This window comes from Neomonachus schauinslandi, chromosome 5, assembly GCF_002201575.2.
Source record: "Neomonachus schauinslandi chromosome 5, ASM220157v2, whole genome shotgun sequence".
Lineage (NCBI taxonomy): Eukaryota > Metazoa > Chordata > Mammalia > Carnivora > Phocidae > Neomonachus > Neomonachus schauinslandi.
In genome coordinates this window covers 171954544-172015762 of record NC_058407.1, presented here as the reverse complement: position 1 = coordinate 172015762, position 61219 = coordinate 171954544, and the positions used below count along the sequence as shown (strand labels likewise).

Genomic DNA, 61219 nt, shown 5'->3' with positions numbered 1-61219 from the left:
ATTTCCCCAGACCACAGGATTGTTAACTTGAATTCCAGTGTTTTTTGTGTTTTTTTTAAAGATTTTATTTTAGAGACAGAAAGAGCAAGCAAGTGAGGGGAGAGGCAGAGGGAGAGAGAGAATCTCAAGCATACTTCAAGCTGATAGAACCCGACGCGGGGCCCCGAGATCATGACCTGAGCTGAAACCAAGAGAGGGACACTCAACCAACTGAGCCACCCAGGCACCCTTTGAATCCCAGTGTTTTAAGAGTATTTGAAAATCTGGATTTTTATAACGTAAATCTAATTTTTGTAATGTTGGCAACTAATCCAGGATTCTTAATTTAATTTTATTTTTTAAAGATTTTATTTATTTGACAGAGACACAGCGAGAGAGGGAACACAAGCAGGGGGAGTGGGAGAGGGAGAGGCAGGCTTCCCGCGGAGCAGGGAGCCCGATGCGGGGCTCAATCCCAGGACCCTGGGATCCTGACCTGAGCCGAAGGCAGACGCTTAACAACTGAGCCACCCCGGCGCCCCTAATCCAGGATTTTAAAACACTGTTCAGACTAAGCAGAACATACCTGCAGGACAGATTTAGCCCAAGGGCCCAGTTTGCATTGTTACTGTTCTATTGCTCAACATTTAAGTTCATTTCAGTTTTTGCTATTACAAACAATGCTGCAGTGGAAATACCTGAATGAGGTTCATTATACACAAGTAGGTGTATTTTTCTAGGGCAGCCACATGATGTAGAATTCCCGAGCCAAAGAACATATAGGCATTTTAATTTTAATAAATACTATTAAATTGCTCTTCAGCCACAAATATCTGAGCGAGTCTGTCTCTCCAAACCCTTGCCAACATTTAATAGATCAGTTCCTTTAGTATTTACCATTCTGATGGATGAAATGACATTTTATTTATTTATTTGCTTAACAGACATTTACATAGTGATACCTGTGTTCCAGGTACTGTTCTAAGCACTTAAAAATTTTTTTAAGTATTTATCATTTAATCTTTATAGGAACTCAGTGAGATAAGTATTATTATTATTATTATTATACCACTTTTATAGATGAGGAAATAGAGGCACAGAGAAGTTATATAATTTTCCTAGGGACATAGAGCTAGAAAGTATTAGAGCCATGATTCAAACTCAGACCACTGGACTAAGACTCAGTTGGTGTTCTCAATTACTGTGCTGGGCTATCTTAATTACCACTGGCCAGTTCCTAGTGATGAACATCTTATGTGTTTATTGGCCAATTATCTTTCCTCTATTGTGAGTTGCTTACAATTATCCTTTGCCGTTTTTATTGGAGTTGTTTACCATTTTCTTGCTGCTTTCCAGTACTTACTTACATATTTTATGTATTTGTTAAGGTACGGGCTAGCTGCTTCTCTTAGTTTAGGTACCCCCCTCCCCCCATAAAAGCAAACTCCAAGACAAGGATTTGGTATAAATAGCTTGTTTTTGGAGATATTCCCAGGAAACAGGGTGAGGGATTGGGAAAGTGAGAGAAGAGTAGAAAGCCAAGAAAGCAGATGTTGATGATTATAGGTGGCCGTTTGGGGCTCAGTCCCACCAGGGATCCTCTGAGAGGCTCCATAGACTATGCCTCAGAATTGTTCCACTGAGAGACAAAGCAGCAGGGGTCTTCGCCCAACCACTTCTGGGGCAGTAACTCCCTGGTCTTTCTGGCCTGCCCACACAGAGGCCAGCCCAGCCCCAAGCCGAGAACCGTCTCAGGCAGAGTCAGGAAACCATCAGCATGTACAGGTAACCTCTCTGGTGGGCTGTGGGGATATAGGCAGAACACCTACCATGTCTGTATGCTGTTGTAACAGAGAGATCCCCAAACATGATGGCTTTGATAGGAAAGAAGTTTATAGTCCAGAGGTAGTTGGCAGTCCAGCAGCAGTAGGCAGTTCTGTTCCAGGAGATCCACAAGATCACATGAGGACCCAGATTCTTCCTATCTTGTTCTCCACCACTAGGCACAAATTCCCAAACTTTCTCTGTACACAGCACCCTTAAGTGTCTTAGAAATTTTTTCACAGCTCCTCGGCCAAAAGAATAACAATCCCTTCTATTAAATAAGGAGCTCTAAACAGTTTCATAAATATTTATGCCCTAACAACTTAGCACCCCTGGCACAATTTATCAAACTTTAAAATCAGATTGGAAACAACATTCTCATTTCTTGCTCAACCTAGATATTCCAGTGGCAATTGCTTCCTAAATACATCCTCTCAAAGATGTGCTGTCAGGAATTTAGTGATCTCACGTTGAAAATGTGAACTAGTTCAAGCTATCATGCCATGTACGACACAGATGTAGCTTCATTTCCTCAAACTGTTAAGATATCCCGCTGCTCCCCTCTGAGTTCTCTGCAGCGCGCCCGGGCACTTTGTACACAGTTTGGAGTCACAACACTAGGATGGTATCCTTGCCCCAAGGTCAACACCTTCGAGCCGCTGAGAAAGCAGAAAGAAGGAAAGGAAAGAAAGGCTGTTTACCCTTGAAAATGGAACTTGTAGGTTGTACTTAGCTTTTCCTGCTCAGATCCCACCTGCAGGACCTTAGTCACATGGCCAAAGGGGAGCCGGGAAATGTAGCCTCTGGCTGTGTTGCCCTGTGTTCAGCTAACACTTGGTAGGTTGTTATTACTAAAAGGTAGAAATAGATATTCTCTATCACATTCTGAATATTAATCCTTTGTCTCTGACATGAATTCCAGATATTTTCTTCCATACATTACATATCTGTTAACTTGGCTCATGGTGTCTTTGTCATACAGAGATTTTAAATTCTGAAATACATTTATCAGCCTTTTCTTTTGTGGCTTTTAAAAAAATCTTACTTAAAAAGGTATTCTTTACTCCAAAATTACACACACAGATACACACAAATTCACAAATATATTCTCCAATATTTTCTTCTAGTTGATTTATACTTTTATCTTTAATTCATCTGGAATTTCTCCCTGTGATGGCTGAGATCATTTCAGAAGGTGGGGGGCACCTGGGTGGCTCAGTTGTTGGGAGTCTGCCTTCGGCTCAGGTCATGATCCCAGGATCCTGGGATCAAGCGCCGCATCGGGCTCCCTGCTCAGCGTGAAGCCTGCTTCTCCCTCCCCCACCCCCCCTGCTTGTGTTCCTGCTCTCGCTATGTCTCTCTCTGTCAAATAAATAAATAAAATATTTTTAAAAAATAAAAAATAAAGAAGGGAAGGGGGACACTTAAAGTATGTAGCCAAGGCATGTATTTATCAAATTCTCAACTGCCTTCTAACTCACATCCCAGCTTGTCATGACTCTCTTGTGCACATACATGGTTCAATGGACACTGAGGTTTCCTACTCAACATGTAAGCCACACACATCCTTACTGTGCTCTTAGGGTAGGATTGAACTACCCCCAGCTCTAGGGGTGGGACTTAATTGGTATCAGCCAATCAGGATAATCCTGTCCTTCCTTATCACAATAATTTTTCAAAACAAAAGCCAGCCTCTGAAATGCAAGGGACCCAGTTAGAATGAAGCTAGGATTCCCGTTCAATGGTGCCTCCTCTCCTCTAGATTGAATAAAGATATTAAAGAGGAAGCCTGTAACTTCACTTCTCTTATCTTGGGACTAGGAGGAAAGCCAGTCCAAGGATGAAGCCTACGCACTGGGGAGGGCAGACCTGAGAGAGGCACAGAGAAATGAAGTCAGAGCCCTGAGCAAACTGTACCTGAAGCTCACACCACCTCTGGACTTCACAGGTGAGCCAAAAGTCCCCTTTATTTTCTTTAAGATTTTATATTTATTTTAGAGAGAGCACAAGCAGGAGGTGGGGTAGTGGAGAGGGGGAGAGAGAATCCCAAGCAGACTCTGCCAAGGCACCTGAGCTGAAATCAAGAGTTGGATACTTAACTGACTGAGCCACCCAGGCACGCCAGTCCCCTTTATTTTTTAAAACCATGTGGAGTTACATCTTCTGTAACTTGCAACTTAAAATATCCTAATCCTAACAGAAATATGTAGTCACTCAGCTCTTCTTCCCCCACCTTATGTTTTTCTTTTTAAACTCCTTTTACACTTTATAGAAATATATAAATAACAGCAAAGGAAAAGGCTATATTTTGCTATCTTAAGTGCTACTTTATTACTGTGCATTTCTATAAACATATAAAAACATGAATTTTATGTATTCATTTAAATGGTTTACATAGATATAATCGTAGCATCTAGACAGTTTTTGAGTTTTGCTCCTTTTAGTTTGTCATAAGTGCTTTTCCTCTATCTAGTTTTAACCATTATCCAGGGATGCAATATAATGAACTCAATATTACTGTTGGACATTTGTATGATTTCCTACTTTTTAGTGCTATAGATAGTTTTGCAAGTAACATATTCAGAGCTTTTAGTTTTTTTTTCAGTTGAATTACTTTCTCAGGATAAATCTCTTGGTGGTTTGTCAGTTCCTGAAATTCATGTGTTTCCGGCATTTTACTCCTCCCCTCTGTCCTTCAAAACCTCCAAGCATGAACCTTGACACTTACATTTTATAAATAGCATAGAAGAAAACCCTACTTGAGCCTAAGATCAAACACTGAATTCAAAAGTGATAGGAAGGATGGTATCTCCTGTGAAACTCGTGGCAAAGAATCTCTCCTTGGAGCGTCCCTAAGCCCTCCCGTCAGCCCCTGAAACTGGACCTGTCCTATCAGCTTTTTACCTGCTGCAAGATCGGTTGACAGGATCAACCACCTTTTATACCATGATCTCCTGTCCCCAAGGGAATGACTGAGGCTCTATAAGGAAATGGGATACAGGACTTCATAGCTTCCCTTGCAACAAACAGCCCAGGAGGCTTGTTTACAATCCGTGATTTATTGGTCAGGAGGAGTTTTACAATGGAGGAAGAAAGAAGAACAGTTTTTTGTTTTTTTTTTTAAGATTTTACTTATTTATTTGACAGAGAGCAAGAGAGGGAACACAAGCAGGGGGAGTGGGAGAGGGAGAAGCAGGCCTCCCGCTGAGCAGGGAGCCCGATGCGGGGCTCGATCCCAGGACCCTGGGATCATGACACGAGCCGAAGGCAGATGCCTAACGACTGAGCCACCCAGGTGCCCAAGAAGAACACAAGTTTATTTATTTATTTATTTTTATTTTAAAGATTTTTATTTATTTATTTGAGAGAGAGAATGAGATAGAGCATGAGAGGGGGGAGGGTCAGAGGGAGAAGCAGACTCCCTGCCGAGCAGGGAGCCCGATGCGGGACTCGATCCCGGGACTCCAGGATCATGACCTGGGCCGAAGGCGGTCGCCTAACCGACTGAGCCACCCAGGCGCTCCGTAACACAAGTATTTTTGTTGGAAGGCAAGGATCAGGTCTGTATTTGCTTACTGTTGTATCAGTAGCAACTATTTTAGTGCCTAGCTCATAATAGATGCTCAATAAAAATATGTTGCATGAATGCAAGGAAAAGGATGAAATCTACCCAGAGGAAATCGATATCCTGGACATCACCAAGACACGGAGTCCTCCGGCCAGCCCCTGGGGCTGTGTGTTGCACCATTGGCCAGCTTGGAGCACAATGTAGCTTATACTTTGGAATTTCCACTTGGCCTTTACTGCCTTGATTACTGCCCCTTAAAGCAACTGTGTTCAGCTACCAGGTTAAAGGGGGTTGTCAGGGCGGAACCTCCATTTCCTGATCACTTCTGAGCTGGTCTTGACCTGGTACACTGCTCAGCTCTCCTCACCCAAATGCTCTGTTACTCCGGTCACCAATACTGCAATTCACCATCGGTTGTGGTATCTCTCGAATGAGGGGATAAACATACATATACTCAAAAATTATCTCTTGTTTATCTAAAATTCAAATTTAACTGGGTGTCTTGTATTTTTATTTGCTAAATCTGGAGATCCCATCTTCAGCCACCATCTTAATGCCTCTCAATTGAGATTCTAGTTTTCTGTCTTGGTTGAGACCAAGAATTAGTCTCACAATTGGAATCTGGCCATCCCTCGGCTAGCAGTGCTGAGCAAAAGGAGCATCCAGCCCTGGACATTGAGTTGGGGCTGAATTGTCTCAGGACAACCACTGAGACATTTTCAGAAAAGAGAAGCCACCTGACAACCTGGAGAAAAGGCAGACAAGCAAGAAATTACAGGTGGGCTGATGGAGGATGGCCCCTCCATATAAAGTATACAATTTGCGCTCCACTTGTTTATTTGTAAGCCACACAGAAAGAGGGTAGAGAAGGACAAGGGACAATATTGTGAATGCTTTCTCAGAGCTGTGGGGAAGAAATGAATGGCACTTCGTGGTAATGAGGCAGGGAAACTGGAAAAAAACTGCTTTTTTGCTCCTTTTCCTGCTCCTATTCTTGCTAGGAGCTGCACTCCTGTCCTACACATGGCTTATAGTACCGATGATATATGTCCTTCTTATAAAGGTCAAGGAGTTAATTTATTCCTTTGGAGTCTTCCAGCACAACAGATAACACCTATGAAGTGACCGGGTGAGGTCATTCTGTACATTTTCCAAGACTGCTGACTGCAGACCCCTTGACACCAAGACCCCTAGCTCCAGGGCACAAGTGACTTATAGAGGACACCGGAGCACTCCTCCTTGTTTTGACCTGTTTCTGGATGCCTGAGAGGACACATATGCCAGACCACCATGCTCAGTAAAAACCCCAGGCTGCAAGTAATGATGAGACTCATGTTCCTTTTCCATTCCAAGTGTCCAAGACGCTCTGTCTGTATCTGCTCTCTCTGTAACTTCAATAAACTCTGCTCTCACTTCCTCCTGGCTTGCATTTGATTTCTATCCTGCACAAAGCCAAGGACTCTCTTGGCTGGTCCTGCGGGACCCCCTCTGGGTCCTCGGATCCAGCCTGCCTACATCAGTTAGTGTCCCAGAGTCACTCTGGACACTAAGTGAATTGGGACTGACACTGGACTCTCTGAAGCACAGACATGAGTGTCATTCCAGGAGGAAATTCAGAATGAGAATATTAGATGGGAAGTCGTGTAGGGGTTAAGAGTATGAGCTCTCAGGAATCAGGCTTCCTGAATTTCAGTCCAGGATCCATCTCTTCTAGCTGTGTGGTTTTAGGCTAGTTACTTAACCTCTCTGAGCCTCAATTTCCTCATCACATAACAGAATCTACCTCAAAGCGTTGTCATGAAGATTAAATGAGATAAGGCAGGCATGTAAAACGCATTGGATCAATTTTGGCCACTAGTATTATAGTTAACAAATAGGATCCATACAGAAGAACAAAGGGGGAAGTATTTCTGGCACAAGAGGTTTGAGGTATCAAAGTTCTCTATGTTGCAACTAATAGTAAGCCCACCTCAAACTGGATCAAATGACAAAGGAGACTTCCTGGCCTCTGCCACTGTCATGTTCAGAGATGGGGCAGGCTTCAGAAATGGTTTGAATCAGCAGCTCAATGGCATCATCAAAGACAAAAGTTCTTTTTGTTCCTCACTCTGCCACCCAAGTATCAGCCTCATTCCCCAGACCAGCTTTCCTCCTGGTGGTGGGATGGCTGCCAGCCACCCCTGGGGCTTCATGCTTCCATGATCACTTCCAATGAGAGGGGAATGGGGAGGTTTGCCCTGGCATTCCCAGTAGGAGTGCTGAAATTCACTCTGTCCGACCTGAGTCATGGGCTCCCTCCTGAACCAATGACAGGGCCAGGGGAACAGAATGCACCATTTAGTGAGTTAAGTGAGGCCCTCCTGCCAAAGCTTCGAGGGGGATCAGTTTCTCCCGAACGAGGAGCTGCTGCTCAGGGGAGAGGAAGATTCCAGATGCAGACCTGGTAATCCTAGAAAGGGGCATGGATGCTGGGTAGGCACTCAGTACGTGGGCATCTAATAAGTTGTTGTATCTGGAATGATAGGAATATGTCAAAAGTGCCCCCCCAAACTAGATGAAGCCCAGAATGAATGAAAAGTGCCACTGTGAAAACACGAGCTGCTTAGTACATGGCAGGAGTGTGTGGTGGGTGTCCTTCGTTTCCAGAAGAAAGGCAAATCTATTAATAAAATTCCTTCCTGGCAGCTGCTCCTGGTGTAGAGTCAAGGAAATATATATTCAAAGGAAGGGGGAGGAAATTTTAGCCACAAAAGCTGCAGTCCCTAGTGCTGCAAGGTCACCCAGAACGGATGCAGTTCCTTAGGATGAGCAAAAACGTGTAAAGAGAGGAGAGGCAGAGGCTCTCCAATATCACGGGCCCGAAGCAAAGGAGGAGCTGGCAAAGAAGACCAAGTTAGGGTGGCCAACCCACCTTGAGAATGAGGAAAGAGGGCCACCAGGGAAGCCAAATAGAGGAAGTGTTTGCTAATCTCTTCAGGGAGGCTGGAACAGGAGGGGCCTGGAATGAGCATGCCATGGGCTCCACGAAATGTCCCTGGAGAACCCCTCATCCTATCATCAGTACTGACAGTGAACCGGCCCACCAGCTTCTGATGGTTCCTCTGGGTCAGCGACCCACCAGGGCAACTCATCTTCAGAGCCTGATACAGATGGCGCATCACTGACCAGGAGCTCCAGAATTAGCAGCGTCAATAGCCCACAAAGTCTGCAGCCTGGGGCAGGGGGACCCCTGAGCCTGCGGTGGCAGAAGCGGTTCTGAACACTAGTCCGAAGCAAGGGGACTGGGGGGGAGGCATCTGGGATACCCAGTTTGTCACACTAACAGTGAGGTGGTTTGTCACAGCAGCTGGCATTAATCCCCCTGACTCTGATGGCGCTCCCCAAGAGTGGGGTGGGGCCCCAAGAGGGGAGCTTGCGCAGCTGAGAGGAGTTCACACTGTGCTAAATGCAACCTTCTTTGTTTTCCCATAACTGGACTTAGCTTGGCTCCAGTGAGCCAGGTTCCAGTGGGGCAGTGAGTCTGCTCCTCCAAGCCTCCCTCGTGAGTCTCCCCTCCTTGCCCACCGCTCAGACCCTTCTTTAGGTATGCAAGAGGCTCTTAGTCCCAGTGCAAGCAGTCCCACTCTCTGGTTTATAGTGCAAACCATAAGCTTTTGCAATAATATTTTTTCCTTTCCAAAATCCCCAACTTGACACAAGAAAACTAGTTTGACTTTCGGACATTTGTCTTTTCAAAAGACAGACTGAAGTCTACATAGGAGGTTGAAAAATAGAAAGGTGGCTCTTTCAGGGCTCAATCTCTGCCCCCCCACCCCGCACCTGCCCTTTCACAACTCCCTTCCCCCACCAAGGACGTTGATGATGGGGGAAGAGCCGTGGATAAAAGGAATGAGAAGAGCAACTTCTCAATATCACAAACTATTTGCCACCCCATTTATTTACATCTCCCTGTTGTATGCCAGGCAGGACTGGAGCTGGTTTACACACAAAACAAGATAAAATAACTTTAATGGTACCAGAGGGAAAACAGTACAAAAGGGAAATGAGCATAAGAAAGATGAGGTGCTCCGAGGGCTGATCTCACTTCTGTCGCGGAAGCAGGGTGTTAGGAGGGGCTCCCGCTAGCACGTGGCTCACAGACCAGCTCTGCATTGCAACTTCAGTCCCAAGACCTGTGCCGAGGGCTGAGCAGAGAGTCAGGCCTGTCTGGATCTGGACATGGTGGCTGTTTCATCACCATTGTACTGCTAACACTCCCCATGCATGGCCGTGGGATTTACTGTCCCAAAAGCTGCTCTTCACGCCACCCTCCCCTTCGAAGAGTAATCCCAACAAGCCCCCTCCTTAATTCACACCAGACCCATGGTCAAGAAAACCCCCAACTCTTGCCCTGTTTGTTGCTAAGCCAACTGTCCTCCTGTCCTGTTAGATTGAAATGACTGTCACAACCAACATCCCTGACTGTGGGGGCTGAATCTCCACCCACCGTCTTCCCCAGCATCCCGACATTTGCTGGCCCGGTAGGAAAATTCATGTCCTTATCTGTGGTAGAGACAACATCAGGTGTTTGCCACAGTACCTCCTTTTCCTGGGCACAGGGGAAGACTATACATCTCAGGCTCCTTTGAAGTTCGTTCTGGGTATTGAAAAAGTGAGCAGACGAAATGTAGGTCACTTCTGGACCGGGCCTTTAAAATATTCTTGCACAATCCTCTGGCAATCTCCTCCCCTTCTGCAGGGACTTCTGGAGAAGCGACCGCGTGTTTAAGATGTCAGTGCAAGACATGGATCAAGAACCCCGTCTCTTTTCCTGGAGGAAGCCCTCACCCCAACCCAGGAGAGCCATCCAACCCGTGCTGGACTGTGATGTAGCTGATAAATGAAATTTTATAGTGTGAAGCCACTGAGATTGGAGAGTGTTTGTTACAGCAGCTAGCATTAATCACCTTAACTAATACACTATCCAAGTTGCTGATGAAAGCCATAACCTGGCCCCATGGCAGTCATCAAAATGCCCTCAAAATGCCATTATGTCATTGGTCAACTTCAGTTCTCCTGTCATGGGTATTGACAATCATCTGGACCAACCCCTCCATCCCTCCAGCAGGCTGTCACCTACCCCCCTGCCTTTGTCACCTGAGGGCACCATGCAGATATACTCAGAGGCTTTGGGTAGTAGGACATGACATGACTGCAAGATATTGATGCCCAGCTTGGACTCTTTCCACTCCGTCCAGAGTGGCTGGATGTGTCAGGAGGACTTGGCACGGAGAAAGGACACCAGCCAGTTTTAAACTTATGTCTGGGTTTTCTCAGTCAATCCCTTTCTGCCCTCCCTGGCTCTCTTTGGCCAAGGCCACTTACCCAGCTCTCAACACATCCTGAATGAAAGAATCTTTTAGCCATACTCATAAAATTTCACTGTGCCAGTGCATTAGTTTTCTAGGGCTACCATAATAAAATACCACAGACTGGGTAGCTCAAACAATAGAAATGTATTTTCTCTCTGTTCCGGAGGTGGGAAGTCTGGGATCAAGGTGTTGGCAGGGTTGGGTTGGGTTCTCCTGAGGCTTGTAGATGGCTACCTTCTCACTGTGTCCTCACATAGTCTTTCTCAAGTGAATGCACATCCCTTGGTGTCTCTTTGTGTCCAAATTTACTCTTCTCGTAGGGGAAGCAACCATGTTGGATTAGGCCCCGTCCTAACAGTCTCATTTTTACTCCATCACTCCTTGAAAGGAGATACAGTCCCATTTTGAGGTTCCGGGGGCTAGAAATTCAACCAATGGACTCGAGGGGACAAATTCAGCCCCTAACAATCAGGATCCATTCTAAGGTGTTCACGGTCATATTTCTGTGGATTATTTAAGGGAGGGGGAGCCTATTCTCATGGAGGAGTCAGATCAACACAGTCTTAACAGAGCACCAGGGTAGGGCTGGATGTTTTCCAGAATTTTCTAGAAGAAAAAAATTGGGAGGAAATCTATACCACCTTGGGTTTGGTGATGAGTTTCTAGATACAACACCAAAAGCATAATTCCCCCCCCCCAAATCTAATAAACTCGACTTTATTGAATTTAAAAACTCTGCTCTGTGAATAGCACTGTTGAGAGAATGAGAAGTTACCTACTGGGAGAAAATATTTATAAATCACACATCAGGTAAAGGACTTGTATCCAAAATATACATGTAAAAAAGCCTCTGAAAACTCAACAATTACAAACAAAAATTTTAATAGACAAAATATCTGAACAGGTACCTCACCAAAGAAGATGCACAAGGAGCAAATAAGCATATGAGAAGATGCTCAACATCATTTAACATTAGGAAAAAAAAAATGCAAACATCAATGAGATACCACTACATACACACTAAAATCCCAAATAACCTTTACAACACCAGCTGCCTACAAGGATAGTGGAGCAACAGGAACTCTCATTCGTTGCTGGCAGGATGCAAAATGGTGCAGCCACTTTGGAAGCAGTTTGACAGTTTGAGGAAGCTAAACTTTGTCTTACCATGATGCAACAATTTTACTATATATTTACCCAACTGATTGGAAAGTTAGATCTGCACTAAACCTGTCTGCAATTTATTCGTGATTGCCCAAGACTGGAAGCAACCAAGAGGTCCTTTAATAGGTGAATGGATAAAGAAATTGTGGTACATCCATACAATGGAATGATACTAAAAAAAAAAAAAAAAAAGGAATGAGCTATCAAGACACAGAAACAAGGATGGATATTGCTAAGTGAAAAAAAGCCAGCGTGAAAGGCTACGTATTGTATGATTCCGTTTATGTGACAATCTGGAAAAGGCAAAACTATAGAGATAGCAGAGAGATCAGTGGTTGCCAGAGGATGGGGAGCAGAGGGGTTGAGTGGATAAAGCACAGGAGCTAGTCTAGGGCAGTGACACGGTAATGGCGATACATGCAATCACACACGTGTCAGAATCCATGGGCAGTTATGGCACAAAGAGTCACCCTCAATGCCTGCAAATTTAAAAATCTCCAAGGAAATTGGGGCATCCCAAGATGAAAGACAGAATGTGACCAAAAGAATCTAACCGAATTACAAATGTCTAAGGTAAGCTCAGTGAGGGGGATGAGGCAAAAGGATGCTGACCTGAGTAAATTCAGGAGCGGATGGAGACCACATGGCTAGAGGGGCATGTGTCTGCTTGCCGTCAGCCAGCTGGCGAGAAGCAAGGACATCACGGCAGCAGTGAACAACACATCCCGTGCCCAGATCTTAGTTTCGAATATTATTCCCCCCTCAGGATAAATCAAAGCACATTGGAGAAATGGCTGATTCTGGGGCTGGGATGAGCCTGGACCAACTTGTAATGCCAGTTGTAAAACACACGTATGCACACACACACACACACAGAGCAATGGAGATTTGCCAAAGGGACATAGGAGTGAACTAAAGGAGACTCCACTTGCCAAAGATGGAACACTTTGAGCAACGAAATAAATAACGTCGTACTAGATGATAATCCAAAGTGTAAAATAAATATCTGTGAATCCATACTCGATCATAACTGATCAAATAAATAGGGGAGAAGAGACATATTTCCCATGCAGAAGGATTCCAAATAATTTATATAGAGCAAAACTCTACCTTCTTAAGTGGGGACTGCACACGGTGACTTCCAACAAGGACAGTATGAGGGGGTGGGGGACAGAGTCCTTTATAGTGGAGAAACTGACAAACCCCACCTCAGGCAGGTGGTCAAGGTTAACAGCACGTAAATCAGGGTGATACCCTGTGCCATTGATATGACGTGATTTATTCATTTTAGAGAGAGAGGGAGAGAGTGCATGGGGTGGGGGGAGAGGAGCAGAGAGAGAATCACAATCAGACTCCACACTGAGTGCAGAGCCTGATGCAGGGCTCGATCCCACGACCCTGAGATCGTGACCTGAGCCAAAATCAAGAGTCCGACGCTTAACTGAGTGAGCCAGCCAGGCGCCCCAAGAATAGCATTTTGCTTCTGTGGTCTTCCTCCCCAAAACTATAACCAGTCTAACTATGAGAAAAATATCAGGCATACACAACTGAGAACATGCTGTGAAATAGCTAACCAATACTCCTGAAAACTGTCCATTGAAAAAGAGAGAGAGAGGGCGCCTGGGTGGCTCAGTTGGTTAAGCGACTGCCTTCGGCTCAGGTCATGGTCCCAGGGTCCTGGGATCGAGTCCCACATCGGGCTCCTGGCTCGGCAGGGAGCCTGCTTCTCCCTCTGACCCTCTCCCCTCTCATGCTGTTTCTCTCTCTCTCTCTCTTTCTCAAATAAATAAATAAATAAAATCTTTTAAAAAAGAGAGAGAGAGAGAGAGGGAAGAGGAGAACAAGAAGAACAAGAAGGGTACTAAAGATCATATTTAATAAATTTGTTAAAAGCTATTAAAAAAAAACCTGTCAAGGTAATCAAAACCAAGGCAACTCCCACATATTAGAGGAGGCTAGGGTGACATGATAACTATGTGGCATCCTGGATTGGGTCTTGGGACAGAGAAAGGACATTAGGTAAAAACTAAGAAACTCTGAATTAGTTAATAATAATGGATCAATGTTAGTTCATTAATCGTGACAGAGTTACCATAGTAATGTAAGATGTCAGCAGCAAGGGACATTGGATGTGAAATGAACATTGGATATGTATATGAAAACTCTGTACTGTCTTTGAAATCTTTCTGTGAGTGGCGGTTCCATGGTGTAATGGTTAGCACTCTGGACTCTGAAATCGTTCTGTGAATCTAAAACTACTCTAAAATAAAAGCTTATGTTTTAAAAGATGGTCTGTAGCTTTTGGGAACACAATTGAATTGTCAGAAGGACATAATTATAGTGAATATAATAATAATCACATAATGCATACCATGTGCCACACTGGGGGCCTTCCTCGAGATTCCCATAAGATCACTTAGGGTGGGTCAGTTGGTTAAGGTTTTGTTTTCGGCTCAGGTCATGATCTCAGGGTCATGATCTCAGGGTTGTGTGTTCACACCCTGCGTTGGGCTCTCCATTGAGCAGGGGAGTCTGCTTCCCCTCTCCTTCTACCTCTGCCCCCACCTCAAATAAATAAATAAATCTTAAAAAAAAAAATCACTTAGGGCAGCCTTGGGAGGAGAATGCACTTCCTTCTGTTATAGGGCTGGGACCTCAGGGTAAGGTTTATTAATGTACTCACTCCTTTTACAAATACTGAGCACCCACTATGCGCCAATTACTATTCTAGGTTCTATAGGTATAGCAATGATCAAAACAGAAATCTCTGCCCTCCTGAGGCTTGTATTCTAATGGGCAGGGGCAGACATGAAACAAGACAAATCAGCAAACACACATGGCACGTGGATGGTGAGAAGTACTAGGAAGAAGCAGAAAGCAGGGAAGGGAAGAGAAATAGGGTGGAACAGGAGACATCTGAACAGATTTGGGAGGTGGGGACAGATTCTATGTGGAGGGAAGAGTTAGTGCAAAGGCCCTGAGGTCTGCGTAAGAAGTCAGAGAGGTGCAAGAGGCCTGACTGGGTAGGGTCCCACCTGCCATGGTGAGGACTTAAGCGATGGGTTGGGTTTTGAGCAGAGGAGTGACAGGATCTGACTTTGGATTGACCGGATCATTCTGGATTCTATGCTGACTGCAGGGACAAAGGGAAGACCAGGGAGGAGGCTGGGAGACCAGTCCAGAAGAGGGATCATGGTGGCTTGGACCGTGGCAGTGGAGAGAAGCAGGTGGGTTTTGGTTATAATTCAAAAGTAGAAGGTGGCATCCATAGGATTGGATAGTGTTTGAGTTTGACTTGTACAACAAAGTGAGGAGTCAAGGACACCAGCCCTTCTCAGCAGCACCCACCCAAGCGTCTCCAGGGGTCTCTTTTCCCAAATCCGTGGACACCCCTTCCTGCCCCCCAGGAAACCCACAGCTTGGCTCAACCTTCTGAGACTGGGGTGGGAAATACCAGGGCACATTTTGAGCCTTTTTGTTCATCCTGGGCAAAGCCTTAAAGAAGGCAGAACATGAAACATGGAGCGAGGATCCAGGCTGGACTGCATTGTCCTTCTGTGGTCAATGCCAGGGTCCTGAAACTCTATGTCTTCCCAAGGGCTGACAGAGGGTGGAGGCTGGGGAGGGTCAAAGCCTACCTCAGCTGCTCAGAAGCCGGTGTGACTCGGGACAGGTCCCTTCATTTCTCTGAAGCTCTATCTTCTCCTCTCTAAATTGGAGGTAACAATTCTGACTTTGTTAGGAGAACACAACAAACAAATGGGATTTAAAAATATATGAAAATTGCCATCCCATGATCGGGTCTGGCTCAGTGTGTCATTTCCCCCATCTCCTTTAAGTTACAGGATTTAGGAGTATACCCCTCAAGTAATTCAAGTTTTAAAAATCAACTTTAGGGGTGCCTAGGTGGTACAGTCGGTTAAGTATCTGATGCTTGGTTTCAGCTCGGGTCATGATCTCAGCATCCTGGGATCGAGCCCTGTGTCGGGCTCTGTGTTGCATGGAGTCTGCTTGAGAATGTCTTCTCCCTCTGCGCCTCCCCCACCCCCATGCTCACTCTCTCTCTCTCAAATAAATAAATCTTTAAAAAAATAAAATAAAAATCAACTTTATTAAGGTATATACAACAAACCATATACATATGAAGTGTACAAGTTCTCTCAAGGTCCTTTGCAGTTCACCCTTGCCTCTACATTGGCCCCAGAAATCACTGATCTGCTTTCTGATGTTACAGATCAGTTTGCATGTTATAGAATTTAATATAAATGGAATCATAGAGCCTCTTGTTACCAGCTTCTTTCACTTAGCATAACATTTTTAAGGCTCACTCATGTTATGTGTATCGTAATTCATTTCTTATTATTATAGAGTAGCATTCCATTGCATAGATATACCTCAGTCTGTTTATCCATTTGCCTGTAGATCGATGTATAAACTGTTTCCAGTTTGGGGCTTTTGTGAATAGTGCTGCTATAAACATTCATGTTCAAGTCTTTACGTGGACATACACTGTTATTTCTCTTGGGGACATAAATATCTAGGATGGGTGGTTTACATGATAGGTGTACATTTAGCTTTTTTTTTTTTAAGTGGGTCCCATGCCCAACGTGGGGCTTGAACTCATGACCCTGAGACTAAGAGCCAAGTGCTCTACCAGCTAAGCCAGCCAGACCATCAAGCAGTATTCCATAATGGTTTTACCATTTTACATCCCCATCAGCAGGGTCAGGTGATGCCATTTTTTACCATCTAGAGAAATATCAGTTTGTTAATCAAGAAGACAAAAGAGGGGCGCCTGGATGGCTCAGTCAGTTAAGGTCTTGATCTCAGGGTTGTGAGTTCAAGCCCCGTGTCAGGCTCCACACTGGGCATGGAGCCTACTTAAAAAAAAGACAAAAGAGCGTGCCAAGTAAAGCCACCCATGTGACTATCACTGTTTATGCATAATTACCATGCAGCACAACAACTACATGGTCTGGTAGGCATTTGGAGCTGTGCTCAAAGGGGTATTCTATTCCAGCATCAGTCAGTCTTTGACCATGCTCTGTGGACACTGGTTCACTCACAGTTTTGGGGGTTTTCTCCCAAAGAGGATATACTGTAATCTCCCTAGTGGAGTTTGTAATGTAAATGAGATGAGAGAACATATACAGACATCTCTCTCTCTCTCTCTCTCTCTCTCTCTCACACACACACACACACACACACACACACACACAGTAACTTGGAGCACCTTTGGGTAAGCAAACTCTGGAAAACATCCAGCTCAATTGTCTTGACCTATTAAGAGTATCGCCCAGGGGCGCATGGGTGGCTGTCGGTTAAGCCTCTGACTCTTGATCTTGGCTCATGTCCTGATCTCAGAGTTGTGAACCCAAACCGCGGTTGGATTCTGCTCTGGGTGTGGAGTCTACTTAAGATTCTCTCTCTCCCTCTCCCTCTGCCCCTCCCCACCTCTCTCTCTCTCAGAAAAAAAAAAAAAAAGAGTATTGTCCCATCCATCTGATCCCCAGCTCCCACAGCCTGGGATTTAATAAAAAAATTTTAATTTTAGAATAGTGTTGGGTGTGCAGAAAAGCTGGAATGGTAGCTCTCCGTTGCCCCACACCTGATGTCTCCAATATATTGCTGGCGTCTGACATTACTATGGTACATTTGTCACAACTAATGAACTAATGTTGATCCATTATCATTAGTTAGTTCTGATTCCTCAGTTTTTACCTAATGCCCTTTCTCTGCCCCAGGATCCCACATTGCATCGAGTCATCAGGTCTCCTTAGGCCCCTCCAACTTGTGACAGTCTCTCAGACTTTCCTTGTTTTTGTTGACCTCGACAGTTTTGAAAAGTCAAGTATGTTTTGTCTGTATCAGTATGGACCGGTGGATATTCATTTTATTTGGGTTATAATCCAACACTATTTTATTGACTTTGTTGCTCAAATTGTTCCAGCACTGGCCCCTGGGAGCCCTTTCAGCTGGCTCCTGTATCCCTTTAACAAACCCCATATTTTTAGAATGGCCCTCAATTTGGGCGCCTGAGTGGCTCAGTTGGTTGAGCGACTGCCTTCGGCTCAGGTCATGATCCTGGAGTCCCGGGATCGAGTCCCACATCAGGCTCCCTGCTCGGCAGGGAGTCTGCTTCTCCCTCTGACCCTCCCCCCTCTCATGCTCTCTGTCTCTCATTCTCTCTCTCACAAATAAATAAAATCTTAAAAAAAAAAAAAAAGAATGTCCCTCAATTTAAGTATGTCTGATGTTTTTCCTCCTCATAGCCGGACTGGTTATGGGTTTAGGAGAGGAAGGTCACAGAAGCTAAGTGCCATTCACATCACATCAGATGAAGGGCACATGCCATCAACCTGATTTCTCCCCATTGCTGTTAACCTTGATCACCTGTCTAAGGTCGTGTTTGTCAGTTTCTCCGCTGTAAAGTACTGTGATACCCACCCCTTCATTCTGTCCTTGTTGGAAGGAAGTCACTATGGAAGGAAGCCCACACTTAAAGGGGGGAAGTTATAAATTACTTGGAATTCTTCTGCATGGGAGATACGTCTCTTCTCCCCTATTTATTCAACCATTTGTTTACATCAGTATAGACTCATGGATATTTATTTTATACTTTGGGTTATAATCCAGTACTATGTTATTTATTTTCTGCTCAAATTGTTCCATCTTTGGCCAATGAAATCTCTCTCAATTTGCTCCTGTGTCCCTTTGACAAACCCCATCGTACATGGCCGCATGCACTTGAGGGTGAGGGGGGGTGTGTGTGTATGTGTGTGTGTGTGTTTAGCACTTTTGTACTCTCTGGCACTAGAAGATGCTCTAGGCTCATCCTGTGTCCTTCCTGCCCCAGGCCTAGAATCAGTCATTTCTCTAAGCATCCCAGGCTCCTTTTATTGGAGAATGATATTAGAAGCCAAGATCTGGCTCTAGATGTGCTCATTGCTGCCGGGGTACCTTGCTTCCACGCCCTCTTGCTGACAGAATAAGCAGACATACGTTCATATACTAACCTATGCATGTACACAGATCTATAAATATTTCTATATGTGTCCATCTGCAGCTGTAGTAAGCTGAGCATGAGTTCATACTGACGTCCCCGACTCTAATCCAGTACCGCACGGATTATTCTAGCCTTCCCCTTTGCTTGCCTGTAACCTCCCACTCCACGAGAGAGAAACCTGGCTGCCACAGTCCATTTACATAATTGTTTGATTCCAGCATGCACATGTGTGATTTCAGAATTGTTAACCCGTACCCCGGGGGAAACAGCTTCCCTAGCTAGAGGTGTTGTGTGCAGTTCCATATGCCTTTAATTTTGCAGATTCCACTCACTTCCAAAGTTACTTCTGTGAGCATCTTTTTGCCCACCCAAACCTTTTTTCCTGGGCTGGATCTCCCCTTCTTCTGACGATAAATCTGACCGTCGGGGCTCTGGCAGTGATATTCTCCATGGAGACCGGGTCCCCATGCCCTCCTGAGTCTCATCAGTCCCCTCTGCCATCGCTGGACTGAGGGACACCCCCTCATCTCAAAACAGCCTAGATGAACCCTCTCGACCCACCTGCCAAGCTCCATGACCTCATGGGTGGACCCAGCCCATGGCCCGGCTCCAGCCAGCCTTCACTCCTGTCTGAGCATTGTTGCTTGCCCCCCAGGACCACTCAGCAGGGGCTGGCCACTCTGGGCCCTGGCCAAGCTGTCCAGCCATCCTGCTGGTCTGCCTGGTAACTGGGGCCTTCTCAGGTTACTCGGAGGATCACTTTGCCTTAGAAACTCCAGCTGTCACCTCGGGTGCATCAGTAACTGACGCCAAGGCCCTGAGCAGCAGAGGGCTGGCAACAAGCTAGTGTCTTCAGGCATTCCACAAGCCCTGTGCTCTGTCCCTGCGACCACTGAACTTGCCAGTGAGGAAGGTGAGCAAACCTGGGAGCGTGGGTTTCAGCCCCCAATATTCTGGGACGGGCGGCCCTGGGATGCCTCCCTCTCATGCCCTGAGATAATCCATCAGCCCTGCCAGGAGCCTGGATTCCAGTTTCTGGGTGAAGGTGAGAGAGCAGAGAGCGACCCGCACCAGGAGCTCGGGGTGGGTGGGAGAGGGCTTGAGTCACTCTGCAGGGCTGGGGACACACGGGAGGGCTTGACCTGGTGTAGAAGCCCAGCGGGGTCTGAGTGATGGCAGCCCCTTTGGATCTGTGGGCTCCACAGGCTGGGTGTAGAGGAGCTAGGCATTGTCTGCTCTGGCCTCTGAGAGGCAGCCTTGCCACAGCTGTGCCCCAGCCCCAAATTCAGAGCTGCCAGCCAGCCCCTCTTTGGTTGTGGAGGAGGTGACTACTTCTCACGGTACAAGAACTGACCTCAGGCTCCTCTAAGACGTGGTGATGCCCCCACCCCATCTGGGCCCAGTGCATCCAGGAGTCCAGCGAAGCCACCAAATGACAGAGTAAGTGTCCCCGAGGCCCCAGGGCAGCATGGCCACCTGGCAGAGGAGGACCAGGTCCCCTGGGATGGGCTCGGGAGGCAGCTGGCCAGCCTTGGGGTGTAACAGCCTCCACCACACCCAGGTGAGGAGTGCTCACACTGTCCTCTGGTGTCCCGGTGAGACCGGTTCTCCCTGGTTGTCCCTTAAGTGTCCCTGGTTCTTCCTAGTCCACAATGCTGCTGGAACCCCGGGTCTCCTCCTCGCCCCAATTCCCCAGCCGCTAAGACGTGTTCAGGTGTCTTGGGAGAGGGAGCTATGGGCAGATGACTCCATGTGGAGGGCCTTCAAATCCAGCCCTCAGACGTTCTCTGAAGCCAGAGTCAGGAGGTCCTTTGAACTAAGAACCCTTCCCCGGAAAACAGAGCCTTCACACCACATACGGCCTACAGTTTCAGAGGCTGTCCGTGGACTGTGAAAAACCCCTGCCCTAAACAGACCTACAGGAACACATATAGATTGTTCCATCCAGGACAGTCACCTTTGCCTCCCTGGGCTGAGTTTGTTAACCTCAAAAATAAAAGTTATTTTTCCAGGAAAAATGGGTTAACCCAGGAATGGTAGAGAATAGCAATTCAGGACAAGCAAGCTATGGCAAAAGCCATAGACGAGTCCAACAAACAAAGGAGAGGAACTTTATAGAGAAGAACAAGGAAGCTGGGAGGGGTGGTTTTGAACAGAAGTCCATTGGAGAGAAGCAAGAGATGGGGGTGATCATGGTTCCTCATTGGCTGAGTTGCAGGGGTGGTCCTTTTCTTGTAGGAGAGGCAATGTACATCTTTTCCTGTTGGACTTGTAATCGATGATTCTTTTCTGTTTGATGATTCTTCTGTCCGGCTTTGGAATAGATAATCCTTACTGTAATTGAGGGAGAATTGTATGGCTCCCCCTTCTGGCCTCCTGACTCCGTTTTAGGAGGTCTCCCTTTATTAATGTTCACTTTTGTGTCTCCCGCCCACTCACCAGCCCACACCATCTGGCCTCTTTTGGAGGACAGAGGCACCCCCTCCCCTAGACCCAGGAGCTCAGAGACCTCCAAATCAGCCATACCATGCTTCCCCAAGGAAGTCAAAAAGGAGAGTCATACAATTCAAAAGGCAAATACCCGCCAAAGTCAGTAGGAATTTGTGAGCTCATGTCACTGAGAAGTCCTTTTGTCACATGGACGTTGGTGAATTTCAGGCACAGCTGGATCCTGGAGTTGAGACACTATCTTAAGACCTAATCCTCCACCCAGAGGCAGAGAGAAGCAGAGGCCCAGACTGGCGCATCTCCTGGGTCTTTAAGTGGCCTGCAGCGCGGTGGACAGGGCCAAAATGAATCCGCTGTGCGGTGTCTCTCTCTCTCTCTCCAGCCGCACTTCCAGCGCTGCCATGCCGGCCACCAACCAGGGCTGGCCCGAAGACTTCGGCTTCCGGCTGGGCGGCTCGGGCCCCTGCTTCGTCCTGGAGGTGACAGAAGGGAGCAGCGCACACGCCGGGGGTCTGCGGCCCGGGGACCAGATCCTGGAGGTGGAGGGGCTGGCGGTGGGTGGCCTGAGCCGCGAGCGCCTCGTGCGCCTGGCCCGGCGCTGCCCGCGCGTGCCGCCCAGCCTCGGTGTGCTCCCGGGCCCCGACGGCGACGACCCAGGCGCGGGATCCGGCCATGCGTCCCCGACCCCAGCCCTGCGGCCCCCGCGCCCCGGCCGAGGCCTCTCCCTGGGCCGAGAGCTTCTGCGCCTGGCCCACCGCAAACGCCCCGAGGCCGTGCACCGGGAGCGCAGGTGCAAGGCCCAGGAGTTCAGCCGCAAGGTAGGACAAACGAGGGGTGGGGCGTGGTTGGCAGGGTCCCCCCGGCAGCTGGGCAGGCTCTTCTGGGGCCTAGCGTGGGCCCGGAGCTGAGGAGTCTTCTCGGGACATACTTAACAGAAATATGACGTGCGAGCTTCAAGGCCCTGTACCTAATTTTGTGATTCTGTGTGGTTTTGTGGGGGTTGCTTTTCTCTTTTATTGAGATGCACAGGTGTACAGTAAAGTACATTAAGTGTACAGCTTACAGGATTTTACAGATGCCCTCACCCTTGTAATCACCCCCTGATCAAAATGCAGATTGACAGAATATAGATAGAGTGTAGAAAACAGAATGATTCCTTCACCCCAGAAAGTTCCCGCGTGCTCCTTTCTCTGTCTGTCCACCCCATGAAGAGGTAGCTGCTATTTTGACTTGTGTCGTTATAGATGACTTTTGCCCGTTTGTGAACTTTATATTACTGAATACATAGCATGTACTCTTTGGTGCTGAGCTCCTTGTGCTCAACACTTTGCTGTGACTTTCATCCACGTCATGTGGCCATGGGTCATTCCTCTTATTGCCTGTATTACTAACAGTGTCTTAGTCTGTGGCAGCTGCTGTAACAACATACCAGAGACAGGGAGGCTTAGGAAAAACAGGCATTTATTTCAGTGTATTTCTCACATTTCTGAGGCAAGAAGTCCAGGATCTCAGGGCCAGTGGATTCAGTGTCTGGTGAGAGCCACTTTCTGGTCCATAGCTGGGGGCTTCTCACTGTGTCCTCACATGGTGGAAGGGGCAAGGAAGCTCTCCGGGGTCTCTTTTCCAAGGGCACTAATCCCATTCATAAGGGCTCCACCCTCATGACCAAAGCACCTCCCTGAGGCCCCACCTCCTAATACCATCATCGTTGGGGCTTAGGATTTTAAGATATGAATTTGGGAGGAACACAAACATTCAGACAATAGCACATAGTGTTCTTTTTTTTGAAGAGCCACACTTGTTTCAAGCCCCCACAAAACTGGGGCCTGGCCCTGCCTTACACAGTAGTCTGGCTTGCTAGTTGGCAACAGGAGGCCCTGGTTCAAGCCCCCTGACCTTCCAAAGGCATTTCCTATCAGACTTTGGCAGGAACAGACCCTGAGGGGTGGCAGGTGGAAAGTTAGGGCTTCCCCGAGGACTGAGAGTCAGATCCTGGAATGGCCAACATCCTTAGCCACAAGAGGAGTCCAAGGTCTGAGTCACCTACAGGAAGCAAAGGGTGGCCACCAGGAGAGGTAGAGACCCAGAGCTGGAAAAGAACATCTGAGGATGGAGTTGTCCTCCGGCCAGAATCCTGAGCAATCCCCGATTTGCAGAAACCTGGCCCTTTTCTGGACAAATCCAGGGAAATCCAAGAAACCTGGATGTAACACAGGGAAGAGGCTGACCAGTATGGTCCACTGGGGCCCCCTGGAAGGTGTCACTGCAGTAACTACCTCAGGCCCTCTGCCCTCATATACCTGTCCTCCGGGGCCTTCAGATGTGGGTGCCCAGCCCAAGATCTTGGAAACTCAGTTTGATGACTGGGACACTTGAGTTCACAGACACCCTCCCTTGTCCTCCATGGAAAGGGCACTGCTCATTCATTCTCTTGGCAGAGCATGGCCATGAAGTTTTGGGGGGCAGAGGGCTGGGAGCCCTGCTGTTAGAGAGCTGGTTCCCAGCCCACTGCCCAGGTATAAGATCTCCATTCACCTGGCCTTCTCCAGTGCCCAAGCTTGGTCCAGTCCCTCCTTCTAAACTGAACCCCCTCAGGAGCTTCACCTCCACCATGTACCCTGACATGACCCCTTGTCTGGGCAGGACCCCAGCTTGAGCCTTTCAGCCCATGGCCCCGGAGCAGGCCAGCCTCTGTAGCCAAGTATATGCGGTCACTCACACATACACACACGACTCAGCTCTGGCCTCACCGGTGTCCAGCTCCTCAGAAGATGTGGCTTTCTTTCTATCCCCAGAACAGGCTTTGCTGTTATAACAGACATCAAACATCTTGGTGCCTTTGCACACCCCACAGGTTTATTCTCCATCCACACGAAGTCCTCTAAAAGTTCAGGCGCTCTCCAGGCTGGCTGACCTCTGCACGAGGCCTCAACATGCCAGGCGCCCCCATCTCAAAGTGCAGCTTCAGGAGTTTCTGTAGAGGAGGAAGAGAGCGTGGAAACGTGCCCATCAGCCCTTAAGGACTTCAGAGAGGGAGCAAAGTGCTGCACCTGCAGCCGGCGCTCATTGGCCAGAACTAGTCACACCACTGCTCCCAAAGGGTGCTGGGAAATGCCGTCTTCTGTGCACCCAGGGAGGGGAGGGAAGCTAGCAATATTGATGAGCACGAGTGGCTCAGTCCGTCCCTGCTGCTGTAACAGAATACCAGACTGGATGGCTTAGAAACCACAGGAATGTATTTCCCACAGCTCTGGAGGCCAGACGTCCAAGATCAGGGTGCCAACATGGTGGAGTGAGGACTCTCTTCTGGGTGGCAGACCTCTCGTGTCCTCACGGGAGGGAAGGAGCTGGGAGCTCTCCGGGCTCTCTCTCATAAGGGCACTGATCCCATTCACAAGGACCCCACCCTCATGACCTCATCCCCTCCCAAAGGCCCCATCTCCTAATACCATCACATTGGACAGTAGGTTTGCAACATATGAATGGGGGGGGCGGGGCACCACCATTCAGACCGCAGCAACTGGTAATGTCTGCTATAATTCCAGATGAACTGCTACAGAACCCAAGGCCTGTCCCAGACTCCATCTGACCCCTGGAGAGTTGGAAGGGGGCACGGTGAGAGCCCCCAGAAGGGCAGGATGGATTGCAGACCTGGCCGCAAGGCAGGGCCAGGGTGGTGAGCGGCTGCCCAGGCCAGCCAGGATGTGTGTTCTGACAAGGGGGAGTGGGAGCGGTGGGTTCTGGTTTGAGCTCACCAAGCACCTCCAAAAACCGAGAGCAAATCCCCAGAAGAGACTGCCTCAGGACAAGCAAGGGCTTTCTGACAATTAGCTCCCGGGTTCTCACCGGCGCTCTCCCTGCCCCAGTTTTTTCTCCTTGAAGATTCTGATATTTAAGAGAAAATCCATTAGTGTCCCGTGATGGTGCCTCACGCTTAAATGTAGGTTGACACCAAAACCACACTGTGGCACAGGACCCAGGGGGGAGGAACTATTTTTTCCTCTTTCTTACGTAAAAGTCTTTCCAGCTAGCCATGTTCTCCTTTGAATTGAGGCTGCCGCTGACTTTGATCGCAAAACCACTAACCTTCCTTGGCACAGTGGGTGCATGAGGTGGGGGCGTTGGTGCTGAGGCCTGCCCTACTCACCGCCAGGGAAACTGAGGTCAGCAGGAAATGCAGCGAGAGGACAGCCGGCCATCTGTGGCTCTTGGGTTCAGCTCCATGAACATTCACTGAGGGCCTACTATGTGCCAAGCCCTGTGCTTGGGGCTGGGCGGGAGTAAGACCTCAGGTCTGGGTCTCAGGCCGTCACGGCAGGTCATGTCAGATGGAGGAGACAGCAACACAGAGTTTGTGGGGTGCACGTGCTAGGACTCAGACATGAGGCCCCCGAAGCCCCCTGCTTCTGTCACCGCCTCTGGAAAGCCAGCCTTAACCCCCTTGTGCAACTATCTAGGAAGGAGTTGGACATGCAGTTCTGAAGCTCTGGGGCAAGCTCTGGGCTGAAGATCGAGGTCCAGAAGTCACCATTTGGGGTCCTTGCCCAGAGAGTTGCCATGGAGTGCTGCCACTAGGGGGCGCCCTGCAGTGGGTCAGGGCAACTGGATAGAACTAGCAAATGTAGACAGCTTTGGGCCAGGAAAAGTAAGAGGATGCTCGGGTTGCAGGGTAAGAAGGACTTTATGTACTCATGTATTTATAGGTTGGGAGAGACTCGAACATTTATATAAGCTGAAGGGAAGGAGGTAGTAGAGACACTGAAATCCATGTGTTTTGCCATCATTGATGATTGGACCTGTGATGCCCCAGGGCCCCGGGAGACAGCTGTGATGAGGACAGGCAGGGAACCTACTCCCATGCAGTGGGTGTCCCTATGGGGAAAAGCCAGCGAGGAAGTGTACAAATGTATAAACAAGCTATCTGGGGATCATGATCAAGGAAGTGAAGAAATAAACAGGGAGATGAGAGAGAGAGATGGGGGCCGCTTGGCCACAGTGGTCAGGAAGGCTCCCTGAGGAGGTGACTTTCGCGAGCTGAGAGCCGAGTGGCAAGTAGGTGGAGGAAGAGAAGGTGGGGATGGGTGGGGCAGTGGGGTGTCTGTGGACTGGAGGGCTGACCTTGGCCAGGAAGGCGGAAGCTCTTCAACCTCTGACAGCGGAGGGTGGTGGGGAAGGATGCTGTCTGTGGACGTTGGGGGTGGATGGAAGGTGATGAATGTGGTACGAACAGCCCTAGCTCTGGCTGAGACTGCGCCCACCCTCCCCTGAGAGAGAGGCACGGCAAACCCACACACTCACTCCATCGCCCAGCCTCCCACCTGCGCTTCAGGGTCAGCTCAGGGCATCGGTGTCCAGCTACACTCCCAGAACCCCTTACTATCAAGGGAGGGCTCTCATGGAGCACGGACAGACAATGCTTAACTGCTGCATAAACAAAAACTAACCATTTCAGACACAAAAGCCGCATACTGTTATGATTCCACTCACAAGAAGTATCCAGTAGAAGCAAATCCATGGAGACAGAAAACAGATTAGTGGTTACCAGGGGCTGGGGAAGAGGGGAGTGGGGAGTGAGTTCTTCATGGGCACAGAGTTTCCATTTGGGGGAGTATGAAACTGTTCTGGAACTGGACGGTGGTGATGGTTACACCACGCCGTGGCAGGTACTTAATGCCACTGAATTGTACACATTAAAATGGTTACAATGGTAGTTTTATGTTATGTGCATTTTTTTTTAAAGATTTTATTTATTTGACAGAGAGAGACACAGCGAGAGAGGGAACACAGCAGGGGGAGTGGGAGAGAGAGAAGCAGGCTTCCCGCAGAGCAGGGAACCCGATGCGGGGCTCGATCCCAGGACCCTGGGATCATGACCTGAGCCGAAGGCAGACGCTTAATGACTGAGCCACTGAGGTGCCCCTGTTATGTGCATTTTTACCACAGAAAAAATAAAGGGGAAAAAAAGGAACAGTGATAACATGCCTTCCTTTTCCTGACTGTATAAGTCATATAAGCTCACTATATATTTTTTTAAAGATGTATTTATTTATTTGAGAGAGTGAGAATGAGAGAGAGTACATGAGAGGGGGGAGGGTCAGAGGGAGAAGCAGGCTCCTCGCTGAGCAGGGAGCCCAACGCGGGACTCGATCCCGGGACTCCAGGATCATGACCTGAGCCAAAGGCAGTCGCTTAACCAACTGAGCCACCCAGGCGCCCCCATATAAGCTCACTATAGAAAAGATGGAAACCATTGACTTATTTAAAAAAACTCCAAATTACTATAAAACTTAGTGAATATTTCCAATTCCTAGATATATGTGTAATCATATATGTCTAAAAATATAACACTGTGTATTCCATTTGTAAACTGTTTTTCTCACTTGCCTGTTTATCACATTTTTCTGTATATCTTTTTTTTTTTAAAGATTTTATTTATTTTTTAGAGAGCGAGCGAGAGGAAACAGCATGAGAGGGGAGAGGATCAGAGGGAGAAGCAAGCTCCCCGCTGATCCGGGAGCCCGATGTGGGACTCGATCCCAGGACCCTGGGATCATGACCTGAGCCGAAGGCAGATGCTTAACCATCTGAGCCACCCAGGCGCCCCATTTTTCTGTATATCTTATAACAGCTTTATTGAGATAGATTCACATATCATACCATCTACTCATTTAAAGTGTACAGTCCAGTGGTTTTGGGTATATTCACAGATTTGTGCAACCATCACCATGATCAATTTCAGAACACGCTAGTCACCCCAAAAAGAACTCCCACACCCTTGGCCATCACTCTCCATTTCATGGTTTTATTTTTTATTTAAGATTTATTTATTTTAGAGAGAGAGCAGGGGGAGGGGCAGAGGGAGAGAATCCTCAAGCAGACTCCTCGCTGAGCATGGAGGCCAGTGCAGGGCTCAATCCCAGGACCCCAAGATTATGACCTGAGCTGAAATCAAGAGTTGGACACTCAACCAACTGAGCCACTCAGGTGCCTCTCATGGGTTTTTGGTTTTTTTAAGATTTTATTTATTTATTTGAGTGAAAGAGAGTGAGCAAGAGACAGAGAGCACAAGTCGGCGGAGGGGTTGGAGACAGGCAGAGGGAGAAGCAGACTCCCCTCTGAGCAGGGAGCCTGATGCAGGACTCGATCCTAGGACCCTGGGATCATGACCTGAGCTGAAGGCAGATGCTTAACGACTGAGCCACCCAGGGGCCTCAGCCCCTCATTGTTTTCAATAAGTATCTACAGCATCATTCTTTCTGGCCAAAAAGTACCACATTGCATCAAATTGAAAACATTGTCAATTGAAAGACATCCCATTTTTTTATCACAAAAAGAGAAATACCCCTGGGGCGCCTGGGTGGCTCAGTTGGTTAAGCGACTGCCTTCAGCTCAGGTCATGATCCTGGAGTCCCGGGATCGAGTCCCGCATCGGGCTCCCTGCTCAGCAGGGAGTCTGCTTCCCCCTCTGACCCTCCCCCCTCTCATGCTCTCTCTAGCTCATGCTCTCTCAAATAAATGAATAAAATCTTAAAAAAAAAAAAAGAAATACCCCTGGCAATAAACCCATGACACATACTTCCTTATCACCTACTTGTCAGTTAATTTAGTAGTTATTAGAAAAGGGCTTTAGACTTATATGAACATATTTAGTACCAGCAATGCACATAAGTCAGTGTAAGTAACAATATGAACACCTACGACCACATCCATATGCATGGCAGCTAGCCATAAGATACATCATGATTTCAGAGATTTTAGAATATGAAAAAATGCTCACCCCAGAATCAACGCTATCCGGTACTACAGAGTATCAAGTGAACTTGGCTCTCAAACAACAGACATTGACCCTGCTAACTTAGTCAGGAAAGGGATTTGTGGGAGGAACAGTTTGCAGAATCCGCGCTGGAGATCCAGCCTTAGAACCAGGACAGGATCGGCAACCTGGAGCCCAGCTGTCCTTCATCACCCTGTCAGGAAGAGTCTGCTCAGGGTGCACTGTGGAGCTTGGCCACCACCCTCAACAAGCTCTGCTGTCCCCGCATCTCTGCATCGTTTTTTCAAGAGCCAAAACTCTGGACCAGAGCCTCCAACTGCCCAAGGCTTCCACATAACTGCCAGGATCCTGCCTCCCACGTAGCCTGGGGTTTCCTTCTTTCTTAGCTGAATAGCCAGGACTACAAATATCCCCCAAATGGATGTGCTAAAACAATTTATTCCATATTATCAGATATCTCTATTGCTTCCAATGTCTTCGTGTTATAAACAACACAGAGGTGAGCCTCTTCACTCAAATATCATTGTGCGTCATCCTGTCTTTCAGGACATCTCTAGGATACATTTCTAGATCATTGGGTAAGGTGATGGGTGCATTTTCAGGCTCTGGACGCACTTACCAAGGCTGGCCTCCAGAAACATGGTGCCTACTTGCATGTCCCTTTCCAATGGAGCCATGGACTCCTCTGAGTAGATGTACTTTGATTGGTATCAGCTGGTTGGTACACACAGCAGAAGAAAACAGAAGTCCCAAGGAAGCCCTGAGGGAGTCCGAATTCAGGGCTAGGCACACACTCCAGGGCTTTTCTGTGGAGCCAGAATGTTCTCTGTGGGATCTCTCAGCGCACAGTGTGGTGGAAAGGAGTATAGTGTTATAATAGTAGTAACTAGCAATTACTGAGCACTTGGCACGTTGTAAAGCTCTTGTATTGATTCCTTTGATCCTTATAATACTCAGTAGAAGGGCTGTCTCTGAGTTTGAGTCCTGACCCCGTGGCCTTGGGCAGGTCACTCCACCTACACCAGCCTCCGTGTGCTTAGATGTAAATGAAGATATTAGCCATGTCCTCTTGTCTGTCTGTTAGGAGGTGGGTAATGTGATTTGGGTAGAGAGCTCACCACAGAGCTCAGGCAGTGCTCCCATGTCAGCTGTCCCATGGAGGTAAACTGAGGGTGGAAGGGAAGGAGGTGAGCAGTGTTCTGCTCTGGTCCCCTGTGGTCATTCACCAAACCCTTCCGCGCAGGTGGATGAGATCTTGGGGGACCAGCCAACTGCCAAGGAACGGGTGTTTGCCGCCCTGAAGCGGTTTGCGGCCGAGCAGCGGGTAGATGACCTGGTGTGGGCGCTCACCCTGGAGCTGCCCCGCGAGGCCCGCACACCACTCCTGGACAACCTCAGGTACCTCGGTTGCAGGGAGGGAGGGGCAGGCAGGGTGTGTCTCGCTCGGTGGTGCCCACTCTCCCACCACCACCCCCGGCACTGCGCATCCTGCTACCGGACGGGGCCCCAATACCGACCCACTCCCAGGGCATCGCTGTGAGAACAGAAAGGCTGCTAGATGCTGGGCTGGGACAGGCTGCAGAGAGGACCCACCTCCTGCGGAAAGGACATCCCCATGCTAGAAACAGTGTGTGCTCTCTGCCCTTTGATGATGCCAGCTGTGTGCTGGCATCGCCAGGGCCCTAGAGGAACACTCTCTGGCTGGATCATCTCGGTGCTATTATTATCCCCATTTCCCGGAAGCAAACTGAGGCTCAGAGAGGTTAAGAGGCTGGCCCAAAAGTCACACAGCTAATGAGTGGCTGTCACAGGACTGTGAACCCACCAGCTGTGCACTTTCTGTTCTTCTGCTCAGCTTTGGACCCTGTAAGTTTATCCTTTAGGAAAAAAAATTCCTGGTGAGTTGACACTTGGAGTGGCCCCTGAATCTCCCAAGCCGCCCCCCCCACACACCCACCCACTTTCCTGCCAGGGCATCACGGCCCTGCACGGCACAGCTTTGATCAGGCCCTCACTGGGCCTGAGTGAGGCCTTCCCTGTCAGGATCCTGGGTGGGGGCGCCTTTCTCTCCTCACCGTGCCTCCAGGGCCTGAGACTCCTCCCCCCTCCCCCTTCCTGGGCTCAGCCTGCCCCCTCCCCTTGCTGCCATTCACCCCGCAGCCTGCCCCTCCCTCTGGGCCTGGCCAATGTCAGGGACGGGGCTGGCCACCACCACCCCCCCACCCCCAAAGCCCGGGCGGGCGCAGCGGCTTGGCTCTGCAGCTGAGCACAGAAGGCCACCGAAAGAGGCCACCATGAGCTGCCTGGGGTGAGTTAGGGGCCTGCCCCTTGCTACGAAAATCCAGAGAGGAAAAAAAAGTTATTCCTACAGCCTAATTTGCAGTGGAGATGATGTGCTGGTGCTGAGGGCTCCCGGGGCGGGGTGGGGGGGGCGCGTGATGGATGGACAGCCCCCCACCCCACCCATCTCTACCAGGGCTGGGCCAGGGGCGCGGGCGGCTGGCTGTCCCCTGGGAAGTTGGCATGCGTGTGTCGCAAGGCTGCTAGCAGCCGGACTCAGCTGGAGGCCCTCTCGATTCTCCTCATCTCCCTTCGGAGCTGCCCTGGCTTCGGTCTGTGTCGCCTCTGCTTCCCAGGACAGCCTGTCTGCCTCCCCACGCCTGCTTTCCCGTCTGCAGTTCGTCCCCAAGCGACCGCCGGCAGCGGGTCAGGAAGAGCAGGGTGGGGGAGGCGCCCCCTTGGGCGTGCTGGATTTAGAGCCTGGGAAGCGGGAACCCTGGACACCGGGGGATGCCCGGTCCCCGCAGCATCCCCGGGGCACTGCTGGGGAGGATGAAACAGCAACCTCTATTGTCAGCGTGTGTCAAGTGCGACAGGAAAATTGGGGAGGATGCTGGAGGGGGGGGCGGCGCCCAGCTGGGCTCTGCAGGGAGAGGGGTACCTTGGCAGTGCGGCTTCAGCCACCCCAACCCCACCTCCTTCCCCTCCATCTCCCCACCCCCACCCCCAGGCTCTGGTGGCCCACATGCTGGGTTCCAGGGTTGCAATAGCGATCCCCATGCAGAACTTTCTAAGGGAGAGCTCTCAGGGGGCAGGGAGGAATCACAGGTATACAGTCATCTGTGATTCTGAGGGCTGAGTGCCAGCAGCCCAGGGCTAACTTAGCAGGGCGGCAATCGGGGTAGGCTCCCTGGAGGAGGCAGCAGGTGCCACTGCTGTGGCTCAGTGACCCTCAGAGTCTGTCTGGCAGGATGTCCTATGGGGTGGAGAGACAGACCCTAAGAGGAGTTCATCGGGGCCAGGCATCTAGCCACAGAAGTGGACGCTGCCACGGCGAGTGGTGCCACTCTGTACCCAACACTGAGTACATGACAGTACCGGGCTGTGAACCACCTTGCCTAGGATGGGTGGCCACAAAGAGCAACAGTTTTGGCCTTCGGATACCCCACTGAGAGACAGGGTTTACATGAGAGTGAGCGCAAACAGTGAGTGGAGCTGTGTGTGTGCATGTGTGTGCATGCGTGTGCATGTGTGTGTGTGTGTGTGTGAGCTTGGCAGAGGCTGGAACCCACCCAAGTCACTGTGTGGCCTCCGAGAGGTGGTCCCAGTGGCCAAATCAGAAGGCTCGGGGAGAAAGAAGGAGCAGTGAGACCATGAAGCGTGGTAGCCACATGTGGCTTTTTAAGATTAAATTTAATGACTACTAAATCAGATTTGAAATTCAGCTTCTCAGTCTCACTAGCCACATATGACTCGTGGCCACAGTGCAGGACGGTGCACCTTTAGAACGTGTTCATCATCGAAGAAAATTCTCTTGGACAGTGCTTCTGTGAGCGTAAGATTTGGGTCAGTGGTGGTAATGGAAGCAAAGGGTCTCATCTTCCTCCATGACGGCAGTTCACCCTGCAGCTCAGAGCTTAATTTGGGTCTATCCCCAAAGGGATCCGAGTTTGATGAAGTGACAAAATGACTTTCTAATTAGGACAGGCCAGGCCAGGCAGCTTGGGAAGTGTGACGTGGTTAGGAGGGAGCAGGAAAGCAAAGGCAGCTGTGTGGTCTTGGGTGTTTCAGGAAATCTGGAAGGAGAGGGAGGAGCCAGCGGGTGGGAGGAGAAGGAAGCACAGGGACAGTGCTGGAGGAAGCTGGAGTCTGGAATCCCCACAGACCTCGCTCAGACCCCCAAGTCCACTCACGGGCTGTGCAACCTTGAGCAGGTTCATTGACCTCTACAGTCTGTCTGTAAAACGGGGTGGGTCATCCTTACGTGTTCCCAGCAGAGTGCTTGGTAGGCAATCACAGAAATGGACCCTGCCAACAGGACACAGAAAAGAGATTAGCTGAGAATGGGGGGGAGGGTGCGAGGGAACACCTGTACCCCCTCCATCCTCTTCTGCTTTAGGGACCAGTGTCGGAGACACCATAATACAAAGTGATCGGGAGAACTCTATGAAACCGTGGGACATGGTATGTGCTCAGTTAGTGTGGGCTTCCCCTACGGAAGGTGTCTTTCTCCCTAGAGCGGTTTTCTCAGCCATGGCACTTTTGACACTTGGGGCCCGATAATCCTCTGTGGTTGGGAGTTGGCCTGTGTGTTGTAGGATGTTTAGCAGCGTCTCTGGCCTCCACCCACTAGAGGCCGGTAGCACACTCCCCATCCCTATTGTCATTTTGTGACCATCAGAACTGTCTCCAGCTAGTGCCAAATGTCCCCTGCAGGGCAAAATCCCCAACTGACAGCTTCCGCCCCAGAGTGATCTGCCTTTGGTAGCACCCTCTTGCGGGGGCGGGCACTTCAGCAAACTCCATCTGTTGCTTGACCCCGGCCCCCCCCCCACCCCCCGCCCCCCGTTGTCTTGGGCTATCTGATGCACCAGCTGCTCTCCCCTTCTGATGCCTTCCCTGTGTGCTGGGGCGCTGGGACAGAGGGGTGCCGTGCAGTGCGGACAGACAGGGACAGGGATAGGGGATGACAAGGACACCGGGCCCCAAGGCAGCGTGTGCACTTCTGCCTCTGTCCAGATGCAGGCATGAGCATTTGCTCCATGCTCACTCCTCCTCTGCCCACAGTGAGGTGGACAGTCTTCGTAGCCTTTGGGCTGGCCTGGTTCTGGATGCTGGGCCGTCGCACCCAGAACCAAAGTACCCGAAGTGGCTCTGTCATGATGGGACAGCTGTGGCCTTGCAGATGTCAGGGAGCCGTATCACTGTAGAGGTTTTCAGGCATTTCTCTCCCTGGCGGGGCTGAGGACAGGCCTGGGAGGATGTGGCATGCGTTCTGGTTCCGGCTTGCTGTTGCTGCAGGGGAGAAAAGCAGCCCTGGCTGATCATGGGAGGGTGGTGGTCTTGCTGGGCCAGGAATGCGGGGCTGAGGTGTGTTGGGCAGCGTGGTCTGAACCGAGCCCCAGGTCTGACCGGCTGCAGGAACCTGTAGGCAGAACCACGTAAGATGTCCCTTTCTCCCAGTGACTGGGACAGAGGGAGGGTCCCAGGGTTTTCTGTCTCTGCAGCTCCTGTCTGTCTGGGTAATGGCCAACTCCTGGTTGGCCTTGTGCTGATGTCCTCCCAGGAGCCCCTGCTCAGGAAGTCCTGGGCTGGCTCCCGGTATCTATGTGCCCTTCCCCGCAGGCAAGCGGGACAGGATCAGGGAGAAAATGGCAACACAGTGGGTTCCCTGGGGTCTACTCCTGCTCTGACTTCCGGGAGTAGCAGCCCCAGAGCCAGAGGAAGGGTCCAAACTCCCTTTCTTGTCATCCCCCTCTTCTCCCCTTAGCTCCCTCTCTCCCAGTAGGAGGCCCTCCGTCCACACCCCCACTTGGGAGTTGCCCCAGCCCGGCTGCCCCTCCTCATTTCCACTCATTCACCAGATCTCATACGATCTCCGATCTCCTTTCCTCTGTGATTCCAGAATCTCACCTCGCGTCCCACCCCAAACCCTTCCCTCTTCCCCTCCCAGCCTCAAGCACTCCCCTGGTGCACCAAAACCTCTGGGGTCCCTCCTCCTCTCCTTAAATCCTTAGACCCCCCCCCCACTGAGTTCAGTCTCAGCGGCTGGCAGTGGCAATGGCATTCAACCTCCCTCACAAACCGCTTCTTTTTTTTTTTTTTTAAGATTTTATTTATTATTTGACAGAGAGAATGAGAGAGAGAGAGCACATGAGAGGGGGGAGGGGCAGAGGGAGAAGCAGACTCCCCGCCGAGCAGGGAGCCCGATGCGGGACTCGATCCAGGGACTCCAGGATCATGACCTGAGCCGAAGGCAGTCGCCCAACCGACTGAGCCACCCAGGCGCCCAAAAACCGCTTCTTGATTAGCGCTTCCCCCCGGGTAGGTGAGGGGGGCTTCCCCTCGCTGACCCACTCCCTGAAACCTAGCGCAAAGGCCACGCCCTCCGGAAAGCCTTCCCATGCTCTACAAAAGAAAGTCGGGGCTCCTTCCGAACCTTGGGGTTCAGTCTCGCTGCAGCCAGGGGCCGGGACTCGCCACGGTGCAGGGGACCTGGGCGCCCCGGCCCGAGGTAGGAGGCGAGACACCTGGGGAGGGACTGATGGAGGGAGCGGAGAGGAAGCAGCGTTGACAGCTCTGAACCGCCCCCAGTTCCCCCGGAGCTAGCTGTAGGGTCCCCCGTGGGGGCGGGGCGGGGCGGGGCCACCGGAGGGGGCGGGCGCCGGGCCGCGGGCCGGGAGGGCTCGGGAGGGGGCGAGTGCGCTCGCCCGGCAGTGACTCGTGGAGTCGCGGCGCCCTCGCTCTGCTCGCGGGCTCAGCCACCCCTGCCTGTCGGCACCTGCCACGCCGCCGTCGCCGAATCCAGATGGGGAAGGACCAGGGCTTCTCTCGGCACTTTCGGTAGTTTCCTTACCGCGCCCCGCGCCCCCGGGAACTGTGCGCCCTAGGCGCGGCGGACCCGCCTCGGGCGGCCTGAGAAGGGGTGGGGCTGGGGCACTGAGGTGGACACCCACCCGGCATAAGGGGGCGAGTTCCCCGCGTTGGATGCCTGGAACCTGCACGCGCCCCTGGGGGTCGGGATGGGGATCGGAGGGGGGACCAAGGGCTGGGACTGAAAAGCTCTCTTTCCTTCCTACAATTGGGCAGGTCGAGGGAACTGGCCAGAGAGCCGAGGCAGGGAATGTGGTAGAGAGAGAGGACCCTAGGGCAGCCCCTAGGAGGAATCTGGACACGGATTTACGCCTGACCCCACCAGGCAGAGGGAACAGAACTGACTGACTGGAACGTCATTGTGTGGCCAGGGAAGCGTCCTGTGGTCTCAGAGAAGCCTGTTGGCATGGCAGGGACCTGGGAGTCCTGGGGCAGCCATGCTGTCAGGGTCAGAGGAGCAGTGATCTGCCACAGTGGTCCACGAGGCCCCATTGTGCCTGGCTCTCCTGGGTTAGTGGTTTCAGAGCAGACCCGGGCTGGGGTGCCTGGCCAGACTGAGCTGCATGGAGGGCCAACACAGGCCAGGAAGGGCATCTGGCCTCACAAGGCAGCCTTGGCCTCTGGCTTAGTCCCAAGGACACCAAGCAGAGAAAAGGCCACCAATCTTCTCCCACCTGTGCAGTTGGTGACTCACCATGGTTACCACCCTGGGGCAGGGGTGGGGGGTGGCGGGAGGTCTTTTCTAATTGCTGCTGGAGGGTGGAGCTGGAATGGTCATCTGGCCCCTGCCCAGGTTGGACCTAGGGCCTTCTGGAGCCTGGGGCTGGAGCCCAAAGTGTGAGGTGGACAATTTCTGGCTTGTCATCCCTCCTTTGCCTGGGCATGAGGCATGTGGTGGGTCTGGGAGGGTGTGGGGAATGTGTGGGTCAGGCAGATGGAGGTGTCAGGCTCCAGAGACCTTGAGTGACCATTTGGGGAATGAGGCTGAGGCTCTAGATTTTCGGGAATCGCTGTGGGTGGACAAGGATGAGCATCAGGCCAGAATGCTCCTGGAGGAGTTGAGCAGGACTTTCATTTTGGCCTCCTGGTCACCTAGAACGTTCAGACCTGGAGCAGAGCTCACTGAGGGGCAACCCTGATGCACCCTCCTCCTGGAGGACCCACATCTCTTCCCTCCTACCGGGCAGCTTATTCTACCTGCCTGGTCTTATTAATCCTACCCATAGAGGTCAGGGAAACCGATTGGGAGCCACTGGATGACCTCAGAGGGGTTGTATTTCAGCTGGCTGCAGAACCATTGTTCCCGTCTTCCTCCCTCTTCCCCACCATGCCCTTGGCACTGGCTCCTGGTACAGAGAACATGGAAGGGAACATTGGGATGCGGCCAGGGAGGCCTCACTAGACACCAGAACTTCAGAGGCCCTCGGCAGAGTCCTGCCACAGTGCCGAGGCTCAGAGGCTGGCCTTCTGTCCAAGCTGTGTCACCCTGGAAAGTTACAGATCTCCTCTGAGCCCCCCGGATCCTCTGCCATGGACAGGGGAGTCCACCAGGATATTAACTGTGCCATTACTGGGAAGTATGGCTGTGCTGCTGGTGGGCCCTCTGTTTACTGAGTCACTGAGTCCCTCCCCTGTGTCAAACCCTGACCGGTCACTGTGGCTCCCAGCCAAGCTACAGACTAGCCCTCAGAGAGCTTCCAGCCTCGCAGGAGACACCCACAGGCACTAGGGAATCATCCCAGGGTGTAGACCCCACACAGAGTCCAACCAAGCCTCCCCACTGCCTCTCACCACTTCCTCCTCTGAGAATAGGAACCACAGTGCCTTCAGCTTTGAACCCAAGGGCACGGACAGCAGGGTCTTACTGAAGCATGTGGGATTGAACTGAAGGAAGGCCAGCGTTGGGTGCTGAAGGTCGAGCCCAGTGTAGCCAGGAAACAGAGAGAGTGTACGGGGCAAGGACAACAGCAGGGGCAAGAGTGTAAGAGGTAGGACTGGATGTGGCCGTCCTGGCAAATTCTGAGGCGGCAGCTGTAGAAAGGGCTGGCCAGAGAAGCGAGCAGGAAGGCGGGGCGTGTGATGAGGGTCTGGGGGAAGTCTGATCCCGGCCAGGCAGCGGCTTCATTTTTTTCCACCGGAGCTGCCTGGAATCAGGTAAGAAGATGGGTGGCCAGAGATCCCTGGCTGGCTTTGGCTGGGCAGGTGCAAGGGCATGAAATGAGTGCGTAGGGGAGAGGCCAGAAATGGGAAGAGGGAGGCAGGAGGAGGAACAGGTGCACGGACGGGCTTTGGGGGCACTGAGGTTCCCCAAGGCCACAGCAATGGGGATGGTCCCATTGTGACTTTCCCGAGGTGGAGAGCCGGGCACCGTGGTTCTGGTGTGGCCCAGGCCAGTTGGGGCACAAGTTCCGACACCGAGGGGGGAGACTGGAGTGCCGGCTGCTGATTCCCCTGTTACCCCTGTGTAGGGGCGCGAGAGCCTAGGGCGGCGCCCGCAAGAAGGAGCCTTTAGGCCGCGGTTTGGCACGATCGGGGCGCGGTCTGGGGGCGCGCCCCGACTCTGCGGTCCTCGCCGGCAGGATCTTCATCCCCAAGAAGCACCGGGCGCGCTTCGACGAGGTGGTGTCGCAGGGTCTGCTGGGCAAGCTGTGCCGCGCCCGAAGGGCGCAGGGCGCACAGCGGCTGCGCCGGAGCCGCAGCGAGGAGCGCCCCGAGCGCCTCCTGGTGTCCACTCGCGCCAGCGCCGCCCCGCGCCGCCCCGACGAGCCGCCCCTGCGCAAGGCTGCCTCGCTGCTGGGCGGCCGCGCGGGCCCGGGGGGCACGCGCAGGTACCCGGGGCGCGCGGGCACGGGCCGCGGACCTAGTCAGTGGGCTGGAATGAAGATCTGGGCAGAGGGCGCGGGGTCGGGGCGTGGACACCTGGGGTGGGGGTCACGAGAGATTAAGGGGAGCAGGACACGGGACATCTCTATCCCCTACGTCCCCCAGCCTCCCTCTCCCCAGGGCAGGGCACGCTGCCAGCCCCCCACCCCACCCCTTCTTTCTCCCCAGGACAGTCCGAGTCTACAAGGGCAACAAGAGCTTCGGCTTCACGCTGCGCGGTCACGGGCCTGTCTGGATCGAGTCTGTCCTGCCTGGTGAGGGGTGGGCGGGTTGTCCAGGATGGGGTGAAGGACCTTCTTAGGCCCATACTAAGTAGCCCGTCTCCCCCCACCCCCGGCTCTGCCCCCAGGTTCTAACTTCATGTAGTCCGTGTCCTCTAAGTATCCCAGAGGGGACATCCAAGTTGGGGCAAACCCTCAAAGGGTCACCTTTGAGCCAAGAGAGCCAAGTTCTCCATCCAGACCTTTCCTATGTCCCCGGGGAGGGCTGAGGGCACTGCCCCAGACACTGGGGGAGCCAGGACACACCTGACACCCACCCAGGCTGCACCCAATCAACCTGCCCTGTGTGGAGTGCCCACTGTGAACTTGGCACTTGCTGGGCAGGCCAGACTCAGAGAGGCATCAGGCCCTCAGGGCCTCTGCCCACTATCCAGTCCCCTACCCCCGATCTGGACTGTCCTCTTGCCCCCACCCAGCCTGCCTCTTTTTGCTCCTGGAATGGTGACATCTTGAAGAAAGCAGAGCCTTCTCCGTGCAGGAATTCTTTCTTCCTGCCTCTCCAGGGTGGGTGGAGAGAAATTCATTTCTTCCTGTGGCAGCACATTCCACTGTGGAAGGTCTCTGTGGGGCAGAAATGTCTCCTGGTGCTAAACTGAACTCTCCCTCCCAGTAACCACCGGGTCACCCGGGTCACCCGCTCTCTCTGTCCTGCACCCATACCCTCCCAGCACCTGTGGATGATGCTCCTGGTGACACATCCCCATTGCTGAGTCCTTTCTACCCTCCCTCATCTCACACCTCCAGTGCAGGGATTTGTGGGTTGGACATCTGATCCCCAGGAAAGTGCCTTAGTGCCTTTGCATCATTGTTCCAGCCATCAGATCATTTTAAGACCGAATCCTGATGACTGATATGTTGTAGTTCTCCTCGGATTTGTGCATTACTAAGTTGTTGACACAGTGTTGTAGGGGAAAGGCCCACATTGGTCCTCTAGAAAGGAGTCATCTCTCCTCTTTGTCTCTTCCAACTGTGCCACCACGAGCACCACCAGTTCCCACCACCCCCATGTGGGGTGCAGCCAGGGATACTTTGCCTGGGGCCATGTTTAAGATCCAGGGGTGCTATTCTCCCCAACCTAGCCTCTAGGCTGGTAACCCCATGCCTTCCTTGTCATGGGAAGCCAAACGGATGCTTCAGTGAGAGCTTTTACAGATGGGGAAACTGAGGCCTTTAGAGGCTCTGGCAAAGCAAGGACCAGAACCTGGGATTTCCTGACTCCTGATCCAGTGATCTTGAATCCCCAGCTACAAACCCTCTGGCCCTTCCACCCCAGGCTGGCCCAAGCTTCCAGACAGGCCAGGTTGGATTCATCACCACCATCACCTCTCCCCTCCCCGCCTCTTCAGTCTGGGGGTAGGGAGGAAGGACTCCCCTTCCCCAGCAGGTCTTCCCTGAGCATCTCTCTTCCTCCCCTGACAGTACCCACAGCCTGAGAGAATGCCTCACAATCTGAGAGTACATTTTCTTTAGGCATTTGTCACTTACCCCACTTGTTGCCCAATCAAATTTAGAGGAACAGCTGACAAAAGAGGCAGAAATCCACAAGAGCATCCACAGGAGCAAACTACCAGCCCCATCCCTAGGTGTTAGGTACTGGGTTAGGTCTGACCTTCAGCGCCACCAGGGCAGAGAATCAGCTGCTCCTTTGTGTTTAAAACGCAGGTTTTACCATTATTATTCAGGTATGGTGAGGCCAACAGATCAGGAGATGATGGCCATTGGAAAAAGAGTTTGTCCCTCACAGTTCCCAAGAGGAGGGGGCGTGGCCACACCCTGCACGGCCACACGGGGCGGGGAAGGATCGGGCAAGGCAGGCTAAGCAGGTACAGGATTAGTTGCAGCAGGCTCTGAGGCATAGGAGCTGTCCCCAGTGAGTCTGCAGGTACCTGGCCCTGGGAGCTTAGGGCAGGGCGCAGTCGTGGCCCAGGGTGTGAGAGCTCCATAGGGAAGGGCGTTGGGTGTGGGCTCTGGACTGGTTGGTTTGCATACAAGAGGCACTCTTCAGAGCCAGTTATTTACCACGTAGGGCTTGGCTAGCCACCGAAGGGCAGTGTTTCCAGGGTCAGCAATGGCCCCAAGATGCCAAAGCCTCAGGAAGTACAGAAACAAACAAGCGTGATTAATACACCATGTTTCCCAGCCTGGGGGAGGAAGCTCCCTCCCTGTAGACAGGTGCATTTTCTCCTGATGACAAAGGCACAGAGGAATCTAGGATGTGAACCGTTATGGGTGGGGCAGAGAACAGTATGGAGCGGGCTTCTCAGCAGGTGCACAGATGCTACAGAAAAATGGCTCCCAAGACCTTCTTTATTTTTCCCCCTTCTCCAACAGCTCAGGGCTGACCAGTGGTCCACACTGAGCCCCAAACCCTCCCACCCCCACCCAAGGGCTCACTCCCTGCTCAGAGCAGCTGAGAGCAGAGGGGTGCTGGGTCTAATGTGGGATCTGCTGGCCTGAATTTGGCTCTCCTTGGCAACTCATCCCATTTGGCACCTGTAAAATGGGTTCACAGAGTGCAGCCCTGCCCAGCTGACCAGCACATGCTCTCTTCTGGCTTCTAGGGAGCCCGGCTGACAATGCGTCCCTCAAGTCAGGCGACCGGATCCTCTTCCTCAATGGACTGGACATGAGGTCAGAGGCTACTGGGGACATCAAAGCTTGGTGACAAACCATCCTCTGAGACTCCTGGCTCTTGGGACACCTAGGCCATGGTCCCAATCTCCTATGACCAGTTTGTCCCCAGGATCTGCCCCTCTTCCTATGGGATCTCTTGAATCTGTACCCTCACACTAGACAGGATGTCAGTTTAGCCTTCCAACTAGAAAATACCCCAGCTCCATGCAAGGGACACAGAGAGTTTTTTGTTGTTGCTGTTTCTTTTTGGTTTTATTTTTTTATTTTATTTTTTTAAAGGACTCTTTTTTAAAAAATATTTTATTTATTTATTTGATAGAGGGAGAGAGATAGCGAGAGCAGGAACACAAGCAGGGGGAGTGGGAGAGGGAGAAACAGGCTTCCTGCCGAGCAGGGAACTCGATGCGGGGCTCAGTCCCAAGACCCTGGGATCATGACCTGAGCCACCCAGGTGTCCCTGTTTTTGTTTTTAAAGATTTTATTTTTAAGTAATCTCCACACCCAACGTGGGGCTTGAACTTACAACCCCAAGATCAAGAGTCACATGCTCTACAGGCTGAGCCAACCAGGTTCCCAGGCAACACAGAATTAAATGAACCATGAGTGTCTTGCCCTTGAGGGGGAGCCCTGCCTAGGGATGACATGGGCACAACCCCTCTGCACCCAGAAGTGTCCAGCTTGTCCTGGGCCTGGAGCTTCTCCTGCAGAGAAGATAAATGAGCAGGAGAGGCAGGGCCCTGGCTGCTGTGCACTGCTGAGCAGTCTCTACAGGCAGGACAGGGAGATCTGGTGGGTGGCCGTGGACATCGCTCATCCTGGTCAGGCCCTCCCGGGCCATCTCTTCTTGGCAGGAACTGCTCCCATGACAAGGTGGTATCCATGCTTCAAGGCAGTGGCGCGATGCCCACACTGGTGGTGGAGGAGGGGCTCGTCCCATTCGCCAGCGGTGAGACGCCCACGGCCACTTGGCTTTGTGGCCCACAGAGACCCTGCCAGGGCCTCCACATGTGGGACTTACAAGTCTGCAGAGGACTCTGCTTTTCCCCCAACCCTGCAGCTTCCCTCCCCAGGTGGTGCTGTAGATTCCAGTGGGGCAGCCTCAGGGCCCTGCCTGGGGCTGTCCCATCCCCGTCCCCAGCTCCGGGCAGTAGGTGTGCCTCCCAATGCCCAGCACTCACCCCAGCTGCCAGAGAAACCGCATCTGACCCGGGATGCTGGGTCAGATGTGTCTCTCCTGCCTGTGGCCCCGACAGACTCTGATTCCTTGGATTCCCCCAACCCGTCCTCGGCGCTCACCTCCCTGCAGTGGGTGGCAGAGATCCTGCCCTCCAGCATCCGGGTGCAGGGGAGGACTTTCAGCCAGCAGCTGGAGCACCTACTCACGCCTCCCGAGCGCTATGGGATCTGCCGGGCCCTTGAGAGCTTCTTCCAGCACAGGTGGCTGGGCCAGAGCGGTGGTGGGAGCTGCCCTGGGTGGGCCCCAAATCCTGCTCAGACTCACCATTTGGGTCTCCCTGCCTGTGCCTCCTGAGCCCCCTGCTCCTGGGAGAGACTCAAAGAAAGCAGCCGCTGGTACCAGGGGCCCCCGGGTGGTGGGCAATCAAGGTGCCCTACCACAAACCCTGACTCTGAAACCTCCTAGCCACGTGACCTAGCCTCTGTCAAGTGAAGCAGTGACCTCTGCAAAGTTGTTTGTGGGAAGGTCACAGGACTACTAGCCTGTGGGCATTTGCCACCGGCCACTGAGCCTGTTGGGGTTGATTTGGTGTCTTCCTTTTTGTACCTGAGTAGCAGCAGCCTGCGTCTATCACACTCCTCGGTCCGTAGGGTCATTGTCATGGTCTGTGCAAACCCCTCACCTGTTCACGCCCTTTTCCTTTTTTGTTTAAACAGCTTTATTGAGGTATAATTCACACCCCCTATGTACAGTGCACTGGATTTTAATTGACAAATCTGTGCACCCATCACCACACTCAGTTTTTGAACATTTTCACTCAAAAAGAAACCCTGCAGCTCTTCACTATCACCCCCTCCCCTTCTGCCCCTTCCTCCCCTGCACCCCCCCCCCCCCCCGCCCAAACAACAACCACGAATCTACTTTAGTGTCTCTGTGGCTTTCCCTATTCTGGGCTTTCATGTGAATAGGATCCTATAGTATGTGGGCTTTGATGTCTGGCTTCTTTCACTCAACATCATGTTTTCAGTGTTCATCCAAGTGATAGCATCTACTTCTTCCCTTTTTCATGGCCAAATAACATTCCATTGCGTGGATAGACCACATGTTGTCTGTCCATTCATCCGTGATGGACACTTGGCTTGTCTCCACCTTTCCTTCCCTTTTAGCTCCACTCCCTCTTCTGTGTCCCTCCCCTTCCCAAGGTCACCAGTCCGATGAGTTTAACAGGGCTCCTTTTGTCTGACATGTTCTTGAAGTGTGGGCATTGCTGTTTTGTAGGATGTGTTTTTTGTTTTGTTTTTTTTTAAGTTTCATTTATTTAAGTAATCTCCACACCCAATATGGGGCTCGAACTCATGACCCTGAGATCAAGAGTCAAATGCTTTTCCAACGGGGCCAGCCAGGTGCCTCCCATGGGATGTATTTTTGGTCTACATTAGAATTGTGGCTATCCTGTGCACATTCTGTGACTTTTTTCCCCACCAAACCCTATGTGTTTAGATCTGTCCATGTTGCTCGTGTACATGTAATACATTGTTTACAACTACAGCCAAATTCCTGTGGATCAAGGGTCCAGGTCTGATCTATTTACCTGCCAATGACAGACACAGGCTTGTCACCACTCTCTTCCATCTTGACAGCAGTGATGAACATCATTGTGCACATTTCCCCGTGGTGCTGTGTACAATTCATTTGGAATTTATATCTAAGAGCTGCATTGCTGGATATTAAGGTATTTGTTTATTTAATTTGACTAGGTCATCCAAAATTGCTTCCCAGAGCACTGCTGTCTCTCACCTGCAGTGCACCTGGGCCCCCCATCCCCACGTCCTCACCAACACTGGGCACCATCCAGCTTTCTACTCATGCTAGTCTTTTAGGCATAAAGTGACATCTTATTTTATTTGGGGTTTTGAAATGACTATTTTAAACATCTTTGAATATCCTTGTCAGTCTTTTCTGTTTCTTTATCTCTAGATTACCTGTTTAGACCCTTTGCCCATTTTCATTTTACTGGGCTTTTTGTTCTTATTGATTTGCAGGAGTTCCTTGTATATTTTAGATACTGAGTCCTTGTTGATTTTAGACATTGCAAACATCTTCTCCCATTTGTTACTTGTTACTACTTCTGTTATATATAATATCATTGTGTCCAAGTTGGGCTTCTTTGAACAGATATCTTTGCTTTTATAAAATCAAATTCAATACGTTTTGGGCCTTATGGCTTTGGCTTTTGAAATTTTAAGAACTCCTTCCCTACCCCTAGGCCAAAAAATATTCTCCTACACTGTCTTCTATTAATTTTACCATTGTATTTTTCATACTTTGTTTTTTATCCACCTAGAGTTCATCCTTATGTGTGGTGTTAGTTTTATTTTCTCATATAATGCAAGGATCAGCAAACTACTTCTACAAAGGGCCACATAGTAAATATTTTAGGCTTTGTGGGCCATATGGTCTCCATAGAAACTATTCAACCCTGCCGTTGTGGCTCGAAAACAGCCATAGACAATATGTAAACACCCAGTCATGGCTGTGTTCCAATAAAACTTTTTTTTACAAAAACAGAAGGTGGGCCAGATTTTGGGTCACAGGCCATCATTTGCCAATCTCTGCTATAGTGAGTCAGTTTACCCAATACACTCTGTGTGTTTTCATCATATGGCGACTCTGTGAGGTAGATGCTATTTTTATCCACATTTTACAGAAGAGGAAACTGAGGCACAGGGGAATTAAGTAACTTGAGAAAGGTCACTTGGCTGGTAAGTGGCAGAGCCAGGATTTGAATCGGGGGAAGGGGAGCCCATCGCCAGAGCCTGCCTTCCTACCTTCCCCACTTCTCTGTCTTGGCAGGGGTGGGTTCTGTGGCCTGGAAGAGCCCCCTTGTCCATCTCTCCCTCCCCCGCATGGTGAGCCCCTGAGTCATGAACCCCTTGCTCCTGCACCCTCCCCCAGGAACATTGACACCCTCATCGTAGACATCTACCCGGTGCTGGACACACCTGCCAAACAAGTTCTTTGGCAGTTCATCTACCAGCTGCTGACTTACGAGGAGCAGGAGCTCTGCCAGGAGAAAATTGCATGTTTCCTGGGCTACACGGCCATGACAGGTAAGCAGCCTCTCCCCCTGCCCAGCACACCCGGTGAAGAGCCAGACCCCTGTCCTCAGATGACAGCCGACCTGGGCCTCTCCCACAGACAGATGCGCCTCCGTAGCCTGCAGACACATGCCGGGCGCACCCAGGCTGGTCGCACACTTGGCCCCACAGATGTGCCTTCCCCGCTCAATGCTTAAGTAGCATCTGCCACATTACCTTAGACTTTAGACACCCTACCTATCCGCCCAGAATCCCTGGCTTTGCACCCACAAAATGGGAGTGGTCTTAATGGCTGTGCACTGCACGCCAAGAAACGTGTTGCAGATCAAGAAATTCACGTGGTTGCCGTCCATAGAGCTGGAGAGCGAGGACACAGCCAGGTCGGGCCTGGCTGCTGGGCCTTGAGGCACACAGACGCCCACTAGGGCCTGCCGGGCCATGTGCGGCCTCAGCCTCCCACTGCTGCCCACCTCTTACAGCGGGCCCCACGTGCCCAGAAAACCATGCACTTCACCGTTTAGGCCACAGGAATCGGAAGTGGGCCAGACACTATGCACTTGTTCTAGGCCCTCTGCACCTGCTGCGTCGCAGCCTACACATCTCCCGTGAGCTGGCCCTCGGCTGCCCACCATCCCTTGTCCTGGGGACCCACAGTGTGCTGGGGGAAGCTCAAAGGTTTTAGCAAGAGGCTCAGAGTATAGGCTGGCCAGCGGATGTTCCATATGTCTGCCTAGACCCAGAATCTTCCATCTCAGGCCACATGGCAAGCAGGGCCTGGGGTCACAGATTGGTGCAAACAGTGGTTGCCTTCACCCCTCCTGTGTTTGGAAGCCCTTTGTCTGGCTGAGAGGACAAGGGCCCATCTCCTGCTCATGTCACACTGCAGAGCCGGAGCCCGAGCTGGACCTGGAGCCGGAGCCCGAGCCCGAGCCCGAACCAGTGCCCGAGCTGCAGCAGCGAAGCTCCCTGAGAGCCTCGTCCATGTGCCGCCGCAGCCTCCGGTCCCAGGGCCTGGAGGCCAGCCTCAGTTGCGGTGAGGCTCTGGCCTGAAAGGCGGGACAGTGTGTGAGGGTGCCACCAGGGCTCGGTCTTCCCGCCTGCAGAATGGGGTTGGTGGGATGAGAAATGCCCAAGAACAGGTTGGGCAGGGCTGAGTGATGGCCCTCCTGGGGCTACGGGGCTTGCTGGTTCTTTCTTGATGGCTGCCCATGGGGCCTGGGCTGGAACCCAAGCCTTAGAGCTCAGAGGGGTTACTAGATCTCCCCATGGTGGACTCCACCCTCCCCGATTCCCCTGGCAGGTCCCGGCGACTGCCCCGAGATGCCTCTTCCTCTAATCCCAGGCGAGCGCCAGGCAGGCGACGGCACGTCCCTCCCTGAGACCCCCAATCCTAAGATGGTGAGACCCCATTGTCTACCCTCCTGGTGGTTCATGTGACTCCTGGGAATAGGTGTCCCATGGGGCTGGGGCAGATGCCTGCCTCCCAGATCACCCAGGCCTGGCCTCTGAGGCCATGTGAGGGCCTCATGGAGGAGGTAATGGTGGGCTGGACTCACCCTGGCCTCCTCTCCCTGAAGATGTCAGCCGTCTATGCGGAGCTCGAGTCCAGACTGAACAGCAGCTTCAAAGGGAAGGTGGGGACCACGTCCAGATCCCGTGCCTCCCCACCAGGGCCCAGCCCGGCAGGCCCAGCAGGTAGGGGCTCAGCCAGCCCTGGTTCCTGGGAGCAGCACTGGCCTCTGGCCTCTGGGCTATCTGTCTGGGTGTTGCCCCCATCTGGGGCACATCCTTGGAGCCTCCCCTTTGCTCCGTGACCACATAATTGAGTTGTGGGGAACCTCAGCAGCCTGCATGGCAAAGGTCCATAGAGGTCAGGGTTGTCACAGGCCTTCGCATGCCCCCCTCTGATCCTTACCCTTACTGCAGATTTAGAAAAGCAGAGGTCCTCCCCCAAAGGAGCCCCAGGTGAGCCTGTGGCTGTTGGATCAACGATTAAGTGCATGCATTGCTCTGTGAATGGCACAGCTAGGAAGATGGTTTCTCTGCAGTTCAGAAGGCAGGACCCCTGGGCACCGTTCCTGTTAGCCAAGGGTCTGTTGGGTGTGGGAGGTGCCTCATGATCCTTGATCTGGGACCTGGGAAGGCTCCTCTGCCCTTTCAGTTGTGTTGAGTTGGCCCCAGGTGGGACCCCGAAGTCCCTTCCAAGATGAGCGGGGGTCTGGCCTCTCCTGGGGCTAAGTAGTGTTCCCCCTCACCTACTCTGACCTTTGATTTCCCTCAGGGAAGGGCCTGGGGTGGAAGGGTCATCTAGGGTCTTCTTGTGCTGTATCCAGAGAGGGAAAGGAAGGTGCGCAGGGGCACAAAGCCAACCTGCCCCAGGCCCCTCCCCTCCAGCCTGCACCTGGAACCCAGATACTGACTGAAGAAGGGTCCTCACACTTGATCCCCCACCCCAGGGCCCAGGACCCTGTCCAGCGTCTCATGGCCCAGCGAGCAGCACCTGCCCTCCCCCTGCTACTACCCACTGTGTTCAGGGGGCCTGGCCTCCCCCAGCAGCTCTGAGTCCCACCCCTACGCCAGCCTGGACAGCAGCAGGGCGCCCTCCCCACAGCCAGACCCCGGGCCCATCCGCTCCGACAGTCCCCCCAGCCCGGACCCTGCCCGCCCGCCGAGCCGCAGGAAGCTCTTCACTTTCTCCCGCCCCGTGCGAAGCCGGGATACTGACCGCTTCCTGGATGTGCTGAGTGAGCAGCTGGGCCCCCGGGTCACTGTCGTGGATGATTTCCTGAGCCCTGAGAATGATTATGAGGAGGTGAGCACATGCCAGCAGATGTGGAGGGCCAGGGGCCCAGGTGTGACACGGGGGGTCTGGAAGGGGAACAGGGCTCCTGCAAGAGGCCTGTTGCCCTTGGGATCTGCCCCAGGCTACTCCTCTCCCTGCCCCAGTCCATCCTAGAATCTGTCCCAAGCTACCCCACTCCCTGGCTGAGCTATCCCACCCTTTGACTCAGCTGTAACACCGCTCACTCAAGGCTCCCCCATATTCCTTGTCTGAGGTCACCCCATTCCTTCTCCCAGACTACTTGTCAGGCCATCCTACCCACAGCCTCAGGCTATCCCACCAGACTAGCCTGTCCTTGTCCCCAGCTAGCCCGCTCCCTGCCCCAGGCTATCCCACCCTCCCTCACCTTGCTCTGTGCCCGGCAGATGAGCTTCCACGATGACCAGGGAAGCTTTGTGACCAATGAACGGAGCAGCGCTAGTGAGTGCATCAGCAGCAGTGAGGAAGGCAGCTCCCTGACCTACTCCTCCATCTCCGACCACATTCCCCCGCCCCCGCTCAGCCCCCCGCCTCCACCACCTCTGCCCTTCCATGACCCCAAGCCCGGCTCCCGCACCCCTGATGGTCCCCGGGGCCCTGCTCAGGTGCTGGCCAAGCCCCTCACCCAACTCAGCCACCCAGTCCCTCCACCGCCCCCGCCACCCCTGCCCCCACCGGTGCCCTGTGCACCCCCCATGCTGTCCCGGGGCCTGGGCCACCGCCGAAGTGAGACCAGCCACCTGAGCGTCAAGCGCCTGCGGTGGGAGCAGGTGGAGAACTCGGAAGGCACCATCTGGGGTCAGGTAGGCGACCGGGGGCCTCGGGGTGCCCTGTACCAGGGGAGGCTGGCCTGGCCAGCAGCACTGAAGACAAGACCCTGTCCAGTTTCTAGCCCCTGGCATTTCCCTGCTTCCGTTCCCCCAGCATCGGAAGCCCAGGGCAGCTCCGGTGAACTCACCCCCTGCAAAGGACCCCTCAAGACAGGGCCAGGCCTCTCAGCCACCTCCTTAAGCCCCCTTGGTTGGCTGCAGCCCCTCTGCAGTCCCTTGATCCCCCTGCTCCAGTGCAACTTGCTGCCTCCTGCATGGAGCGTTCCAGGTGTGTGTGCGTTATTGACCTCACGAGGAGGCGGCTCACCGCCTCATCACTTGGATGATTTAGCTTCTTCTGCGGTGCGGTCTCTTCTGGTCCTCAGGTTTCTCCCAGGGCCTGATGAGGGCTCTCCCTCGGTAGCTCCCCAGGTGGCTTAGAGGATGGGGGGGCTGGGGGGAGGATGGCAGTCCAGCTGCCAGTGTTCCTCATCCCCCTGAACTTCCCCCCCCCGCCCCCCGCCCATTGCAGCTCGGGGAAGATTCTGACTATGACAAGTTGAGCGACATGGTGAAATATCTCGATTTGGAGCTCCATTTTGGCACCCAGAAACCTGCTAGTGAGTGGCCTTAGGGCCCTGGGGGAACCCTCGTACCAGGCCCTCTATGGAAGCCCACCTGCTGCCTTCTGTGGCACCCCAGGGCTTAGAGTCCCAGAGGTCTGCACTGACTGCCATTTACTTCCTGTGTCCCTGAGTTATTTAACCTCTCAGAGCTTCAGATTTCCCATCTGAAAGTGGAGATCATCATAGTAGCTGGTATTTATTGCATGCTTACCAAATGCCAGACACCCCCGTTTCTAAATTAATCCTGTGACAATTCTACACGGTAGGGACTGTGATTGCCCTAACTTCCTGATGAAGAGGCACAGAGAGGCTAGATAATTTGCTCAAAGTCACACAGCCAGAATAAGGGAGGAGGCATCCATATCTAGCCAACTAGATGTCCCTTCCAATCTCTCTGTCGTCCCCACCCTTCTCTGGGTATCTCCCTAGAGTCGTTAGGTGGGGCCAGGCTGCCAGGGATACTGTGTGTGGAAGGTGGTTGCAGGATGGAAGAGAAAGGGCTTGCCCATCCAGGAAGCATCTGCAAGGTGGAGAGGTGGTTGGTTCACCTTCCTTGGGCAGCTCAACCCCAAGGGCCCAGGGGAGAGAGGATGGGGGAGAGGCACCCACCATGCATGCTGAGTATGTTACACAGGCCGGAGAGTCCCTGAGTGGGAGACTGAGGAAGGAGGGGACTGGGGACACCTGGAGCTGATTCAGTTAAGGCCATATCAGGGGTTGTCCGGGCTGTTAGGTGTGGCCACCCCCCTCTTGGGCCCTCCCACCAGCCTAGCCTCCTCTCATTAAACCATTTTCCCTTCCAGAACCGGTGCCTGGGCCTGAGCCCTTCAGGAAGAAAGAGGTGGTGGAGATCCTGTCTCACAAGAAGGCCTACAACACCTGTGAGGGGTTGGGGAGTCCCAGGGGTTGTGGGGGACAGGAGGCGGCCCTCTCTCTGGGCCGCAGAGCTTTGGATCCACTTGTGTGGATGACACATTAGGTCTTGGGGGCCCGACACCGGCTGGGTGAAGGCGGCTTCTCGGGTCCTAGATCCCACCCAGGTGCAGCCTCCACCCTCTCGGGCCCCGTCCCTCCTTGGCCCCGCCCCCACGTGTGAGGGGCTCCCGGGTCCTGGCCACGCCTCCAGCCGTCGCTTACTCTCCCTCTCGCGGTCTCCTCCCCCGTTTCCAGCTCCACTCCCACAGGCCCCACCCGTACCTAGGTGTGTCCCTTCGAGAACCTTGCCCTCACCTTTATTCGGCCGTGGGAAGGACCCTCTCCACCTCTGGGCCGGCTCCTGCCCCGCCCAGGTTCCTTGCCCCTCCCGGGCTCCACCCAGTCGCCCCGGGGAACTTCTGGGCCCCGCCCACCGTCCGCCTGGCCCCGCCCCGGCTCACCCTCGCGGCCCCGCCCGCAGCCATCCTGCTGGCTCACCTGAAGCTGAGCCCCGCGGAGCTGCGGCAGGTGCTCATGAGCATGGAGCCCCGGCGCCTGGAGCCCGCGCACCTGGCGCAGCTGCTGCTCTTCGCGCCCGACGCCGACGAGGAGCAGCGCTACCAGGCTTTCCGCGAGGCGCCCGGCCGCCTCAGCGAGCCGGACCAGTTCGTCCTGCAGGTGCTGCGGCCGTCACGGCCGCCGGGGGTCAGGGGGGTTGCTGCCCAGCGGCCTCGGCCGCCTCCGTCAGGGCTCTCGTTGTGACCGGGGCTTCGTGGGTCCCGCTCCCCTACCGCCACTGCGTCGCGCCTCTGAGTCCCAGTGTTACACCTTTAACGGCCAGTTCCCACCTGGGGCCCAAGGTAGAGGGGATTGAGCTTATTTTTTGTGCTTATGTTGGGGTTGTGCTTATTTTTCTTGAGGGAATGTCCGGCAGCCAGCTGAGCCCCACCCCAGGCTGCGGTGGGGCGGTGGGTCCCCTGGTGGGGCGGGTGAATCCTGGCCTTGCCTTGGTGACAGATGCTATCGGTTCCCGAATACAAAACCCGCTTGCGCAGCCTCCACTTCCAAGCCACCCTACAAGAGAAGACAGAGGAGATCCGGGGCAGCCTGGAGTGCTTGCGCCAGGCATCCCTTGAGCTCAAGAACAGCCGGAAGCTCGCCAAGATCCTGGAGGTCAGGGTGCACCCCCTCTCTGGTCACCCCACCTGCCTGTCTGCCCCCCGGGGCTTCCAGTCTGGAGACCCATCCTGAGAGTGGTTCCAGGGGGTGGGGTGAGGACCTGGGCAGGAACTGTCCATCTTCCTTTCCACAGTTTGTGTTGGCCATGGGCAACTATCTCAACGATGGACAGCCCAAAACCAACAAGACCACAGGCTTCAAGATCAACTTCCTGACAGAGGTGAGAGGACCAGTTGGCAGTAATCGATGAGCTTGCTCTACCGTCAAGGCTGGGAAGGCCAGGCCCAAACCAAGTTGTGGCAGAGGAGAGGAGAGAATATCAGGACCACAGAGGGCCCCTCCCCCAGGAGGAAAAGCTGGCTGCCCGAAGGCCAGGATGTAACTGCTGTAAAGGTTGGGGTGGGGGCTTTTCCAAGCCAAGCCTCAGGATCTGGAAAAAGGGAGTGTGGGGGGGGGGCAGGGAGAGAAGATTCCAGGAAGAAGGAGGGAATCCCACCTGGTAGGTTCTGTGCCCTTAATACCACCACCACTGCCAAGCTGTCCTACCCCCCAAAAAATCTAGGATCTGAAAAAGGACAGCGTGAATATACAGCCTTCCCGCTCTTTCTGGGACCTTTCCCCAGGGTACCTTTCGTTGTTTTAAAAAGAGAGGAAGAAAGATTCCATTTGTAGATATGAATGTTTTAGGATGTCTGAGGCACAGATGGGCCACAGATGGTTCCCGAAAACCACAAGAGCAAAGATATGTGAGTGGTGCTCCCCCAGAGGTCAGAAAATCTTGGACTATATCTGCCGACAAGGGCATGCTCCCAAGGACAGGACACCTGGTGACCTCCTCTAGCTGGTGGCTATGGGCTGGTTCCTGGGTGGGAGGAAGGGGCGGTGTCTCAAAGATCTGGGCCAGGGAACCTCCAAATGCCTTGGGGAGGCCTTTGGGCATCCCAGCAGAGCTTCACAGTGAGGAATATTAGCAACTTTGGAGTTGGTGAGTGTCAAGGGCCAGGAATTGCCGCCACAGTCCAGGAGAAGTGGGGCCAAGAGTACCCAGACCCATGTGATCAGGAATCTGATGGGGTCCTTGAAGAGGATGTATGTTGGGCATCACTTGCAGCTCAACTCCACCAAGACTGTGGATGGGAAGTCCACATTCCTGCACATCCTTGCCAAATCACTGAGCCAGCACTTTCCAGAACTCCTGGGCTTTGCTCAGGACCTGCCCACTGTGCCCCTGGCTGCCAAAGGTAGGCTGAGTGGATGGGCAGTGGGCGTGGAAGCAGAGGTGTTGCTGTCCTGGGCTGGGAGGTCAGTGCTCATGCGGCTCTCTTCCCTTCCCTACAGTCAACCAACGGGCCCTGACCAGTGACCTGGCTGACCTCCATGGCACCATCAGTGAGATACAGGCTGCTTGCCAGACCATGTCCCCCTCCAGTGAGGACAAGTTTGCTGTGGTCATGACGGTATCCAGTGAGCAGCCTGTCCGAGCACCAGGGTGGACCCTGGGGTAGCCAAGTAGAACTAGCTGTCACTCCAGCGGCCACCGCAGACCCCGTGTCCCGGCAGAGATTCTGGGCAGAGGCTGCTGTGGGTGGGCCCGGGGGTCCCGGCAGAGGGTCCATCCTGGTGATTTAGAAGCCAAGCACTTACACCAAGTCTATGTAACTAAGAGGAGCTTTTTTGACTGTCCAAAAGCTGCTGCCTTGCCCCATCTGTCCTCGTGGGCAGGAGAGCCCAGGTTTAGGTCACAAGATAGAGGGAGTGACCTGCCAGGCCTTGGCCAGCCAAAGGCAGTCAGGAGAGGGGCACGTTGCCACTGAGCACAGTTAGGGACGAAGGCTACAGGGAAAAAAAAAAAAAGGAGAGATCAAAGTCAAGAGAGTGCCAGGGGGCCACTGTAAGTGGGTGTTGGAGGAGGGGGTCATGCATCTGAGAAGAGCCCAGGGTGGGGAGAGGGCTGCCCTACAGAGACGGCAAGTGGACGGCCTTGGGGCTGCGCTGGATGCGTCAGGCTCCGGGAGCAACTGAGAGGGCAGTGTGCCAAGGCACTGGAGCCCCTGGACACAGCCCAGTTCCTGGCTGAGCACAGGGCACAGGGCAGGCGGGAGCCGGGCAGCGAGGGAACCCGAGGGCACCTGGCGGTTTCCTTAACGGAGGCTGATCAGTCCTTCCTAGAGACGGCCCAGCCGGTGCTGCGGGCCCTGGACGGGCTGCAGCGCGAGGCCATGGAGGAGCTGGGCAGGGCGCTGGCCTTTTTCGGCGAGGACTCCAAAGCCACCACCTCCGAGGCCTTCTTTGGCATCTTCGCAGAGTTCATGAGCAAGTTCGAGGTGAGCCATGATGGAAGGCGTAAGGGGTCTCTTAGAAGTCCCTCCAGAGGTCAAATGCGGGGGCCTCCATGAAGCCCAGATCGGGAAACGGGCTCCAGCAAGTGTGATGTGACCCCCACGGGGCCAACAGGTCTCTTCCCTGGCTCTCTGGGGAGTGGGGGGAGGAGATGAGGCAGGGCAGGGATCAGGGGCTCCTGGGACCACTGACCAGCCCCTCCCATGTGCCCCTTCCTCCCCAGCGAGCACTCAGTGACCTGGAGGCTGGGGATGGCCCACGCAGCTCAGGGATGGTTTCACCCCTGGCCTGGTGACCTGCGGAGCCCGTCCTGCCTGAGGCCTGTCCCAGTGGCCTGGAGCAGCCCAGAGCGGCCTGGGTGTGGGAGATGGGGCCCGGCCTCCCCGTGTCTCCAGCTACCTCAGCCATCAGGCTCTGGGCAACGGGAAAGTGCAGGGTCCGCCGGCTTCCCCTCTGTGGGCCTTGGCACCCACCGGGGGCATGGGGCAGAGAGAGGCGCCAACTCCCCGGGGAATGTGAACCTTGGCTGCCCACCGGCGTGCTCCCACTGGGAGGCCTGGCTTTGCCCCGCCTCACTCTGGGCCTTGGAGCAGGTGCTGGCTGTGCACACCCTCCGGACTCTGGTCTGGTCCCAGGGAAGGGTGGCGGGGCTGCGACCCGCCAGGGGACTGTGGGATGGCCCCCGCCCTGGGGCAGTGTCTGCTGTCTGCCCCACTGAGCTTGGCCAGAGCCCGCTCTGCCCCAAGCAAGGACATCCTAATCTCCTTTTGGAGCCTGCTTCCAGTGGGCTGGAGGGACACCCTTGCAGAACACGCACTCTGGAGCCTAGAGAAGGTGACAGACGCCCTGGAACATGCCATGCCAGTGGGCACAATAGGCCTTGAGGTCTCCCACCCAGCCCTGGCCTCCTGGGGCTGCTTGGAAGAAAGCGGGAGAAAGGACAGCCTCAGGTGCAGGGACCTGGGGGCCTGTGCACCTAGCCTGGGTCTTGGAAGCTGGAAGAAACTGCAGTTGGCTGCAGCCCAGAAGCAGGGCCGGCAGGACAAGTGCCGGGCAGGGATACAGGGGAGGACTGGATTGGGAAGACACGCTATGTCAGACTGGAGAATTGAGGGTTTTTATCCAGCAGACAAATTTAAGTCCAGTTTGGGGAGCCTGAGAATGGGATGGCGTGGGCAGGGTAGGGGCAGAGAGAACGGGAAGATGTTCAGGTGCTGGGTGAGTAGGACTTGGGCGCTGGTTGCCTGGCTGGGTCGTGGTGATGTTCCCTGGAATGGGTCACATGAGCAGAGCAGGTGTTGGACTGGATGACACAGTGGGACATGGCTGGGATCCCAGAGGCTGTTTCACACGTGTATCTGGAGGCCCTGGTGAGTTCGGGGGGTAAAGGAGACAGGGAGCAGGGGTGCTGTGGGCGGGGAGGATGGGTTAATTTCCTCCATCCTTCCCATGCTCCCTTTGGCAGTTTCGGGCATCAGGTAGATTCCTGTTGCCTCTTTCCTTAACTTTCTTCCAGAGAAGTCCAAAACGGGCTTTAAACTTGTCTCTTGGATTCTTTTTCTCTCCCTACATTCAAATGTCTAATGCTGCTCTTGGACAGTATTTGGGACCCGTTCAGTTCTTTTTTCAGTCTCCCACAGACTGCTCTTTGAGACCATGTATGTTCTTTCCTTGTGAGTGGGGAACTCACAGCCACCCTGTAAACCTGGGGCACCGGGGAGGGGGCTTAGTGGGTGAAATATCTGACTCTTGATTTCAGCTCAGGTCATGACCTCAGGGCCGTGAGATCGAATCCCATGTCAGGCTCCATGCTGGGTGTGGAGCCTGCTTAAGATTCTCTCTCTCCCTCTCCCTCCGTCCCTCCCCACCCTCGCTAGGCAGCTTTACTAGTCATGCAGGTCTCTCTCCCATGTCTGGGGCCTTGGCTGGGACAGCTGGGACGACTTCATGTGGCCTCTTATCCCCAGCCAAATAGCCAGGATGGTTCCCATGGTGGAGGCAGGGGTCCAAGAGAACCAAAGTCACAGAAAACTCCTTGAGGTCTAAGGTCAGACCTCAGACCTGGCACACCACCATTCCACCACAGTCTCCTGTCAAGTGACAAGGCCAGCCCAGATTCTAGGGGAGGGCTAATAGGCTCCACTCTTGATGAAAGATGATGCCAAGTCACATGGCAGGGGGTGTGGATTCAGGAGAATCGGGGCCATTTTCGCATCCGTCTACCACCTGCCTGCTTGGCCAGACATCCCGGTACAGATCCCAGCCTCTAAATCCTCAGTGGTCTCGGTCCTGCCAGCTCAGCTCTGGTTACCCATCTCACAGTTCCTCCTGGTGGCATGCTTATTCCTCTCTCTTACCTAGTCACCCATTACCTGTCTCCTGACTCTACTCCATCCAGTGGACAGCAACGCTCTGCACCTGCCTACGGTGATTAGTCTCCCTTCTGCTGGGGAAAGCACCCTGGTTTTCTTTTCTTTTTTTTTTTTTAAGATTTTATTTATTCATAAGAGACAGAGAGAGAGAGGCAGAGGGAGAAGTCCTGCCCAGGACCCTGGGATCATGACCTGAGCCGAAGGCAGACGCTTAACCATCTGAGCCACCCAGGCGCCCAGCACCCTGGATTTCATTTGGGAAATGATCCCTCCCCCACTCACAGGCCCTGAGGAGTGCTGATGGGACAAGGATGGTCTCGTGACTCTGGCTGGGTGGCTCAGAGTCCAGTTAAGACTCAAGTTAGCACTGTTTGGAAAGGGAGGCTCCCTCTCTTCTGGATAAATCGTTGGATGGATAGAGGGTGGAACCCTGGATGGGGCCGCGAGGACCACTATGTGGAGGACACTTGCCTGGGTATAAAGCCAATACAGGGAAGAAGAGGAGAGAAGACCACTCCATACATCTCTCTGTCCCTGAGTCCAACTATGCCTGAAGCAGACTTCCGGACTTGTCAGTCTCTGAGCCAATACATTTCGCCTCCATTTGTAAACTTTTAAAATTTATTTTAGTTTTTTGGGTTAGGCTGGTTTGAATGGGTTTCTGTCACTTGCAACACTAAGAGGGTTGGCTAAGAACACCCACAGATGGTTATGGATGTTCACTCTTTTCACATCCTCAATGAGCGCTCTTCATAATTGCATTGGCCAATACTTTTTGACTGCCTACTATGTGCCAGGCATCATACCGAGTACAAACACCTTGTGGGTCAGCCTCTCTGAGTTTGGTTTTCTAGGGTTCTACATCATGGTGATTCTATACCCGAGTCGGTACAAAGCCCTATATGTGAGCCCATATGTGCGCCATGGCCCCCCAGCAACTCCTCACCAAGTGACAAGCTGTGAATGCAAACATTTATGCCCCAGGCATAATTTACTTATTTCTCAATAATACTACCCAAATAACATAGCCTAATTACATGCCGCCTTTCCTAATCACACATGTTTACTAGGTAGTGTGCCCAACATTCTACATATTTTGGCTCATTTCACGTTCACAATAACCCTCTGAGATGGGTTTTTGTCCTCTCATTTTTTCAAATAAAAAGTGAAACTCAGGAAGGTTTGTGACTTTCTGCATCAAAAACTCAGCCCTACATGAAAGCCCATCCTCTGTGTGGAAATGTCTTCTTTGTGTTGCTCAACACAATTTTATAAATATATATATATTTGTAATCTCGACCTGCTATCTCCCTGACAGGAAGCCATGGGGCATGCTTGTTGTTCTTATCTTAACTGACCTTTATTGAAGCAACACCAGGCACTGTTTGCCCTCCCTTGGCAAATTCTCACACACCTAGGCTCGGGCTACCAGGTGTCGAGGTGCACCAACTACCCTGTCATCAGCTTGATTTCCCACTGGCCTGGCTGCTTCTAGCCTTTGCACACAGCGAGCGCTCAATCATTGCCCATTAAATCAAACCGCAATCACATCCAGATACAGGGCTCCCAAACTGCTCAGGAAAATGACCACCTTCCTCCTGTAAGATGGTTTGGCTGCATGTATCTGAAGCTCTAAGACAAGGGTTGCAAAGGAAAAGTCCACAGAGCAAACACAAGCAAACAAGGCAAACACAAGAAGTGGGCAGGCGCAAGAAAACGACACAAGACCAGGGACGGAGGGTAGTTGACATGGAGGAACAGGAGAGAGCATGGGGGCGCCAGGGAGCAAATGCCCTGTCTGCAGGGGGAATCAGCCCATGGACTTCCTTGTGGGGAGGCACACTGTATGATGCCGGATCTTCAGGCTTTCTCAAAGGAAGCTAGAAATCCGGATTTTTTTATTTACAATGTCCTGGTGAAATGTTGGCAGCCAGTGCAAAACTGTAAGGAAGAGTATCAATTATGAGCCAAAGAAAACATGTGAGCCAGATAGAGCCCAGCTGTGAGTGCACAACCCCTGAAATAGAGCATCCACACCAGTTGGCACATTCACACTGCCCTGGGGTATAGTGGGGGTACCCCATAACAAAGGACTTGATTCGTTTTTCAGTTTTAACAAGGGAACTGTGTTTGAGGCTAGTTGGTAGTTCCAGTTTCTAGATGATAATGCTGATTACCTTGTTTTGAAGATGCCCTTTGTTTGAGGAAATGCACCCGGTGGGTCCTTCATTCACAGGAAGGCGAGACCCGCACAGTGTTCTGGGGGGGGAAACCCGTGAGCTACCACGAAACCAAATGCTGGTTCCACAGACCAAGATGTCAAGGATCTGTTTAGTTGTGCAAATTAGCTATCTCTTTACCTTGACAGTGTCTTTAAAGGAAAGGGAAAGTGTTTTCTCTAAAGAGAGTTTGACTGGATTCTTAGAGTCACCAGCATTGAATAAACACAGTGATTGTGTGTTCTTAGACAAGGTAGGGACAGTGTGGGGGTTTCCACAGAAGGAAATGGATGCCTGGCTTGTTGGGCATCCATGGGCAGGATGCAGAAGGGGAGAGCCCACTGGGGTGGAGCTGGGGACCCCCCAGTAGCAAGAGGTGAGTTGGGTCCTGCCTCATGAGAGCTCCAGGGACAGAAGCCCTGCCTCCCCCACTGGGTGCTGGGTGGACACCCCGGGGGCGGGCCTTAGTTGCATCGGCAGAACTTAAATGTGCTAGGAGGGAATTGGTTCAGGGATACAAACGGTGGGCAGAAATGGCGGAACCGGGCCAAGGTTCAGGCGGCCACCACAACATGTGGCACATGGCCCCATCCCTAAAGAATCCCCCAGAAGCTCTTTGAGGAGGGAGAACCCAAGGGAAAGATCAGAACTCCCACCAGTTCTAGCCAGAGCAATCTTAGAAGCATTGTGCTTTGAGCAGTTAAAAACCCCCATGGCGTCATCGTATCCCCCAGTCTGGGTGAAATGGGTGGTGATATCCGTCCTAGGAAATTCACCGCACAGAAACAGTCAGGAATGCAAATAGACATTGAGGCACCCAGTTGTCCGTTTGTATGTGGAGTTGATCTGAAGCAACAAGGATGTCCAAAAACAAAGGATTTGTGAAAGTATACATAACAGTCATATGTTGGAATGGAACATAGCAATTAAAATGTGGAAGAGGTGTTAAGTCATGGGAGAATGCTTATGATATAATAAGTGAAAAAGAAAAATATAAAATTGGATGTAACAAGACAACCTTGGCTGAAATGAGTTTTTTGAAGCCAGGATAAGGGGAGGAGGAGAAGGAGCTGCGCTGGCCGGGGTAACCCGTTTGGTCTGGCTTGTCCATGTCTGCTGCACAGCCAGCCACTCAGAACTGAGTACTGTGGACACTGGGGGGGTGCCCTAATGCTAACTTCCATGTGATCGCCTTTCTGGGATATGGGTTTTCCTCTGATGGAAATATAAATCGTACCATCAGTCATCCTCAAAAAGGTGAATCTCGGGGCCTGAAATGAATCAGAGCAAGCTTTAGACTGGGCTGAAGATGACCATTCTTTCTGGCTTGACTTCTGAGGCCAGAAGATGACTGGAATGTTTTTACAGGAGCCAGAGAGCCTGCCCTTGACCCATGGAGTGTGGTGGGCGGCTCTCTTGGTTGTCTGTGCAGACCCCACCCAATGCCCCTCCTCCCAATAAACCCAATGGGCCCTTGGCGGCCATTTCCCACAGTATGTCTTTGCCCACTTGGCCAGTGTGTCGGACTTTGAGTGGACTCCTGGCCTAAGCTGAGCCATTCAGAACCCGTCCCAAGAAGATCTGAAATAAATATCTAGAGATTTCAGGCTCATTACGGCTGCTCTCTGGAACAGAAGAGATGTAAACTTGCCAACATGGGCTAGAGGAGCATAGACCAGTCTGCAGAGAAAGAAGAGCAAGGTGCATGCACTCAATCTGTTTTGCCATTTTTAAGTGTTCTTGGCCATTTCATCTAATCCATGAGAAATTATCCTCAGATTGTCAGGGGTTTTTAAGCAATCATTAATTTATTTTTAAAAAGATTTCATTTATTTATTTGAGAGAGAGAGAGAGAGCATGAGCCAGGGGAGGGCAGAG

General features: G+C 52.4%; 1 protein-coding gene across 2 annotated transcripts; it reads left to right on the top strand.

Moving 5' to 3' along the window:
- The first annotated feature begins 21741 nt into the window (after positions 1 to 21741).
- Positions 21742 to 55090, top strand: LOC110571926 (Grid2 interacting protein). 2 transcript variants are annotated; one of them, XM_021680122.1, is made up of 22 exons: positions 21742 to 22158; positions 30358 to 30512; positions 38567 to 38815; positions 39039 to 39124; positions 41713 to 41782; positions 42637 to 42731; positions 43039 to 43222; positions 45918 to 46072; positions 46947 to 47093; positions 47361 to 47458; positions 47638 to 47755; positions 48517 to 48872; positions 49268 to 49684; positions 50223 to 50310; positions 51120 to 51197; positions 51713 to 51909; positions 52249 to 52404; positions 52544 to 52630; positions 53522 to 53651; positions 53749 to 53867; positions 54570 to 54734; positions 54974 to 55090. In XM_021680122.1, exons 1-22 carry the CDS (start codon positions 21742 to 21744, stop codon positions 55043 to 55045), a joined length of 3639 nt encoding a protein of 1212 aa, XP_021535797.1. In that variant the 3' UTR covers positions 55046 to 55090. The 2 variants fall into 2 exon arrangements, with proteins under 2 accessions (XP_021535797.1, XP_044771667.1); XM_044915732.1 differs by lacking the exons at positions 21742 to 22158; positions 30358 to 30512 and adding an exon at positions 35923 to 35957.
- The last annotated feature ends 6129 nt before the right edge of the window (positions 55091 to 61219 follow it).

What these genes read in the sequence shown, in the direction of transcription:
- LOC110571926 (XM_021680122.1), top strand. Translation starts at nt 21,742, where the DNA reads ATGCCGGCCACCAACCAGGGCTGGCCCGAAGACTTCGGCTTCCGGCTG. An exon ending in GGCCCGGGGGGCACGCGCAG is followed by an intron (nt 38,816 to 39,038) that starts GTACCCGGGGCG and finishes CTTTCTCCCCAG; the next exon opens with GACAGTCCGAGTCTACAAGG. An exon ending in GAGAGCTTCTTCCAGCACAG is followed by an intron (nt 43,223 to 45,917) that starts GTGGCTGGGCCA and finishes ACCCTCCCCCAG; the next exon opens with GAACATTGACACCCTCATCG.